Genomic DNA, 72089 nt, shown 5'->3' with positions numbered 1-72089 from the left:
ACCCATCATGGAGAGGATCCCGTCAGCATTGGCGGCCTCTTTCTTCGAGGAAGAGGTAGAGGAGGGGGCGGGTATTCCACCCGACATTGCGGCGGCCTTCTTCGCCGAAGACCTTCAGGAAGGGCCGTCGTCTCCCCCTCCTTCTCCACTGCCGGCCAAGACTTCGCCGCTGCTGTTGGTGGCCGGCCCCTCTGGGACATGTCCCTGGGGTCGGCCGCTAACAGCCGACGAAAAAAGAGGGGTCCGGCTACCTGCTACAAACCAGCAGATGCCGGCTCTGCCTAGCGGCAAAGTCGTGGCCCAGCTGATGGCGATGGACGCCCAGCGGGGTAGGGGGGATCTTACAATAACAAATCATAAATATATTTTTTTTAACTAAGCAATATTGATGTGTTGACTACATTATTTCAATATCCATTATGCTATTTACGTTACTTGTGGCTTGTAACTTACTAGGCACAAATAATTTTTTTAATACGTGCAAAGAACTATGCGGTCATGGTAGCTGGGCTGCTGTAGACTGGTGTCTGGTTTAAAACTCGTTTTGTCTGGAAAACACAGGTAATATTTAATCTAATTTTGTAGAAATGCGCTACTCGTAAAAAAATATATTTTAAAAATCTGCTGTGAGAAAAATATATATACATACATTATTTTTTAACAGAAACATTACGTAAACGAGACTCTTAAAAAAACTGATGTGAGAAAAAAATATATACATACATTATTTTTTTTAACAAAAACATTATGTAAACGAGATTCGTAAGAGATTATTATTACAAGTTACTTTTACCTGGTATTAATCAAATGGCAGGTACAGGTAACTAACACACCAGGTACACGTGAATATGTATCTATAGTGGAAATGGTAGAGTGATATGAAGAGTTGTTGTTAGGGAGAACAATAGTTTACTTTTACTATTTTTAATAATATTTACTGAATTTCATACACTCTCCTACATTCTGTTGAAAAGCCCTCAGTGTAATAAGGTTTAAATAATAAATAGTTCTCTTTGGCTATTTATTGCTCTGTCAAATATATATATTCTTTACTTATTTTTGAAATTGATATCTGGGCGCCACCCTTATGTACGACTTAATTTCCTAAATATGTCCAGGCTAATGTAGTGTGGTACATAAGAGAAAGATTAAATATTCTCACACTTTAAATCTTCAAAAAGGGCATGAGAATAAACAACAGACAAATTGAAATCATAGGGAAAACATACATATGCACTGAAAAATAACAACAGGGTAACATATGGTTAACACAAATATTCTTTAATCAAATAATAATATAATTAATTTATGGTTGGACCAGTGGTATACCATTCATATTTTCTGAAATTACTGGAGTTATGTTGCACACATAATGGAATAAAACAAAAGTTCATATACTTAGTTCAAATTAGTTATGCCTGTTGAAATCTCAATTTGTAATCAGAAATTAGCGTGAGAAAAATAATGTTTATTTGTTGTGTTCGTGATTAACGTTAATTTTTATATACCGCGGCTGAACTCAATAGATAATTGCGGTAAAGCATCGTGAGAAATCTGTCTCAGTTCACCTTTGGGTGTTTGAACTAAATCAAGTGTAGAAACAGGATACGTAATTGTTTTAATAAAATGTTCGTCTCAAATAGGTACTTTAACGTGCTCAACAATAAAATGCAATGTTTATAAGTCCGTTGGGAATATTACGATGCTTGTAAGTAGAAAAACAGTTCAATTAGGATAGCATCATGAGTCGGTATTTTACTCACGGTAAATCACTCCTAAATACACGTCAATTGGGACGTGCCCTAATTAAACAACATATAATATAGGTTCATACGACGTTTTAAACATCCTAGTTGTAGGATGATCTACCCAGCTATTTAATTTCGGGTAAATATTTACTTGGGCGGTATTTCCGAAAAAAAATGTTAAAAATCCGAAAATACCTTTATTTTATGCTCTTCAACTTCCTCTTTTCATTAAAAGTGGCGGAGGTAAGAAATTCCAAATACTTTAGGAGATATCGAATTTTTAAATTTCATCATATGTAGTTGAGCGGTATTTGCAAAAAATAATGTTACAAATCCGAAAATACCTTTATCATATGCTCTTCAACTTCCTCTTTTCATTAAAAGCGGCGGAGATAAGAAATTCCAAATACTTTAGGAGATATCGAATTTTTTAATTTTGCAATACAAGACCTGTGGAACCATTCGAACGGCGCCATTTTTGTTATTTTGCCGTGTGTTCGTGAATACGTGAATCGTGAATGCGTAATTAATAAAATGGTTGATTAGGTCAGGTCAGTTACATTATTAATACTTTCAAACTAAGCCGACATTAAAAATTATTTTGTGAATTAATTTTAATGGCTGTTTAGTTTTAAAATATTTATAATGTAACTGACCTGACCAAACAAACCCGGACAGAGGGTGAACAGTAAACTAAAATGGTCGATTAGGTCAGGTCAGTTACATTATAAATACTTTCAAACTAAGGTGATATTAAAAATAATGTGAATTAGTTTTAATTATTCTTTAGTTTTAAATTATTTATAATGTAACTGACCTTACCTAACAAACCCGTAACAAAGGATGTACAGTAACAACTCACGTAAATTTTTTTGTTACTTATTACTTGCGCAACAATATCAAAATAACAAATAAGACTTTAAAATTAGAAACGTTAAAAACTCACCTAAGTTGGAGGCGGTAATTAAACACTGTTTTAAACAATAATTTAACTAAATAATCACGTATTAGTTCATTTGAATTCTGGCCTATCACGAACAATCACGTGACATCATTATCCAATAAAAAAATAGATACTCGTACGTAAACAAGAAACAATGGTGCACGCACGCCACAGGAATGCGCTGGTTTTGTGCTGAAATTTAAAAATTTGATATCTCCTAAAGTATTTGGAATTTCTAATCTCCGCCGCTTTTAATGAAAAGAGGAAGTTGAAGAGCATTAAATAAAGGTATTTTCGGATTTTTTTCATTTTTTTTCGGAAATACCGCCCAAGTAAATATTTACCTAATTCCGTTGATTTTTGAGGGGATTTCAACCCGGGCTATGTAGTCATCATCACCGTTATTCCAAGACTCTTTCCGTTAATTCAGTAGTGACGCTTATCTTAAGTAACACGGCCTCTGATTGGCCGAGAAACTAAGATTGTTGACTTAATTATTACGTCAAAATCAAACACAGACAATATACAATACAGATTAATACACCAAAATGCCAAATTTAAAATATGATTTTTCCAACAATGAAAGTTTTGTTATGCAAATTATGAATAAAAAGTTCAATTTGCCATTTTAAGTCCATTGTTCCCTAGAGGGGTCTTGCTAGTTGAGCTTCGACGTCACTCAGATTACACCATAGAGTATGGTAGTTGCAGATACGTCCAAATACATAACCATAGAACAAAACATAAAAATGTCAACAAATAATAATAATAATTAAAAATGTTATTTAAATAAAACAAAACACTTTCTGTGCGTGGGACAGTCATGTTTCAGCACACACGTAATATTTTTTTGTGTTGGGGAAATATATATTTTAACTTGGGAAGAAATTACATTTGTATACAGTTCTCTGCGGCTGCATCCCCCTCTGCGAGCGCTTCCCTACGTGGGAGGCAGTGTCTGGGTTATTATTAAAATAACAAGGGTGTTGCGGGGAACGCGCCATCGCCGACACGTCTGCGATGCTCTCTCTCTCGTGACTCCAGCCCTTGGAAAAAATATATTAAAAAATTTTAATATTATGACTATAAGAGTATCTATAAATGCACAATACATTCTTTTAAATGACAAGTGTGTGTGTGTGCGACTCGTTTAAATTTCCCGCCTAGCACTATAACGAATATAAACATGGCGGCCGGCAATATATTTTAAATTTACCGCCTACCACTATAAACATGGCGGACTACATCCGTTTTTTTTTAATTTTTATAAGCATATATACAACATCTGAAATTATTTTTTTCAACATGGTCTCGTGGTCCTGTGGTTAGCATCGCGGACCATCACATTTTTGTACTTGTAAAAATAATTCCGGCGCGCGTGACACCAGCTCTACCTAGCTTCCTAATTTAGAAACATCCACACAGCCTCCACGTGACGTCAACAACCACCTGCGGATTCCCTCCACGTTGCTCCCGGCAACGCCCACCCGGCCACGTGGTGCCACGTACACCTCCTGCCATGCCCACCCGGCCTCGTGCTAAGATAACCACTTGTTTGCTTTGTTTACAGTGTAACCAGAGCGGCACCCTCCCACTACTAACTAAAAAAAAATAATACTAATAGTTTAAAAAACAAAAAAAAACTCTTTTATAGAAAATCCAACTAAAATATAGAAAATAAATTTTAATAAATTTTAATTAAAAATAGTGTAAATAAGAAAAATGCATTTTATTGTAAAAAAAAAGCGTGGGGTGCAGGGTACAATAGTTATTAATATTTTATTGACAGATATTAGTAGAAGGATTATCATTTTGATAATATATCTTAAAAAGCACCCCACGCTTTTTTGAAAAAAATATACATTTTTTCTTATTTACACTATTCCTAATTCAAATTTATTAACATTTATTTTCTATTTTTTAGTTAATTTTCTATAAAACCGTGTTTTTATGTTTTTTTAAAACTATTATTTATTAAAACATATTTATAATTCTGTTTAACAAAACGGTACTTTCCCAGTGCTAGCCGAACAACAGAAGTACCGATCGCGTCTCATATAAATGTCTGAAAGCTGAACCTGTGATATTTTCCCCTGGACCGGTGTAATTATGTATCTACTATATTACCGAGTTCTATCTAACACTGTCCGCCCGCCGTGTTACGTTTTTACCGTCGTTGCCTAGCAACAAACTTTATTTGTTACAAATATAAACAGTACACATACCAGACTTATTTATTTTAATTTTAAATACATTTAGACGTTTTATTTGCGCTAATTTAAGCCATTTTCAGTAAATAAAGAAATTAATTAGAGCTTCGACAGCCGTTTCCGCGATGTTGCGTCGTGATTGGTCGGCCGAGGAGCGGCCGGTTCGAAAGCGACAATGTAAAATATAGAAGGTTTCCTGGACGGCTGTCCTGAGTGCGTGCCGTGCCGACGGGATATTTTGTTGATAATCCGCGCACTGACACTCTTTTCATATTAAATCGGTTTCGCGACATCGCCGTGAACATTTGTGTGTAATAATCTCCGCGATTATTACGTGCGTGAGTGTGATATCTGCGTTCACATCTGGACCCCAGCATCCATCGGCTAAGGTAGGCTGTTGCTACTACGGTTTGAGGTGATGCCACATTATATCACGTTTCCCTAAGTGACTTTAGGACTTCAAGGTGAACTATGTCGACATTTTAACAAATTCAATTATACATTTTCACACGCTAGAGTTATCAAGACTAGTAGTCCTGAGAGTACCGTTTCGTTGAAATACCTTACCGAACTACGCTGGAGCAGTTTAAGAAAAACATTCCCTGAGATTTTTAGAACATTATAAATATAATTGAACTTTTGAAATAATTATGTGCACCGTAAAGCAACTAGCTTTGAACATTTTTCTTCCTTGGTCATCATACGGATTGTCATTATTATAGTGTGCTGTAGTGACCCAGTTGCTATTTCTTTATGTTTACTTTTGAATAAATATCAATTTGTTATTGCAGTAATTTTATATGTATGAATCTAATCCTGACCATAGGTAAAGTATGTACTTTACTAGCTGTTAAATGTCGTTCCACGCAGGGGCGGATACAGGATTGACTTCTGGAGGGGGCACTGGGAGTCTGGAATTACCCCTCCTCCCCAAAAAAAAAAAAAAAGAAAAGAAAACCGGCGACCGGTGAAGCTCCAACAGAATTTTCTTTTAATGTTAACGGGTAGCCATATAAATACCATTTACAAATTTATTAAACTTATATGTTTAATAAAATGATAAGGACATCAATAAATTATACAAGTGTAGTTTAATTCTTACATAGTAATTTAATCTATTCTTAGAGATAGTTTTCTTTTATGCTTTCTGGCAAACACCTCAAGAACGTCCTCAGCTGTCTTCAAAGATACAAGATCTTGGTGTATGTGTAGTAGTGCTAGTCCGTTTAACCTCTCTTCAGTCATTGTGGCTCTTGGGTAAGTTTTAAGTCGTCTAGTGTTGAGAATGAACGTTCTGTTGTACTGGATGTGACTGGGAGAGCGCAGATGATCTGAAAAAGTACTTAGATTTGACAAATCTGTTGCCAGTTTGTATGCTTGAGCAGGATGTTTTGGCATATCATCGGGCTTAGATAACCACATTTGTTTCCAAATATTCAGCTCTCCCTTCACAGCAGAAAAACAAGGTAAATCATCCCGGTAAAGCTGAACTCCACGCAGAACAGAATCTTCGAAGTCCTCTCCAAAGTCTGGTGACAAGTTTTAGTTCGGAAATTTGCTTCATTTGTGATTTTTGAAATCTGGAAGAGAGTTCGCAGATTAGATAATCTAAGAATGGTACGTAAATACTTATTCGAAAATACTCTTCATCAGACTCTGCCTCAACATTTGATCGGTTTCTTTGCAATTTCACTACCCTTGACTTTTTAATATTAGTCCCTAGATCATGAGCTAGATCTTCACATTTTTCGAAGATAGTTTTAAACTTTTTGTTGCTGCGATGTCAGTGCTCTTGGATGCTTGATATTGTGTCAATGACTAGTTGCATTGCTCTGAATACGTCCATGTACTCAGCCTGTAACTTTCGAGACAGGGATAAAGTGATCCCTAAAATATCGCCTAGAACAACCATAGAGATGATAAACTCCGATGATAGCATGCAATGTAACAATGCAAATGCATTGCTCCCTTGAGATGATTTTTGGGCTATTTTTGTAGTACTGACGGTAGGACAGGGAGAGCCTCTAGAAAGGTGAGTACAGCATCATGCTGTTCAATCCACCTTGTTTCACACAGTTCCTTGAGAGTATTTTTCCCTTTCTTCAGCCTGTCTCCCATTTCTCGGTCTAATGCATGAATTCTCCCAGCAGATTCACGAAAAAAGGTTTGCTACTGAAGAAATCACCCCTACAGCATTCCTTATGCTGGGCACCGTACAAGCTTTACTTACAGCCAAATTAAGTCTGTGATTAGCACAGTGAGTGTAGAGAGCCAGCGGCTCTAGCTGCATTATTCTAGCCTGAACGCCTTTAAACTTTCCACTCATATTTGACCCGCCGTCAAATGCTTGTCCACGACAGTTACGAATGTCCAGGTTCAATTTGAAAAGTTCTCCTAATACTGTTCGGCAAATGTTTTCGCCAGTGAGGTCTACAACGTCAACAAACCTTAAAAAGACTTCTTTAATGGAATAAGTAGCAAGGTCGTAATAGCGAATACAGATAGACACTTGTTCCTTAATAGAATTATCTGTTGTTTCATCAACAATCAAGCTAAAATATACTGCATTCTTTATGTTAGCTGCAATTTTGTCTATTATTACCTCACCACAACACTGGATTATATCGTTTTGAGTGGTCTTGCTTATATACGTGCTGTTTTTGCTACATGACTCTATATGTGACAATAGATCCTTGTCTCCAGCTTCTACTCGAAACTTCAATAAAGCCCTAAAATTCCCTTCTCCATAGGACGACTCCTCTGTTTTTAAGTCTCCATCATCCTTGTGTCCTCTAAGTGGAATATTTTGGACACCACAAAAAATTACTGTTTTTAAGATAGGTATCAATTTATTTTTGTTTTCTTCGACAAGAGCCTTTTCTGCACTTCTGATTTGACAAATCACATCATGAGATTTTCCCTCCATCACCATTACAAAATTCTGGCTTGCTACTACATTTGCTTTATGGTATTTGGTGTTCGAATGTTGTTTTAAAGTTTCTGTTGCCTTTTTGAAAGTACTTAAAGGCTCTACAACCAGTTTACCTAAATGAACATCATTCGTACCACCCTCAGATCGTCCAAAGAGTACGCAACTTTTACACAATCCTCCATTAAGCTTTTTTCTATACGCGAGCCATGGATAGAGTTTCAACCAGTAATACTGAAACGACCTATTCTTTTTTCCCTCAAGAATCAAAGGAAATATGTAGTCAGTTGGAGGTTCTTCATCCATTGGTATATGTCTTCATTTGATAGTGAAATTGAAACACTTTCACTGTCCAAAAGATATCCAAAGTCACGATCTTGCCACGAAATTGCTGACACCGGCACCTCACTACTAATCAGGTCTCTTTTACTTAAAGTAGATTGAGAACTAGTAGACAAAGAAGAAGAAGTTGTAGGCTTAATCTCATCCTGTTTATTCGAGGGTTTGGAGCAAATTGGTTCTGCCAGTACTTCGTGCTTCTCTGATTCTTCTACTATGCCCTAAAAATAAAACACAACAATGAAATTCAAGTTTAGTTTTGAACCAAGAATCAAAATGTGGTACAAAGCATTTTAAGGCTAACCACAGTTTACAAAATGTTTCAATGAAATGGCTTGATTTTTGTATACAGCCGCCTCTCGAAGTAACGCTCTAATTCTAATCATTTCAAGAAAACAGAGCGCTCATTAAAACAGCTCTAATCAAATATGTTTTCCCATGAGAGTGTATGTTAATCAAAATAATTCGTTTTTCTATTAGGTAAATGATAACTGACTACCATTTTAATCAAAACACTCTTCCCCGTTTAAATCAATTTACGAAACTAATTTATATCAAAAGACATCTTAAGTACGTTAAATTAAATTTTGAATAGCCTGAAATTAAATTTAAAAACATTCGCGTACCACATTGTTCACATAATAACGGCTTGGGCCACTTAAATAATATTTTAACAAACAATAATCGAATTCAAAATAACATATTTTATAAAAGAAGCAATAAAAAGTTTAAAAAAATTGCTTTATTAATTTACTTCTGTTTACTTTAATTAATTAATACATCTGTTAATATAATTCCCGCATCTGCTTACTAAATGTGTATCTGAAATGAAATGACACACCAGCGCGACTGGTAGCGTGAGGTAAAATAGCGCTGAAAGCTTCTTGTTATTCTCACCAGAGCTGTTACTGATGTGGGGAGTGGCGTACTGTTAACATTGGCTGAACTAGAGGTGGGTTGTTACAGCAATTTTCGGTATCTGTTCCAACCTGATACTGATACAGCATTGTACCATGTTACAAGTCTCTGATACTTCTGTATCAGACGGTCCCAGGAGGCAACAAAGCTCTGCGTACGCAGACCATGCGACCGGAAGGAGAATCCGATACATTATTTATCACGCCTGGTAATTCTCTACCTCTGATACTCTCATGCCCGCCTGATACAGCCAGTATCAATCAGTTCAACATTCACTGCAGTTCGTCCTGGCCGTGTATCACCATGTTGCGGGCTGTCATGCTTTGTAGTTAGTATCTTTATAGTGAAATAAGGAATGGATAAGTGCACGAAAAAGACTTCATTTGTGTGGAATTTTTTCACGGAAAATAATGAGTTTGCTAATTGTAATTTGTGTAAACAAAAACTGAGTTATAAATCATCGACTAATCTGAAGAAACATTTGAAAAAACATTGATATAGTATGCTCACTAATGTAGGTACCTATCTGTTTTCTTATTTTTTATTTTTGATAAAATCGTGAATTTTTAATGTATAAAAACACTAGTTACTAATTGTTTTCGAAAAAAGAAAGTCCATATGTTGATTACATCTGTTATTATAGTGTCAACTGAGAATTTATTTGCATTTTCATAGCTGTTAGGTGCACAAATATAAATATTATACCTTGTATTAATGTACTTTTTAATATTAAAATTTAATTAGTTTTATTATTGAACGAGACGGTGCACGCACTGCGCACTGAGCGTACTTTGAAGTAGGACAATAAACAAAACGACTTGTAACCAGGGCTGCCACTCTGATATTCATGAAAAACCTAGATAACCTACAAAAAAACCCAGATGCGTCTAAAATGCTATCGTTGAAAATGTTTGCGTACTAATTCAAAAATATAAACATAACTGGTTTTAATATAAAACAATTAATTACCTTACAAGACTGAAAACGGTTAAATACAACCAATACAAGAAAATTACACTGCAGCAAAATGGCTGTATAAGTAATTCTTGGACCAGCACATATCATAAAAAAACCTACAAATATATACATGACAAAACAAACACCATCACTGCATTCTTTAAACCGGTAATTGTTTTTATAAAACTACATCATGTACGTTAGTCTTTATTCAGTCTGATTCTACAAGATTGGTTTGAAGGTTAATTGTTGCATTGGTTTTGTGTTCTGCAAGCCTCTTTGAAGAATGTGTCTAATTTAATATTCGACTTAGCTTCTTGAAAACTAGTTTTGTGTTTATAGGGTAAAGTCTCCTTATCCCAGCCACCCCCCATTAGTCAGCCATTTCCTAATTAATTTGCTTAAAATAAGTATATCTGTGGTAGTATATACTCCATGCACTGGCCGAATGCTCGGACCAGTTTATTTTGTCCATGGGAGAAGCACCATAACACCACCTGAAAAGATATGTTATCTAGGTATGATTTTTTTTTTAAACACAGTTGTCATTGTCTTTGCAAGATGGAATCCATTGAAGTTTTTTGTTAGTGTACTCCTCCAGCTTTTAAAGGTAACTCAGATGATAATATTATGTTAATGTGTTTTGGAAGTAGTTTATTTGCATAGTAATGTTTTTACTAAATTATTAGAAGAGTAAATTTTAACAAATATTTCGTGAATCTTTTAATTATAACGTGGCTGTGTATAGGGCTCGTTTTGCGAAGATATCTCCAGTAGTCAGCCACAGCGGCCGACTATTGGTGAATTATACCATACACAATATTTTTGGTATTTTTATGGTCTATGGATGCAGAAAAGTTTCTTATTATTTGGTGCACCGTGATATATAGTTTTGTTCCAAATCACCAGTAGTCAGCCACCTAATAGTTTGTCAACTTGTTAATGGCTGAGTAATGGTGTTTATGTCTCCTTAGTTCAGCCACCAGAATGATTTTTAATAAATGTGCAGTTAAAGTGTTTTTGTCTATGTAAGAATAAGAAGTTTTGTACTAAATTTATTTGTTATATTATCATAGCCCACTTAAATAATAATGTGTTTCGTTACAATTTAATATGGTAAATATTGGCTACCTGTTGGACTAACTGAATAGGAATAGTAGCCTACATGACAAGAGGCAGAATAGCCTATCACCGTATACCTGATGTCCTGCTCTTAGCTAATAGCCTATTTACTGTAGGTAGTCCTATCATTTTATTAAAATATATACAAAATAACGTGATTATTTTATACTTTAAAATTCTATTTTGCAGTGGTTTTGCGACTACCCTACTGTTGCAAAACAACAAAGGACAAGATGGCATTAGGAAAAAGAGTCATTCACAATTACAGCGAGGATGCCCTGGCAGATGCTTTGCGTGCAATCAGGGAACAGAGCATGGGAATTCGACAAGCAAGTCGTGAATTTGGAGTACCAAGAGGTTCATTACAAGATCGTCTTCATGGAAGGGTAAAAGAAGGCCCAAGAAAAATGGGTCCTTCAACTGTGTTGAGTGAAGAAGAAGAAAGAAAATTAGTGCAGTGGTTAGTAAATCTTGCAAAAAGTGGTTTTCCAAGGATAAAAGAAGAACTGTTAAATTCTGCACAACAAATTATAAAATCAACAAAAAGGGAAACTCCATTTAATGATGACCGCCCTGGGAAGAAATGGTATGCTTCTTTCATGAAGAGACATCCAGAGTTAGTACAGAGAACGCCTGAAAGTTTAACCAAAGGACGTGCAATTATTACAGAGGAATCCATACGAAAGTGGTTTAAAGACTTGGAGCAATACCTAGAAGAGATCAATGCCAAAGACATCTTACAGGATCCAAATAGAATTCTGAATGGTGATGAGACCAGCTTTAGTTTATGTCCTAAGACTGGAAAAGTGATTGCCCCTAAAGGTTGGAAAGATGTCTATGAAGTGAAATTGGCAAATGAAAAAGAGACTATTACTGTCCTTCTAGTTTTTACAGCCAGTGGTAAAACTCTCTTCCCAATGGTGGTGTTCCCTTATGTCAGACCACCACGCGAAGTAATTGACAGTATTCCTGAAAACTGGTTTTTGGGGAGGAGTGAAAGTGGTTGGATGAAAAGTGAAATATTTTTTGAGTATGTGGCAAATGGTGTAAATAAGTGGCTTGAAGATGAAGAAGTGCCCAAACCTGTTATATTGTTTGTTGATGGTCACAAGTCGCATTTAACATTAGAACTGAGCGAGTTTTGTAGTAATAATGGAATAATACTTTATGCTTTACCACCAAACACCACACATCTAATGCAACCAGCCGATGTGAGTGTTTTCAAGCCTCTTAAATCGGAGTGGAAAAAGACAGTGAGAGAATGGCAGTACAAACCAGAAAATGTGAACACTGTCTTAACCAAGTCAACATTTTGCCCATTGTTGGCCACAGTACTTGATAACCCTTCTTTACAGGAGATCATTCAGAATGGCTTTCGTAAATGTGGACTTTACCCCTTTCAGCCAGATTCAGTGGATTATAGTAAATGTGTTCAAAACAAACTTGAAACTCTTAGCAGCAATAACATGGATGCTTCAGTTTCTTTAAACAGAGAACAAGTACATACTGCAGAAATTTTCATTTCATTTTTAAGACCACAACTTTTACAGAAGGGGATAAACACTGATGACATATTAGAAGAGCTCAAAAAAACCAAAAATCTCATTTGCACCACACCAACATGTTCAAGGCCTTTCACCGATGTAATTGACGAGTCAGTGACATCTGATAACTCCCTTTATTTACACACCTTAGATATTGCTGACATGGAAATTATGATGGAGTCAGAACTGCCATTAACGATGGGCGAATCAGCCCATATTGATACTGAAAATGGCAGAGCATTGTGTTCAGCTTCTTCTACAATGGGAGGTATTGAGCAGAGGTATACAGAGGAGAATCAAGTGACTCCAGTGAAAACTTGTGAAGATGAGCATATGCTAGTGGGAAATGAAGTCTCTCCAACCGCACCTCTTGAACACAATGAGCAGACTTTGGCAGAAAATTATGTTGTTCCATTAGTAAATACTGAAGATATTGAGCCCATCTCAGAAGAATTTAAAATTCATCAGATTACGTGTGCTGAATATGCTAGGCACATTCCCGAAATACCTGTCGTTATTTCCGTTGAAAAGGATGGTAGGACAACCCCATCACCTTTCAAGAAACACCTGTTTTACCCAAAACCAATAACGAATATTAAGAAGAAAGTGCCCAAAGAAAAAGCACCGAGTGCTATTTCATCCCAGAAATGGCGAGCATTCATGAAAAGTAAGGAACAAGCCAAGCTAGAAGAAACTGAATCTAAAAGGAAAAGGAAGGCCGAGAGAGAACAAAAAAATTCAAACAAAGGAAAAAAGAAGAAAAAAGTTCCACTTTCCATGGAAAATGATGAAGAGATCAATGTTGATGAACCTGAAAGTGAAAACCAGTGTGTCAATGAGGAACCAAGAGTGCCCCGAATATGGAAATTTGGCAAGTTATTTCCCCATGTACGGCCAATTGGAAAGACTGAAGAGGTAAGACAGAAAGTAGGCTATTAAATTAAATATTTATGATAGGCCTATATATTAATTATTATATTTTAAAATATTATTTAATATTTTATTAAATAATATAATACCTATTAACTTTAAAAATTACACTTTTATGTCAGCTTTGGCTTCTTGTTGCTTCCTACTGTAATCTCATGCCATACTACTGATTGATATTAATAATATAATATAATTTTTGATTTTAATATTCAAATTAATTACAGGTACACATTGATGACTGGTTGCTGATTTCCTTCAATGATGACAAACCTAATGCCAGAAGATTCTTCATTGGAAAAGTGATTCGTGTGAACAGTGAAGGGTATGAAGGGACATTTCTTCGACCGAAGATGACAAGAGATCACTCTGGTTATGTGTATGGCTTCCCAACTGTCATCGATGAATACCCTTTTAAAAAAGGGGACATTGTTGGAAGATTAGAAAACCCTACAGCTTATGGAAGAGGACTGTACAAATTCAACATTAATCACAAAGATATACAAACTGTCACATAGGTTAGCTAGTTTTAGCTTTTGCATTGTTCATAAGCTAATATGTATAATGTTTTACTCATTAAATAGTTTAATTGGCCTATACTGGAACAAGTTATCACAAGAATGGCTTGTTTTAGTCTCTACACCCTGGTGGCTGACCTCAGGATACATGCTGGTTGAATACTGGTGATAAGTGGCTGAGTATTGGTGAAATGGCTAATTTAGAAGTTTTTCTTTTTTATAAAATACTCTATCAAAATTATTTTCAAAAAGAATTTTTTATGTTTTAATATTAACTTAGTAATAAGTAATGCTGTCTACTTAAATGTAAAACTATGTATTTTTGATATTAAAAACATTATCTGAATGCATTACTTCCTCTAACTGGCTGACTACTGGTGCACCTACCCTATGTATTTTTGTGTGTGAAACACATAGACTTGTTTGCATTTATCAAACAGATATTGCAACAGATACAGTAGCTACTACCTTTATTATTGTTTTAGGTATAAAAATAATTAAAATTATAAAAAACCTAGAATTGTTGGAATTCATTATTTAAAAACCCAGAAACCCAAACACCATTGGAAAAACCCAGATCTGGGTGGAAAAACCCATGAGTGGCAGCCCTGCTTGTAACAATATCGCTTTGCGCCTCTCCTTCAAGGCTTCAACGCCTTCCCCTGCGCTTCCTCCCCTACATTCTTTCCCTTCTTTATCCCTTATTCGTCGTTCCTGCTCCCTCCCCTTTCACACGCTCCGCCCAAGTGACCGTCATCTGCGATCGGGTACTGCGCTCATTGGCCGTGGTGTTGTTCCAGGTGAATTCTGAACTGATACTAAAGTCTCTGATACTTTTCAAGTGTACTCGTTTGCCGTTCCTGATACAGGCGCGTATCAGTGACAAAGTATGAGGTCGATACTTTTCGACCCACCTCTAGGCTGAACACGGAATGATAATGAAGGAAGCGAATAGCTATAAAGGAAAGAGCAAAATATTGTTAGTTGATTCGTCACATTTATTCGTTGCGTTGTATTAACTACAAACATGATTTTGCTATTTTGTGCCACAGAAATAAACATTATCATAGAAGAAAACAGCGCTACTTTGAATCTATAGTTGCGCTACTTAAAATCATGCCCTAATTAATTGGCGTCGTTACTTTAAAACAGCGCTAATCAAACCGTATTACTTCGAGGGGCTTGTGTATTTTGGAATTAATTTTCCGTTCATCATAGTGATTACATTTCGCGGGTATGAACTTAGATACCTAGTAATTATTGTTTTTGCAAAGTCTCGCAATGAAAATAAGTACATACACAGCCCTATATAATTTTGGGATTCACTTACCTTCGATTTTTTGCAGAAAAAATAATCCAAGCCCAGTTGTCTCCTCTTTTTCTTACTATTCATCTTAACAGCACTGAATTAAAAACACTAAATATAAACTAACGCATAAATAAAAATAGGTACTAAAATGCTGTTGGGCGAGATGGTAACTCAATAAGCCACATAACCTGCCCTAGGTTATAGATACTATCCCTTCTGCCTGGATCCTGGAACATTCTTGGCCGTTTCCAACAGTTCCTAGCAATCCCTGGCGGCGTTAGCTGGAACTACTTGTACTACTTTGAATCGATATTATCGATTATTAGAAGTAACTTCGATGTGCGGCTCTAATGAATAAGAACCGTAAAATGTAAACTACATGAACGTATTTTCATTAAATTACATAAAAATTTATTTCATGCACTAATTTATCCAGTGCGTCTTTTAACCTTCTGGGGGGGGGGGGGGGGGGCACGTACCCTCGTGCCCCCCCCCCCCTTGGAACCGCTTCTGGTTCCACGCATATACTAGAGGGCCACAGTAACCGTTATAATTCATATAACTTAAAATTTGTCACGCCACTTTGTGGGGCCTTAGAGGTTATATACAGAGTTGTGATAATTAATGCTGGAATCACAATGCCCCGACGGGTCCGACACGACAGGCCCGACAAACTGTCGTGCAGCATCTCAGCACGACAGATTTAAAAGCGTAGGGTCACAATACCACGACAAAAATAACCCGACGATTTTCAATTTGGCCTTCGGCAAATAGTGCCAAGCTAAATACTTCAATTAAAATGCATTATAGAATGCGCTAAAAACAAAGTAGGCTCTTTTATTTATTTATTTAACTTACCATCAACTTCCTCTCCCGAAAAACTATTTGCTATCTCAGCCCCTGTTTTTTATTTTTGGCTGGTTTCTGTAGTCCTTCAGACCAATATCATACTAAATAGCATGAGCTTGGACTTTACTAATTAGAAGTTCTTCGCTGAACTCGTCCATTCTTAAATCCAATCTTCACGATTCTAAAATAACGTCTTTAACCATAAACACGATGATATCTGTTTATGTTTATACAAGCAGACTAAGGCAAGCTACAAATTTTTCAATTCAACCACACGTAAAACGAAATTTCACTTTTCAGCAAAAAGATTTACCAAGTAGGTAAATATTTTTGAAATTTAGTTCTGGGCTGTTTCCTTTCCGTTGCCGTTTTCTTTTCCGTCGGGAGCCCGACACGACAAAATTAGAAATAGAATCTATTCCTTGCGGGCCGTCGGGGTACGTATTTTGTCGGGCTGACGTCACGGTGAGCTTGTATTTCATTGGCTATTGAACTTGTCGGGCCTGTCGTGTCGGGGCCGTCGTGGCATTGTGATTCCAGCTTAAGAGTTTAAGAAATTGGCGCCCCATGTGACTACGCGACTACGCCATGGAGTCAACCTTGTACAGGATTGGCCAACTCTAGGGAAGAGTTTTCATTTATTTAACCGTGCATGTCTGCCGGTCTCACAGACAATTCCTAATTGTTCTACTGTAGATTCACGGCTTGCAAATCTTCGTTTAGTGTCAAAGGGCAAGCTTCAAGGTCGCGGTTGTGATTCACGGTCACCAGATAGTGCTGGGGTGGAGCTGAGAGCGAGAGATCGCAGACAGAGACATGACCGCGGCAGCGAGTCGGCCGAAGGGTGGAAGGGGGGCGCCGGCGGGATCACGTGTTCATCCGGTGTTGCCAAATCTGTGTCCCACTGAGGAGCACAGGCGCGTGCCTGGCTAGGGGTGGACCGTTAGGCGAGCGACACTCACTCAGCAGAGCTTCAGCACTAGAAGCCCGGGACAGCAGGAATCATCATTGGGCATCGTATACAGCAGGATTTTTTTGGAGATTAATTCAGATAATACGACATTGATAACGTTTTTTTAAAATTATAATCCTACAACCAATGGTCAGTTAAACCGAAATCTATCGCATGTCACATTCAAGGATGACGTGCACTTACACGTCCCATAACATAAGCCCCGTCACTCTGGCGGGTTTTCCTACACACACACATATAATTTTATGAACAAACCTTTTTTTTATTATTTAAAATATTTTAACTTATCCACATAATGTATGCGAATATTACACTTATGACCAAATGTTTGAATTATGTTTTATATATATATATTCGAGTTATAGGGCAGGACTATTTTCATAATATTAAACAATTTGTATTTTATTTAAAAATTTACAGTAGTCGAGATGCGTTTCTTGAAATAAATAAATATATTATTTTTTTATTTTTATATATTTTTTTATTTCAAGACACAAATATTTCGTAAGAAATAAAACACAATGTACATACATACATATACTTGCTACACATTGGCAATATAACGAAATGTAAAAAATGAGGACCTAATACAAGGATGTATTAAAACTTAAGTTTATAAAAGAATTGCCAAGTGCATGTACAATAGGCAAATCAAGTACTCCGTATCGTTCATGGATATGTGTTCTTAGCTTGCAAACTTGTAAACTGAAGTAATCTGTTAATTAGTAGTATAAAAATAATTTATTGTAATTAAATATCGTATTCCTTACACAGAAAAAAAATGTTTTTGGACATTTACACAAAATTCCTTTAGAGATCGGTTGCCAAGAAATGAAATATTTCGTAATATTACAAGAGAAAATATAGTAAATTTCTACAAAACATTGTTATGGTTATTTTTGAATTTATGATTTGCGTTTTTCGAAACAAAGCTGGATATTTACTGTCGCGCTTACGAATATTGCAATATAATATTAAAAATCGACTTTTTTGTACAAGAGTACATTTATGAACCCTTGGAAAATATAATAATATTTAGTAATTTGACTTCATAATTGTTTATTGTGCTTTTGTATGTGCGCATTTAGTCTGGAAAGCTATACAGGGAAAAGTTTACAAATAACTTTAACTAATTCAGGTACTGGGACAACCCAAAGCATAAATGCCCGGGCAATAATACAATCCCACATTTGCAGCGATTTGCTTTCGTGCAAATGTACAGATTTACAAATATCTGTAATTTTGTGGGCATGAATATTTCAGTTTGATTGAAAAAAAATTACAGAGTACTGTCTAAGCTTTCTAGTATAAGAATCAACAGTGTTTCAGTAATATATTGGCTGTAACCACGGTAAAGTTAATATGCTTGACGAGCTGTCAACTTTGCAGATGCAGCGTTCCTAACGAGCTATATAATATATGAACATGGAAATTTTTATTGTTTGTCTTTTATGATCTACAAGCCAGTGCGGACAAGACCTACAAGCAAATGCGGACTGACAAATGACCATATTAGACAAAACAAGGTTGGTTACCAAATCTGTTAGACCTTTTACCTGAAACAGGGACGGAAAAGTAAAAAGAGGCGAAAGAAGTATAGGAATGTATGTATGTCCGGGCACAGGCGCCAGGCGCTGGTGCCGGTGCCTGGTCAATGACCGACTGACCTCTGAAGTCATGGCGGCCATCTTGGTCTCAAGAATTCCTCAAAATTACTCAACATTCCTCAAAAATGATTCAAAATTTCTAAGAATTTCCCGTTTTTCATGGAAAAATTCCCGTCTTGAAGGAAAATTTACCGTTTTTAGACCTTAAAAATACCAGCGGCTAGAAATATCCATATTGAGGCTTAAGCATCCATGTCTACAGCTTCCGATAAGAGCCCGTCTACAATAGTCCGAACCTGTGCGTGGTCCGTGTCCTTATCCGAATGTGAGTGACGTCACATTGTCTCACCGAAAACTGCCCTGTCCACAATTGCGATGTCCGATGTCCGAATGTATTGATTTCTAAAGTTGTCACCAGATCGCAGTAAATGTGCCAAACCAAATGTTTTTCTTTATTGTTTTGATGCGTTGTAGTTTGAGATTGAACTTATGAAAGTTGTGGGAGTTCAATATTATATATTTATTCAGTAAGGCAAAGTGGCAAATGTAAATGCTAAAAAAATTAACTCATATCACATTTCAAACGGGAACCGGAAATTCAAAAAATATCGTGAGTGTTCTGTTCTTTTTCTGTGTCCGCAGTACATAGGTTGGGGCAAAAAGTTCAAATTGACGAATGTCTTCGGACCAGGTAGGTACGGACCTTCGCCCACTTGACGCATGACGTCAGAGGGTCACATGGACCAATCAGCGACGAGTGTCCTTCGGACACAGTTTAGGACATTGCTATTGTAGACGGGCCTTATGCCTCTGACGTCATCATTGAATATGTTATGTAAAATGACGTCACCGTTGCAATTTCCGTTACGGCAGCCATCTTAAAAATCATTATTTATTATCCGATTATAATGAAAAAATTAATTTTTTTTATTATTATAACTTTTTATATATTTTTTTTATTTTTTCATTAAAATCGGATGTTAAATAATGATTTTCAAGATGGCTGCCGTAACGGGAATTGCAACTGTTATGTCATATTACATGATGACATATTCAATTATGACGTCAGAGGCTTATCGGAAGCTGTAGACATGGATGCTTAACCCTCAATATGGATATTTCTAGCCGCTGGTATTTTTAAGATCTAAAAACGGTAAGTTTTCCCTCGAGACGGGAATTTTTCCCTGGAAAACGGGAAATTTTGAGTCATTTTTGAGAGATGTTAAGGAATTTTTTAGTCCAAGATGGCCGCCGTGACGTCAGAGGTCGGTCGATCATTGACCCGGCACCGGCACCAGCGCCTGGCGCCTGTGCCCGGACATACATTCCTATACTACTGGCGAATCGAATCACAGTCAGTATTATCAGCCTGGATAGGCCTATAAATAGAGATAGGTAAATTTCGCGCATTCATTTTGTCGCAAGCTAGTATGAAAACATTTATACTTTTCCACTGAGTTCATTTTTGGGCGATAGTTATTTGGCTACCCCTCTGCGATGCCCAACTAGGAGAAAAAAAAAAGCAAAACAGGTAGTGCTGATCAACTAGGATAAGAAATCAGCCAAAGGAAAAGCAAACATGGGTTGAGCACATGTAATAAATTTAATTCTATCGTGATTCCAGGTTAATTCACGAAATTTCCGAGTCCCTACATAGACGTAACGAGAAATCAGTAGGTAAGTTTGTACGAAGGTTCGTATTCACTTAGTCATTTTATCAATTTTCTAGAATTGGCCATCCAAACCTCATTAAAAATATATTTTTCCTTTCAGTTTCCCATTACCAAGGAAATAATGATAAATCAGCATTTATTAATACACACAGAGATTTTCAGTAGAGTAAAATTGTGCTTAATGCATGAAAAATAATTATATATACATATATATACATATCTACATATATATGTATGTATATGTGTGTGTGTGTTTGTGTGTGTCATTGAAATGTAACTTTACTTTGAAAACGATTTTTTTGCGAAACTGAGATCTCTCCAAGATAAAGAAGTTCCTTATAAGTTAGTAAGAACTACACATTAACGTAGTTATATGTTTTTATTATTAATTTCAGTTAAGTTTAGGGCATTCTTAGCTGAAACCGATTTACTTTTTTAATATTCAATTGCTGCAAGAAAAAAATCTCATAATAATAAAACTTTAATAAAACCTGCCAGAATTTGAATAATTTTCATCCACATATAAATTCACAGCTAAAGAATTACATAATAATTAAAGTTGTTTGCATTTATTTTTGAAAATTATTTTCAGGCAATTAATATCAGCTGAGAGTGTGTCAAAATAATTACAAGAAATGTTTTATGTATTTGTGAAACATAAATACGGTTCCATAAGTTTCAAAGCAGTACTATATTTTACAAATATTTTTTTCTTTATTGATCAGTAAATGCAGCGATATGAGTTAATCTTTATGAAGGATCTTATCAGAGGATGTGGCAATGACAATGCTCAAAAAATTGGTATTGTGAAAAATGTGTCTAAATCAGAATTAACACAATATTAGATTAACTTTTCTTTAAAAAATGTATTTACCCTCTGCCATATTGTTTAATGCTAATGATTGTACAACTATTGGTAACCGTGTATTAATTATTACATTTACCGGTACTACAAATAGTTATTACGTAGAATGACCACTTATTAAGTTGCTGCGAAAATACATTAGGTTTGAAAATCATGTTTTATATTTCATATTTTACAAAGAATTCAAAATAATAGTGACATTAACTCATTCAGTATAATATATCATACAAAATAGAAAAATGAGAAGAAAAACCATATAACTGATAGTAGAAACGCAGTTTATATCAGCATAGAGACCAAAAGACACGTATATTACTGGAACATACAAAACAAATAAATAACTATAATCAAAATAAACAACTATAATCAGTTTTTCGGAATTCATTGTAAACAATATTTTAAAAGGTATGTCTCCACAGAATTAAAATATAAACTTCAGATAAAATTATAACCTTATATAAAACTCATGGACAGTTACTTCCAAAAAGAAATTTTTTTTCTCTCGTTTAACTTAATGTTTTCGATGTTTGAACAAATTTGAACACAACAGAACATTTTATGGCAATCGTCCAGAGTTTCAAAGAACAAAAATATCTAACTTCAATTATATTTACATTCATTTATCCCTTGCTTTTTCCGGGTCAGTTTTGACGTATTGATTGCTGTTTCTCTGCCAAGCTTCTTTCAGCTTCCAAAATGTAGCCTGGTTCTCTAATGGCTCTGTCTATGCTTTGATTTTGCACCACTATCTCAGGCAGAAAACACCTACGATAAAATCTAGTCAGTTTCGGCAACATTTCTGTTTCCCGCATGAGCTTATCTCTTTCTACTCTTTCTACTTGTAAATTCTGACGAACAACGGACATTACCTTGAAGTAACCGTATTCGCGCTCTGTATGATTAAAGTCCCTTGCAGCTGATAAAAATAAAGGTGTGAACTTTTAAGAATTAAACTTCCGTTTCATTCACACGTAGAAAAAACTTTCTTTTTCTTATTGCAGTTTCTTGGAGCCCTTGGTCAACTGCAGAAGGCACACACTTGATTTCAACAATCGCATTTTCTTCGACCACAAGTCCGTCAGGGGTAGCACTGAAATATCCGTATTAGAGATCCAAAAATAAAACACACTTCTGTACAACTAATTCGGTTTGTGCTTGAAACCTCTGAATGGCAATATGCTCATTGCGACCACCGTACTCCATTGCCAGTGTCGAAAACGGGGGCGTGTAAAGTAGGTAACTGTTTAACATGATTTGAACAGGACATAGATTCTTTCCGGCGACAAACAACGTCGAAATTACTGACTTTTAACCACATACGTCTCATTTTGTGCCTTAGCTCACAATCAGCTAGCATTTTTGTTCGTTCCACGATATTAGTTCTTTCTCCAAAAGTGACTTGCAGTGATGCGATGTAATCAACATTAATTACATAAGTTGTTTTGTCACAGAAATAATACTTCTAAATATACTAACTTGAGCACCTGTTAGATGTCAGACATGCAATTATAACATGACAATAATATACATTTTTAATACTATTCATTACTATTAAATAAAAATAAACGTTAATTATATGACGTTTTTCAGTCACATTATAGTAAATACAAGACGTGTGTATAATCACAATGGCAGTCCATCGGTGAGTGGGCAAAAGCGTCACCGAAACTCAGAAATTCTAATTTAGTACTACTTTTAATGTAAATTGATTTTTACATTAAATTACAATTTTTAATAAAAATTTTGTTTTACATAGACGTCTAAAATAATTTATACATGGTAAAATTTAAAAATGGAATAACATAAAGCATACTTTACAGAAATATTTCTGGATTAATTTCTCAGTTTCTGTTTTATAATCTATTTTCGCTGACAATTAGTGCCAGCACTGCAATTGACAGTAAATATTACAAAAAAATATACACAAACTTGCATCCTAATAAAAATGGTATTTATAGTTGCATATAAAATCAAAATTGTCCCGCATGCATCCGCAATTTTACGGCTAACATTGTCACTAGCACACCAGTGTAATGTATCATTAATAAATTTTCAAACTATAGGCTTATTTTTACGCATAAAAGGAAACGTTAAATTCGTTTGAAATGTTTTTAGAGCAAATATATTTATCAACTCTTACAAATGTTAAAAATTAATTTCCAGGAGTCAGTTTTCAATATTATTTTAAAAGTTTTACAGTAGGTCACATATAAATGTTTCATATCCATGTATGTATAATAATATATATAACACATGTACATACTTTTTATTTTTAGCAGTACGTGCCAGAAGCATTTTCTTTTTTAGCGGATTTCTTTCGCTTTGACAATTGTGGCCGTTTCTTGAAACATTTTGTGCTGCCGATAATCGCACACTGCGTACCAAGACTTGATAAAACTTCGTTGAATAAGTCACACGTAGTCGAGCGTTCCGAACACTAATACTACACAAGAGAGAATGAGTGACCTCGGTGAGACGCTGGCGTCACACACCTTTCCCCATCCCTTCCCAACATGATCGGTAGCCGAGGGCGCAGCTAGCCACGGACCTCAACGCCATAAAAAAAATTTCTTACAAAAAGTTATAATTGACAGAATTTGAGTGTCGCTAGATATTTTATCTACTCAGCTCTACCAATAATATCAAAGTTTGAAGCAAACAATCATAATGTAATAGTTTGTGCGTCTTCAGAAACATTTGCATTTTCAGGAGAAGCCTAAACCTAAAGATAGAAAAAGCTATTCTATGTTATTTTTTAAACTCGTTATTAAAATATAATGTTATCAAGTATATGTAGATATTCAGACAGGAATTTGAGATCTGTGTCACAATAAATGTGAAGTTAAAATTTTTAATAAACATTTGGTTTAGACAGGATTGTTTCTATGAAGCGTCGGTGTGCATAACAGTGTGACATAAAATCCTCCTAAATTATTAACGAAAAAACGACCACAGAAAAAGCTATTTAAAATAATGAACAAATTTAATTTGTGAAGTCGAACTGCGAGAGTACCATTTATACTGTTTTTAATAAATGCCATCATGCTATCAGTTTTTGTTTTTATTTGCTGTCCTGTAAAGAGTTGAACACTAACCACTGAAGTTGTAAATGCAGAACTGTCAGAACTGTCAGTACCTCGCGCGCAAGGCGTGACAGATGACTAGCCCGTGTTCGTCTCCCTGGCTCACAGTCGCGAGGTGTGGGTGACCTTCCAAGGAGCTGGCAACACGGCAGCGTCTCCGCCACCTCGAACGTCATCCTCTCCCCCCTGCCACCCCTCGCCCAGAACCACGTGCTAGAGCCTCGCGGCCTCAATGTTTCCATTACAAATAACCATCCTGTAACTTTGTTTTTAGAGATAGAGTATCAGCCCCGCTGACTTTTTTAAAGAATTCAACTCAGTCAAGGTTTCAGTACAGCTGTTTAAGCGATTAAATGAATTGCCTGAAAGCTATGATCCTTTGAATATTATATCACATCATATCACCATCTTGAAATAAAAAATTAAAACTTTTGAAGCTATAGCGCTGATAAGGTCTTCAAAATCTACAACATGGTTTTTGTTTGGCGCCGTTATTACAAAAATTGTGGAAATCGCGCGGGAATTTGTTTTGCATGTAAATGCCTATCCCGCGGCCAGAGTGAATTTGGTTGAAGCCCGGCCTTAAACAAGCGAACTTGTGGGTTAGGCCAACTCCAATCACAAGCAACTTCTCTTGGCAAGACTGCCGCTAGGACAAACTATCTTACGTCTTTAATTAGTGTAATGTGCTACATATAAGAGTATAACTGTAATTTACAAGCTGAGGCTAACCATGTGTTAACATAGTAACGTGAAATTAAAACGTCTTTTTAAAGTATGATTTTATTTATCTTAGTTTTCAATCTAACGTAGTTAGGAATCTGCTGTGTAGAAAGTGAGCACCTTCCAAAATTAGGTTTTTCCACTCAGCAACATTTAATAGCTGAGTTTAGTGGACTAAGCTGGGGCCGACGACCCACACACAACTGGTTGAACACATGAGTTTGCCTGACGCTGTCCTGAACAATTAATATTTTTCAATTTAAACCAGCATCCACTAGTCCAGGCGTAGACAGACTTTCAAGTCAGATGAGGCAAATATTAAGTAAACAGACACCCCCCCCCCCCCCCCAAATTTTATTTTTAGAGCACCCCAACACTTATTTTCTATGCAGCTACATGGGATTTTCAGACAATAGAAGAGATAGAATCAAAATATTTTTCACTAATTGACATAAGGTCTTAAAAATAATAGCTACTTTGGGGAGGGGGGGGGGGGGGACCCAGTAAATGTAAAAATATGGCAGTCATTAGTAGAGCTCTACTGATAAAACAAGAATACCTAAATTAATTTCATTATTAAAATATATATAAAAAAACGAAGCTCCCAGGCGAGTGCGATGGTACGGGCGGGAGCATGCAAGTTGAGGTCATGTGTTGTGATTGTGCCATTTGATTTTGTTCTGCTGTGACAGCACCTTATCTATAGAGCCGTAAAATCCTACGGAAAGAGCCGCGGCTCGAGGAACGCCGGTCTGCCAACCCCTGCGCTGGGTTTCAGTCACGAGACCACGGGTGATGGCACTGGGATGGAGCGGTGACATCCAGAGGATCCTGGTTTCGAATCTCAATTGTTTCCAGATATTGCTTCTGGCAAATGCTGGAATGGTTCCTTCCTGGTTATGCAATAATATTCCTCAACATGGGTTTTGCTAATACAAATGCAAGTGCGAATGATAGCAGTCTTAATTAAAATGAAATAGGCATGAGTTTGTAGCATTGCAGAACCCTGCTCTACCAAGCTTTATTTATACGTAGCTTTGAAATAATTAATATATTTTGTTATGAAGATCGAAATGGATTAGCTGGTAATATAGCTTCAAAGTCACAGTGACCTAGTTTTTCATACTTGTATTTTATCATTCCTAATGCGCTTTTAAGTAATTTTTATATTTACGTATTCCTAATACCTTTACGTAAATATTATCAGCCTAAAAAAATTGTCAAAAACCGGAGTTACGTGTATATACTAGTCATTACATTAAATGCCCAAGTTTTATTGTTTGTGCAAATCAACTTGCTGCCTGCATGCAAACAAATTTTCGTACAATAAACACTGATATAACGTTCGTTTGGATGTTTCATTTGACACGGTCATTATATTTTATTAAATCTAATATGCATTGGAATCACACTAATCAAAAAACTATCTAATTATCAGTTGAGAGTTTTAATGCAAACATTACAAAATTCATGGACGTAAATAAAGTAAAACACAAAACGATCAGGACTGCTACGTCCATTCTACAATGACATGTAACACAGATTTCCCGGAACATTGCAGTATTGCATCTGCTGCTTTGCAATGCACAAAAACTTAAATACAGCAACCAATGAGATAACTTTTCAAGAGTACAAAATTAATTTAATTAAAAATTATATTATTCACGAGCAGAATTTGCATATATAATAAAAATAAACCACAAAGTAATAGGTAATAGAAGGATCCATCTCCATCTTCATGCTATTGTAAAACCTCTGTTCCATGAGATCAAACTCCGTTTAGGTGATCCATTTCCGTTTGTGTCATTGCAGAAAGAGCCTTAAAGGTCATGGCAGGAGAGATGAACTTACAAACAAGAACACAAAACCTTGGATTTTGATGAAATTTAATGATGTATTTTGCACACATACTTGTTGTTGGTGAACTGCAGTGACTAAACAGATGCTAAAATTATTTATCAGTTACACGCTACACACGTTTATTTCAAAAATTAGGTGTTGATATAGTGTTGGTGTCTTGGAAACGAGGAGTGGGGTAACAGAAATACGACAATCAATATTTTAAATCTTTTCTAAAGTAAAATTTTTTGTTGGTTTTATTGCGCACTGCACTCTTGTCATGCCTGAAGACCAAATTCAGAGGTCATGTAGGTAAATTGTTAAGTAAAGAAGTACAAAAATTGTTAAAAGAAGAAACATACTGTATTCATCTGAATATAATTGATTTTTTTTTTTTCTAAAACCGCAGAAACTAAATTTAGGGGTCACATTATAATCACAAACTTGTATCTTGCCATTGGGACCAGCTTAGTTGAGAAACTACACGCTCTGCCTGTAAACTGCATCACGCATGCCACTTCAGGCTTGACAGACGAGAGACGCAGGACGAAGGAGGGTGGCGGGGGGAAGGCAACCCCCCCCCTCCCCACTCACACTCTCCCAGCCGACCACTGACTAAAGTCTTCTAACTGCAGCTCGGTGTTTCAAAAGTGACTCACTCAGCTGATGAAAGTGGCACCATTGTCCATTAGGGATCTAGTAAATTTGGAATAAATTTAATAATTTACTTAATTTTCAAGTGTCTTTTTCAAAAACTCTAAATCAAAAAGTTTGGGGTCGCATTATATTCAGTTATTTTATTTTTGGGTAGATAAGTATTTATAGGGACCCCAGAAAATGGTAAATAAAACTGGCTCATTTCGGTGTAAAAAAATGACACAAGCGGTGCAAAAAATCGGTGTAAAAATAAGCAAGCTGTGCAAAAAATCTGTGTAAAAATAAGCAATCGGTAGAGATTCCAAAAAATAGTGAAAAAATTATGCCATTGGCAATGTAAAAAAAACCTCATAGCGGATAGGCACTACAAAGTAGCAGACTCTGCCTTATATCGGCCCACTTTGTCTGTCGTTTCATCACACAAGAATACAATCTGTTTGTCTTCTACAGCATGCCTTACTGCTTCCTTATTTGCCTGGCCAATTTTTGGGACATAAGTTTCTCCAAGTGTTGGCTGATGGCAAATCCCCTGCACCTTAAATGTATACATAACTTACAATATACTTATAAATAGGTAGCATTTATAAGGTTATCGCTGAAAATATTAATGGGCTAATTTACTCAAAACAATTCTAAGCCAAACCTAACCTAACCTTTTCAAGATTACTGCTGGATTACAGAGTCGAACCATCAATCAATCAGTCAAAAATATATTGTGGTGTGCTCACCATTTCACAATGAAATCCATCCTATTTAAGTGTTTGTTAATCTGAGGTACTTGCATATTTATTTGAAGGTAAGTTGGGCCTAAAGGTAAGTTAATTGATAATATTGTAGGCCTACATATGCTTATTAACTTATATTTGAGGGGGAAAACATTTCTAAATAAATAAGGCTAACCTTCAACATGGGTGTTAAACCATTCCCTCATAGCTGGATGATCAGCTTTTTCCAAAGGAATGTTAACCTACAGCATCATATTAACAAAATCAGAAACAAATTCTTGTTTTCTGCACTTTCAAGCTTGTTTGCTTTATTCACGCTGTCGCCTATCGAGATTTGTTTAGACACGGTAGAATTTTCATGACAAAATAATTGTCTTTTCTGTTTTGTTTTGTGTGTGTCATTTGCCACATGCTTTTTGCACGTGTCTTTGTGTGTCCAATCAACCCGCACGTTGCAGAACTTGCACATCATAATTTTGTCCCGCTGATCAAAAATATAAAATCCATCCGATTTCATCTCTCTTTCGCGATCAAACATTGTCGAAGTTTTCGGCAACTTAGCCATAAATTCAATTGTATCACAAAACTTACAAAATGTGGACGGTATTCGTAAACACTCATAGATATGTGCACGCAAAATTGACTGCCATCTTAGCTCGATGCGATTAAATTAGGTTAGAAAAATCGACACCATTGTGCCTTGCGGCAGAAACGACCATTATTCAAAACACGAAAACTGTGGAGTCAATTTTGTTATGTTGGTAGTGCGCACATATTGATTGTTGACATTTGTTATATTTTGTTTTCATTTGCGATGGCAATATTTACTGCTTGTAAACAGAGTAATAAAAATATGTGGATTTCAGTAACGTGTCAAAACGAAGATAATATCACGGCACTAGTCTTTCAGTCTATGTTTATTTCACGCCTATGTTTATGATGGCGTAAATAAATAGAACTTGCGACATGACATTATTTTGTGCGAAAAAGCGTGAATTTCGCGACTATGTCGAAATCATAGGAAAGTCGCAAAATTCGTTTAAATTATCAAATTTTCGCGTTATTTCGTGAATTTCGCGCTTCACCATTTTTCGGGGTCTCTAGTATTTAGGGTTCATTATGCTCATTTTATGTAATAAACTGTATGTAAGTTTTATTCTTTAGGTATGTCTTCTGTTTGATTTTGCATAATCTCATTCACAAAGAAAATTGGAATGGAAATGGGGAATCATCTTATATGTATTTTAAATTATAGAAATATAATAAAAATATAATTTTTCAACAATAATATTCATAAATGAATACAGTAGAACCCGTTTATAGTGAACCCGCCTATAATGAATTCCCGTTTATTGTGAATTTCCGTCTCGGTCCCGGCAAAATGATGTGAGGTTATGTATTAATTTATTGGATATAGCGCACAACTTTTGTCAATGTTGATACGTTTTCCCGTGTACCACGAACAAATTTTGCCGACATAATGCACATTTATCTCAAATATTTTCATATAATTAAAAGTATTTTCACAAAACGTCTATTCTGGATCACATTAACGTTTTTCTCCGCAATATGCTACTCGATTGTCCACTGTTCATAATATAAACAAGTCGTAATCGAGTGGCCTCGGTAGGCTACGTGTAGCCAGAAATGGTGCTCAGTTTGGTGAAAATAAAAATAGTTCTCCCTGCATAGTTAAAGAATGGGCGAACGCGTGTACATTTAATAAGTTATCAAAATTGAACATAAATTACCGCCACACAAATAAGTATGTACATTATAGCAGCAAATTCAATATTTTTACGTCTCATTTTTATCGTTCACGTTTCGGACATTTTGATCGAGTAAGGTTCGTAAGACTACCACTAGATAGAACTCTGTGGACAAAATTTTTCCATAGAAAGTAAGAAATTTTCGTTCCAGCTTTAACAACTGCGATACTAAGTGATACGTAGTGATCTTTCATGCGCCAGACTCGTTATTTTTCGTTTATTTACTTTTGACGGTAAAAAGAATTTCGTGTTATTAAGCTGCAAATGTGCTTCAATAAGAAATACGTACATAAAAAAGGGTGAAAAACGCGTTAAAAAACGTAAGGCATTATCTGTGCGAGATAAACTGGACATTATTAAAAAGGTAGACTCCAACCCCACTGTCCCGCACGTGTTAATATCAAAGGAACTGGGAATTGCAACATCCACATTAAATACAACATTAAACAAGCTGAACAATCTTCTTTCTCAAGCTGCGAATACGTCACAGAGTATTAAACGCCTGAAAAAGGGAAAATACGCCGATGTCGAAGAACCATTAAGAGAAAGTTTGTACATGTGTAGTGTATTAAAAATAATATCTGCATTTGCTCATAAAACTGTTGCTTTGAGTATTTCCATTCGTTCTTTTCTTGGCTTAGGCCTATGTGTAGTTAAGATTATGCTTTTGAGTATGTATTGCCAATATAAAAGTTTTCCCAGATATAAAGTTTCCCCTCTATAGTGAACATATAAACTGCTCCCTTCAGATTCATTATAACAGGGTTCTACTGTAATTGTATTTAAGAAACAACAGTAAAAAAGTACAAATAATTTTCCTTATCATCATGAACAGAAACAAAGCTCTAATTATTACCATTTTAATTTTGATCATATTAATACAATATTAACAGCACTTGAGATGGTGCACCAATTACACAACATTATCATGTTACAATGTGAGTTCAATATTGTGGCCGACTGGAACGTCCTCGGAACACACAACAACGTAGCACATTTAGTGATCTCTTAGTAGCGAAACATTAGTGCAGATAAAGCTAGCAGCACAAGCACGGGAGAGGACGGTGGCCTAGTCGTCGTCCTGTGCCTTGGGCGCCTGGGCCTTGGGGCCGCCGGCACGCTTGGCCATGATGATCTGGTCCACCTTGAGGATGGTGCAGGCGGCGTTGGTGGCGTACTTGAGCGCCCACAGCTTGGTCACGTACAGGTCGAGTATACCGGCCGGGACCACGTCCTTGATGACAGCTGCGTCCGCCTGCAAGCCATGCCCACCGTCTCGACAACAACTGTGTGCAGCTTCACAAGAAAACACGTTGCTCGAAAACAACGTTAACAAACAGCATTTAAGAATACCCCGAGGGCAGACGAGTTGCACCATTTCCGTATATCTTTAAATTTTAAAATAGCTGAAACAAATGTTAACGGATTTATTTTTAGGTATGAGACACCTGAAAGGGAATCTTGAAAGCACTAACGGGACTTACACTAACTACACTTTCATCTTAATTTCTCCGCAGAAAATTGTTGAGATAACCGCTCAAACATCATGGTTGCCCCGTGCACTACGTGACGACTGTGCGCCTGTCCACAGAGTCGCGCTTAGAGGTGATACCAGGCCGGAAGCACCAGCAAGCAACACACTCGACTAGGCGGACGGCTTTAGGGCGATGCAAAGTGATGAGATGAGATGAGAATGAAGCATTGGTTGAAAGAGTTGCTGGAGGAAAATTATGTACCCTGAGAAAACTCACAGGTTTACTGCAACTGCATGACTATTCAAAAATAGGAGTCTAGTTTTTTTTTGTACTTGACTCGAGCATTATTTTAAAGCTTGAAAAATGGTAGCAGTTAATGTTTGGTATAGGGAAATGACAAAACATTCATGAAAAATCAATAATACAAAACTGGAATAATAAACTTAGTAATTGTGAAGCACGTACAATGCAATTCAGTAGGAAATGTGATTAAACTTTTTTTTGCAGGTCCCGCCATTTGTCCTATGTTTACAATACATTACATTCCTGCTAATCACACGGTAAAATCAAATGCCTTCCCGTGATATACACCGTTGTCATCGAATAAAGCGCTTGTTACGTGTTGCCAACCGCAACTGTAGTAAGAATACATATTCCATTTCGATTCTATCGATTCCTCGAACAGAGTATCGTTCCGTTACGTACATGCATGTTGTGCATTACGTCGCAAATGGCCATTCAGGTGCTTTTATTGTTACAAAATTTTTTTCGTTCTTCAGATCGTTCCATGTAGTGAAAGGAACACATCCGTGTAGCACATGAACAGTTTCTCGCTCCTTGGCAAATGTTGGCAACACTACTGCGAACCGCAGTGTTAGTGGTGGTTTGGTATCAATGATTCTGGGCTTTATTTATGTTTACCTTGACGTAAATTTTTGTGCTTTATTGACACGTTCTACAGATAATTTATTCACGTGATTAAATTTTCGCAATTTTCGTGCAATGGTGAGTGGTCGTGAAAGAAACGCTTTTACAGATGAGGAAAAAATAATATTTTGAGGCAGTTTGACAACCACGTTGGATCGCGTGTGACCTTAGCCAAGGCATTGGATATTCCCGTGTCTACATTAAACACAATTGTTCGTAATCGAACATCCATCGAAAATGCCGCAGAACAAAGTGGACCAATGGCAAAAAAAAAAAATCAAAACTGTGAAGGTGTCCAAATACCAAGTTAAGGAGTGGTTTGATGCTACACGGGCAGCAAAAATTCCAGTGGACAGCAGGTTGATTCGCGAGAAAGCAATGCAGATTGCGGATTGCTTAGGTATTGAGTTTACCCCCTCAAATGGTTGGATTGATCGGTTCAAAAAGAGATATAATGTTGTGTACCATACGGATTGAGGTGAAAGCAAAAGTGTTGATCTGGAAACAGTTGAACACTGGAAAAACACTTTGCCAGATGTGTTGAAGGGTCATCACCCTAAGGACATATTTAATGCCAATGAGACCGGTCAAGTAGTTAAATGTTAGGCCTAGAACATATTTTTACTTAAGTTTTGAGATTGCCATTAACTACTCAAGTTAATTGTAGGGGTGGACGGGATCCCGAAAATCGGGAAGAAGTTCGGGAAAAAACACTTTCCCGAACCTCGGGAAAACAACTCTTTAGTACCGTCGGGAAAATTATATAGGTAACAAATAACAACTGAAACTTACATTTCACAGTGTTTATCTTTCGCTTTGAGGTTAATGCAAATAAAAAAATGAAACGAAATTCTCTTCGTCACTAACGTGACGCCAGAACTAATTATTTTGTTGGATAAGTCCAACCTAAACACCAAACAAAAATGTTTTAGGATAGCACCAATGCACATTTTTCATCAGTTTTGTTGCCTTACAAAAATATGTTGACACGGTTTAAATAATAAACTTACCTACACAATTGCTAATTACGTTGTGGACCCCATAATTTACTTGTCTTATGTTTTGTTTGTATTCAGAAAACTTATACATTTCGGAAACAGAAAATTATAAAATATGATTCCCGTTTTTGTGGCTAGGTTAGGCCTACAACTTCCGATTATCCTGTGCGTATGATTACGGTCTTATTTATCAGTGAAATAAATGAAAGTAATTTTATTTACTGCTTAGTCTCTTCATAGTTAAGTGAATTGCATCACATATTGAAACAATAATAACGGTTTAATGAACAAACGAGCCGTTTCGTTATTTTTCATCAAGCAGCCATCTTTGCTAACCTGCTGGTCATGTGTACGAAACAAATAATAACATATTGTATTTGCGTCAGATGCCGTTAAAAGTAAGGTTTTCATTTCAAACGGAGTTTTTTTATCACATTAATACTTCTTTATTATACGGAAGTAAATGTACAGCGCAAAAAGAATTAAAATGCCCATTATCGATCCAAATACACGTTTATCTATCAGCCGTATCAGGCTTGCAACTGTTGAAAGAAGCTTCGGTGTAACGACGATACCTTCTGGCGTGCGACGAAGGCTAAATGCAGATGTTCAATTGTTGTCATAACCTACAAAATAAATATGTAGCGGGTTCCGCCATAAACTAACCTCACACTACGAAATAAATATGCAGTGTGTTCCCAGTACAAGTGATGGTGAAGTAGGGCTATCTTCAGCGCCAGTTTGGAATTACTTTAAGAAACTACCAACAGGCAATAAGGTACAATACTCTTTATGCCCGTCTGTCATAAAAACAGAATATGGTTCAACCACAGGCATGCACAGACATTTATTTCAGCACCCTAAGGCCAAATCTGAGCTAAAAATTTTGCAGGAAAAATATTCAGCTCTGAAAGAATCAACCAGTAAAATCTCTAAATCAAAAAAACTAGATTCTCAAGTAAATCAGCCTAAGCTTGCAGATTTTGCCAAATGGAGTAATGACCATCCTAAACAAAAGGCCTTGACCACAGAAATTGGTAAGTGGTTGGCAACTGGATTTCATCCATACAGCCTTGTGGAAGAGAATGGCCTGAAAAATGTTTTGAAACTGGCTCAACCACTGTACAGTTTGCCATCAAGTAAGACATTCAGCAGGAGGGTGATTCCAGAATTGTATGAGAACACAGTCAAGAATCTGAGTACTGAAATCAGTACTGCTGTGTCTAGTTGTGCCTCTCTTGCTTTCACAGCAGATATGTGGTCATCTAGAAGTAATCATGCTTTTCTTTCTTTGACTATGCATTACATGCATCAAGATTTCAGTCTCAAAACACATTGTTTAGGCTCATACCATTTTGAAGGGGATCACACTGGTTATGCAATTTCTGAAAAACTGGCAGACTGCATTAAGAAATGGAACCTGACTGATGCATGCAACACCATTCCTGTATTTCTTGTTACAGACAATGCTAAGAACATGAAGTGTGCTGGATCACTGCTTGTTTTTAAAGAAGTCAGCCACCTTTCATGTTTTGCCCACACTTTACAGTTAGTACTATCTGATGCCAAAAAAAGCTCTACTGAAATGCAAACGTTAGTAAAAATATGTAGATCTGTTGTTGGATACTACAAACACAGCACAACAGCAACAGAAAGACTACACAAGATTCAAAAACAATTGGGGATGGCAGAACTACAGGTGATTCAGGACTGTGAAACTCGTTGGAATTCGGAATATTTGATGATGGAACGACTGCTGACTATTAAAGAAGCACTTTCAATAGATTTAGCATCTGAAGGCAAACATGACAACCTCAGCATTTCACAGTGGAAATTAGTAGATGCTTATGTTAAAATTTTGAAACCTTTGTATCAGGCCACAGTTGAGGTGTGTGGTGAAAGAACGCCCACAAGTTCAATTGTGATTCCTGTAATTTATTTAATTACAAGCAAATTGGAGAAACATTGCTCAATCACTGAACATGGAATTGGAAAGACTTTTGGAAATAATCTACTTCTAGCATTGAAAGCAAGATTTCCTGCCTACAAACAGAAGCAACCATACCTGTCGGCAATGATTCTGGATCCTCGTTTCAAGCATATTCTGCTTGAGAAACACGAGAGGAATGCTGCAGTCCATTTCCTTGCACAAGAGTGTCATACACTCTCTTCGACTGATTGCAAGAATCCTAAGTGTAAGCCAACACTGTAATTCAATGTTACTATAGGTCATAGGAAGAAGTAGGCCCTATTATTATTACTAGGTGTATTCATTTGTTTGATTTGTACTGTTTCAGCTCCCAAAGAATCTCCATCAGAAACTCCTGATTCTATTTGGGAAGAATTTAGTTTGCTGGCTTCACAAACACAAAACACATCTGAAACTTCTGCAAATCTATTCAAACAACATTTAGATGTCTACTTAAATGAACCTGTGGTGCATATATCTCAAGATCCATGTTTGTGGTGGAGAAACAATGTGACACGATTTGCGACACTTAAAACGGTTGTTTTGAAGTACCTTGGCATACCAGCAACTGAAGTTGCTAGTGAACGTGTTTTTTCGAGTGCTGGTAATGTAGTTACTAGCAAACGTGAAAGACTGACTAGTGAACATGTAGAAGAACTAGTGTTCCTCCATGAAAATTTAAAATAGCCTTGTAATTCATAATTTAAATATTTTAAATGTTTGTTTTCAGCTTCAGAGAATTTTTTGTGTCCCCGTTTTATACACTAATACTAACTTAAATTTTAGTGCTGGTAAATGTGTGAATTTAGCTGCATTAAAAATTAAACAAAGAACCATACACTAAGAATTCAGAATGTGAATTAATGTAAATTTACAAAAGATTTTTTCGCTAAGTTTGAATTCCCGATCCCGATCCCGACTTTTATAGCTCTATCCCGCTCGGATCCCGTCCCGATGGTAAAATGTCTTTCCCGTCCATCCCTAGTTAATTGCAAACAAAAATAATACCTATAGTTATTGTTGTAAAAATTTATTACAGCAAGTGTTGACTTGAAGAATTATACATAACTTCATGAAGTTTTTAGTAAAATTTTACTTTCCCCTCAATTACACTTTCCCCCGAATACCGTATTGGTCCGAATATAAGGCGACCATTTTTACATAAACGAGAGATGCAAAAATTGGAAGTCGCCTTATTTTCGCACCCAAGACGTCAGAACCGCAAACATTAGTTCCAAGCTGAAAGCTACAGTAGAAACATTGTTTAACAAAACGTTCACAATTTTTTATATTAACTAAAACTTTGTTACCTCACACGGGGAAAAATGATAAATCCACCTAATATTGCAGTAATTGACAATTGTTTGAAGTTGAAAATTAAAATATTTGTTCTTGAGTAAAAACGTGAATGTTGAAGCATCTCAAAATGGCAACCTTTTATTTCACAATTCATATTTGTACTTTGTGTACAATCGCGTGTTAACATTTACGGTAATTTATCTTCAGATTTTTAACGGAAATATTTGTACTAAAATATCACAGTTATTTTCAGAACGATTGTTTACGTTTACAAACATTTCGGATGTAATGTTTGGAAATTCACGGCTGCCAACTGTCTTTCCACAATATTTTTTTGTTGTAAAACGAACATTGCCGAACACGCACGAAGACGCCATATTAACAGGAATTTGGTACGTTGCTTCAAAAGCTATTTTAATAATCCACTCTTTATTTATGTAAAAACCTTTCATAATTATAATAGATTATTCTTTCAAATTCATAGAACAGACTCTCTCTGTCAGAGAGTAATATGGACAAATATACGCGGTCACGTAACCGAAGTTATTCTTGGCCGTATGCTTCATCATGTCAGCTAGCCACTTGTTTTGTTCCGGCAAGATACATTCTTTGTTTGCTTTTTTTACGTTTAACACACTACTAAATAGTAATACGCCTTGTTCTGTGGTAATATGTAGCTTAAGTCAAACGGAAAGTTAAATGCTGTATTTTAAGAGGGATTAATAGCCATTGTAAAAATTGTGAAAAATGAACAATCACACATCGGTGGAACGGCGGGGAACGAGCCCTAGACAAATAAACAGCTCTGAAGATGACAATTATGCAGCTTCATTAGAGTAAACATACGAAAAAATTTCTAGTGTAATACTTAAAAATGTAAATATTTTCTAATTGTTTTCTTTTGACTTTTAGGGTAGGCCATTCAAACTTATTTTAAATAAGTAATGTGATAAATATAAATTAATTGTTATACATAAATGCAAAAACAATTTATCAACACAAAATGTATGTCTAATGAATTTTCACATTAATTTCTACCAAAAATTATTTTTACATTTGTTTGGCCTCCTGAAACTGCAGGTCGCCTTATATTCGGGGTCGCCTTATATTCGGGCCAATACGGTAACACCATTTTCAGTTTTCCCCTTGGAAAGTGAAATTCAGGGGTTCCACTGTACACAAACTGTGTGTTCCCTACATTTCTGAACGGGAATCTCACATTTTTAATACGCATATCTAACTACGGGGAACAATAAAAAATAAATCAGCAAGTAAATGTGCATTTGAAAAATTCTACCAATGGTGTAATGTAAAAATACTCAAAACTAGTCACTAATAAGAGTTGCAATCTAAAAGAAAACACCTCTTTCCCCAATCTATTTAGTACATCATACATTTTGGTACTAAATCATACAAATTTACGTTCAATGAACTAACTATATTAAATGACTAGCTAATAACCAGAGTCTTCACTCGCATAATTTCTGAGCATGCTAAAATCTTACCATTAAAACATGTTATGTGATTATTGCAAACTTTTTTCCTGAATAAATTGACAAAATTAATTGTCAGATGGTTAATATATGTATTTCATAACATAACTGTTTAAAGATGACACTTTTAGAGAATTTATGCGTAGGCTATCCCCTTCTTTTTTAGTATTGATTAACTATCTGATTTTAAAACTTCAGTTTCAGAGTGTTCGAAGATATAATATTTAATACCTTGATGAAATCACACTTACCTCCTTTTCATTTCACAAGATAGACAAATGACTATTATGCAATGTCACTGAATCAAACTAAGTTGCAGGTCCTAGTTACATATCAGTTACAGATGCAACTGGACACCTGGAACCTCACCTCAACGTCGAAACCCATGGTCTTGCTGCCTTCCTCGTGGGCCGCCAGCAGTTTCGACACCACTTCCGCTCCCTTCACGCCAGAGTTCTCTGCCAGCGTCTTGGGGAAGGTCTCCAGGGCAGTTGCAAACTTCTTGATGGCGTACTGCTCGAGGCCGGGACATGTCTCTCCGTACGAAGCTACCTGCCGCGACAGCTCGATCTCCGTGGCCCCAGCTCCAGGAACGAACCTGCCGTCCTGCAAGCAGTTCACCTCCATTGAACATCTAACGTTCTTGGGGGATAGTAAGATTTTAATAGTGACAATCATTTTGTTGTTAATCACCAATACAAGTAGGCAGTAGACGCAAATTTTGCTCTTTTGTTTGAATTTCCCCCACACTTATGAACAAATTTTACGTAGGATAGTTAATACATGAATGTGATACTTTGAATTACCAGTACAAAAAATTGGTCAGGTATTTTAAAACATTAGTACAGACAAATAAATTGCAGTACTACCATTAGGGGGTCCACGTGAATTCGAAAAAAAAATTCATTATTTGTGAAAAATATGATATTCAATACTTGTGAATACTCTGATATTGAATTCAACATTTCAAAAAAAAAATTAAAAAAAAAAATTATTTATTACAATTAGATAGACCTCCAACTTATGGGACTCAATTCACAAGAAAATTTATTGCACAAAAAAAAGTAACATGTATGAGGCTAAGATGATTTATTAAAAATTTTGACTTATTTTCTGCAACATTATTCAAACGATTTTATGTTTAACAAATAAAATTTGATTACGGTTTTAAATTATTACTAATAATGTTCACGTAAACATAAAAAGGTTCAAACTTAACATCATGTCCCCCCCCCCCCCCCTTCATTTCAAACGTCTTTATTATGGTTCTCTGTATACCATTTATCTCGTCATTTTAATGTATTTTGGATCAAATTTCTTGGAAACGCCATGAAGTGTGCGTGGAGGGGGGGAGGGGGGGGGGGAAGAATAAGTTTCACCGAATGTTAAAATTTGGTCGGAAAAATATTAATATTAGCGAATTTGTGAAATTCATTTCAAAAATTGATTTGAATAAAATAAATAGTACTTGCAAAAGCCTAACTGCCGTAGTGCACTAGCATAAAATAACTGCTAATTATTCAGTAAGGATGGTATCATTTTGCTTCCAGGATCTATCTTATTTGTAAAAACTTCATAAATACCAACATATTATTTGTACAAATCATTCTTTCAGAGTTCCTTATAATCAGCATAATTCAACAGCGGTTTTGCTATATAAATATACAGTAAAACCTCCATTAACGAATATTCTATTTAACGAAAAACCCCATGCAACGAAATAAAATTTTGGTCCCGCTGAACCGCCATAAGATCAATGCTGTTTTAACCTCTAAATACCGAATTTTATTTGTTCCGAAATAGTGAAATTCCCTTTACAACGAACTGCCGCTTTTGAAAAACACACAAAAATAAACATCTCCTACAAGACATCCACTAATTTTTTTGCATTCACTGCTTAAAAATATGTGCGTATAACCTTAAAATAATAAGCACCATCGCGGAAGGCAATAAACAAACAAAGCATCATGGATAACACACGTCGTGTATACATGCCATACTTTGTTCAAAATGGCGGGTACATTTAGCGCTAGTGGCGGAAACCTCTCGTACCATCTCTCTGGCAAGACGAACAGCTAGTATATTTTTTGTTTCTATGGTTAAAGATGCGCACACGCAAATATTTTTAACTATGGTGTAGTACAATTTCCATTTTTTCAGTTTTCACTGTTGTTTATTTATTTCCACACGTAGTTACGGAAATCAACACGTTACTATTGTAAAATGAATTCTAATCCTAAAAAGTGGCGACAGATTGACGTTAAAATAAAATTAGAAATTTTAAATGCAGTTGATGAAGGTGGAAAGAAAGTGATACAGTTAAACGTTTCGACATCCCGGCGTCTACACTTTCGACCATATTATCCAACCGGGAACAGATCGAAAACGCTTCTCTGGTAGGGACAAATCGAAACGTGTGAAAGTATGTAAAAATGATGATTTGGACAAGATACTTTTTGACTGGTTAATGGACATCAACAAAGGCATGTTAGGAAGCACTGGGGATGGGAATTGATAATTTCCAAGCATCAAATGGTTGGCCATTAAACAAGTGTATTCTATGTACTTTTTCATGTTTAATTCCTCATATCTTATTAAACAGTCAGAAAGACAGTTCTAGCCATTTATGTGAAGCTTTATGATGACTAGAAATATATTGTGCGAAACCTCCATTTAACAAACCCCTTTACAACAAACACAACAAATTTTGGTCCCTTGAGATTTGTTAAATAGAGGTTTCACTGTAATATGTTGTTTATTTTATTGTGGAGTAAGTGTGCATGTAAAGCTTCTTGAATGTAAAATGGCTACCGACAGCAACTGTTTGGTTTACTGCAGTGAAGCACCATTAACAACTCAGCCAAGAATGACTGAAATCAATGCAATGTTAGAAAGGTTATACAGTACAACCCGGTTATAACATTCCCGTTTTTAACATTTTCCCGCCTATAACACCATAATTTCATGGTCCCGTCATTTCTCCATTTATCACAATGCTTTAATTTCCCGCCTGTAACAATATTAAAATTTCTACATTCCCGCCTTTAACGTTCAAATTTGCTTTGATAACTGCCACAATTTTCAGTATCCCTTCCTTCAAAGTCATAATTTAGAGCGAAACCATAGCTAGAAAATACAGCACGCATAAACAAACATCAGATGTTTACATTTGTGTAGTTCACCATAGACGTGGTACACACGCACTCCACAACTTGCACCGGATCGACTATCAATATGGCGTCCTGTTCGCGCTTGTTAGTCTATGACTTGTTCCTTTATACTTATGATGCATAGTTTGTGCACTGATACATGGTCGGAAACAGTGCTACTGTAGTCTATGGTGCTGGTTTTTGTTTCAAAGGTTTAACACCTTGAAATGGTTAACTGTTCTATGGATGTATTCACGACTTTTGTTTGTGGTTAACCTTTACCGTAATTATTATTATTTTTTACTTATTTATTGTAGTCACGGTCGTATTTAATTAAAATACGCCATATTGAAATTTTATTCAGGTTTTTGTACGGCTATGATGGCCGATAAATATAAGCGAAAATCATATTCTGTAGCTGAAAAAATTCAGTTTATTAACCAAGTGGACAGGAACCCCAACAAAACGCGTGTTGCGATTGCAAAAGAGTTGAATATTTCTGTTTCGACTCTGAACTGTATCGTACAAAACATTTTTTTTTTAGCATATTATTAGGTATTATCTATAAATAAAATTAACCAATTTTCCACTCTATTGCTGTACTTAGTGTATTACTCCTGTATTTTGTGTCGTTTTACCTATACTTTTTAATCTAATCGATCCACGCGTAATTTTTACAAAGTGAAGATGATTTCCTGCTTATAACATTTTTTTATGTTGGTCCCTTGGAGAATGTTATAACAGGGTTGTACTGTAATTAAATAAATTGGAAAAAATTTTGAAACAGCACATGTAACAAATTCTGACCCAATCGCAATCAGGCGGTAATAATTGCAAATTTTTTTTCTTCTCAGAAACACACACCAACCAGAAGAAAGATGTCCGTTGTTCATTAAGTACCGTATTGGCCCGAATATAAGGCGACCCCGAATATAAGGCGACCTGGAGTTTCAGGAGGCCAAACAAATGTAAAAATAATTTTTGGTAGAAATTAATGTGAAAATTCATTAGACATTTTGTGTTGATAAATCGTTTTTGCATTTATGTATAACAATTAATTTATATTTATCACATTACTTATTTAAAATAAGTTTGAATGGCCTACCCTAAAAGTCAAAAGAAACCAATTAGAAAATATTTACATTTTTAAATATTACACTAGAAATTTTTTCGTATGTTTACTCTAATGAAGCTGCATAATTGTCATCTTCAGAGCTGTTTATTTGTCTAGAGCTCGTTCACCGCCGTTCCACCGATGTGTGATTGTTCATTTTTCACAGTTTACTGTATCTACGAATTTAAAATTTTTACAATGGCTATTAATCACTCTTAAAATACAGCATTTAACTTTCCGTTTGACTTAAGCTACGTATTACCACAGAACAAGGTGTATTACTATTTAGTAGTGTGTTTAACGTAAAAAAAAGCAAACAAAGAATGCATCTTGCCGGAACAAATTAAGTGGCTAGCTGACATGATGAAGCATACGGCCATGAATAACTTCGGTTACGTGACCGCGTATATTTTTGTCCATATTACTCTCTGACAGAGAGAGTCTGTTCTATGAATTTGAAAGAATAATCTATTATAATTATGAAAGGTTTTTACATAAATAAAGAGTGGATTATTAAAATAGCTTTTGAAGCAACGTACCAAATTCATGTTAATATGGCGTCTTCGTGCGTGTTCGGCAATGTTCGTTTTACAACAAAGAAATATTGTGGAAAGACAGTTGGCAGCCGTGAATTTCCAAACATTACATCCTAAATGTTTGTAAATGTAAACAATCGTTCTGAAAATAACTGATATTTTAGTACAAATATTTCCGTTACAAATCTGAAGTTAAATTACCGTAAATGTTAACACGCGATTGTACACAAAGTACAAATATGAATTGTGAAATAAAAGGTTGCCATTTTGAGATGCTTCAACATTCACGTTTTTACTCAAGAACAAATATTTTAATTTTCAACTTCAAACAATTGTGAATTACTGCAATAATTGGTGGATTTATCATTTTTCCCCGTGTGAGGTAACAAAGTTTTAGTTAATATAAAAAATCGTGAACGTTTTGTTAAACAATGTTTCTACTGTAGCTTTCAGCTTGGAACTAATGTTTGCGGTTCTTACGTCTTGGGTGCAAAAATAAGGCGACTTCCAATTTTTGCATCTCTCGTTTATGTAAAAATGGTCGCCTTATATTCGGACCAATACGGTAATAGTCGTTTAGTCAACCTTGGAGATTGACAGAACTTGTGATGTGCAGCGTTGCCATACGGCATTGTCAGATTCTAAATAAGCTGCACACCATGCTTTCCCAACACCCATTTTATGAAAAATTATTTGGGTAAATACAGTAAATATGTTATACTTTAACAAATACAATATGAAAATTATGGTCACACATTTTGGTTCTCTCTCTCTCGCCCTCCCCAAATTGATTGAGACAGATAATCTACGACATACACTTTTCATGCATTACTATATCACGAGACGTTGGTGACGTTGAAAGAATGTGTTTGTTTACCTTTCCCACAGGATAAACATTTCATTAACATTACAGATTGAAAAGTAAGAAGTTACAGAATATTACAAAAAATGCCCCGAACTGAAACAGAAGATTTCAATTTCAGTTTTGGGTCGGGTATTTAAAATGAACCCAAACTGGAAGCAAAAAATCGGGGAGCCACTCAGGCCGAATTTACATTGAATTCTGGGAGTTAAATAAATTTAAAGCAAACACGCATATACCTTCGTGAGGCCCTTGAAAGTGTTGACACCGTCGTCTATCGCCCGCTCAATGTCGTCCATGTAGTTGTCGGTGGAGCCTCGAATGACGATGGTGGCGACGCGAGACTCCTTGCCCTCCAAGCGGAACACGACCACCGGGGTGTCGCCCAGCTCGTCCACGTACACCACGTCCGCGTATCCCAGCTCCTCCTTGGTCGGTGCAGTCTGCCAACATCCACAACACACCTCAACTATTCTGTCCTAAACTTCAAATGAAATCACACTTCACTTAAAAATTTTTATGGTTTCGTGTGTTCAGTACTACACATCCTCTTAAGAAAACCTCACTTATAAGAATTTCCTGCATGTTTAAATAATTCGCACTGGACCTATAAATATTTAGAATTTCTCCCTTTTAATAAAATTTCCCTATTTTATTTATTTATTTATCAATTTGTTACATGCCTACCGACGGCATAAGGCCATGGGTGGTAGGCACGATAAACATAAAATAATACATAGAGAAAACAAATACATGAAACAATCAATTAGTCTAAATTTTTAAGAACCTTAAGAATTTCTTAACGGGATTTACTGTATCTGCCTATCTGCAGGTGAGAGGGTTGAAGTGTTTTCAGAATTTTCCCTTTTCTTCTGTTATTTTTCAGACAGCTCCAAGGATGAGCGACCAAAATTTCAAAAGGGTGTACCACCGTTGGGTGATCAAAATTTCTATAAGTATTTTCAGAATTACTCTATAGAGTATATTTCCTAAAATGCCAATATCTATAATGTAAAATGTGGTCTAGTTGGGCGCCGTGAAAACTCTATAAAGTACTAGTGCTGTGATTGTGTATGTAGCACAACTACTAACCTCTACAGAATATTAACTAAAATATGTCTTGTTATGTTGATAGTGAAAATAAATTATTCTCAAGTTGTATGTACTGGTGTAGTTTGACTCAGTGTGAATACCAAACAATAAAATGTCGTATAATTCCTTAGCAGTATGTCTCCTTCTCTTTGGTGTAAGTATTCTGACCTTAAAATCAACAAATATAAGTAGTGTGTTTAAAAGCATTAACTTCTCTATGACTGCTGATCTCAGTGTAATAAAAACTAATTATTCTTTCAAGACAATCCAAGCTAAATATTTCTGTCTATCTGGTTTAACATACACATGATATGTAAGTATGGTTATCAATCGGAAAAATAAAATATAATGAAAATTTAACTTTTTACTAGGGTCAAAATCATGGTTGTATGGGTGACAATACTCTTTTGCAACATATCCAACTGTAACATGAAAAGTGACAGAGTCAATGATTAGCAAGCAACATACAAATACCTTTGAGACAATTATTCATGTTTACATAGGTTTTTCATTAAACAAAATTTCAATATCCGTTATACTTAAATGTCTTTCAGAACTAATTACGTTTTACGTAATTGTATCACTGAATAATAATTTGGTTATCAGTCAATATTTTAAATATTATTGAAACACATTTTAACTGGCAAATTAGTCTTTTCTTTGTTTTTACTAGCTCAGTCTCTTTCGGTAGATCAAACTGTCTCAAGACTTCTGGACCTGGGACTATTCTTTAAACATTCAAGACAATTAATGACTTTAACAGATTTTAACTTTGATATCGTACATATTACTGATCAAAGTCAGTTAACCAGGTCCAGTATGTACAAGCTACAAGTCTTTACGTAGTTAAGTAGTATTAAGTTGTTTTAGCGAGTTTCAAATTAGGTCTTGATCGTAAACATCATAGTTTAAGATATCTTGCCATTAAAATAGGACAGGTAACTTCTCGCTGTTCTTGTTAATTCGGGGATGGGGCAAACAAACCTCGTCGCGTCGTTACAATACCAAGAGGCTGTGGAAAACCTCTCCGAACCCCTGTCTCTCCTCCGATGTTGCTGGTTAGATCTCACTCTCCTCCGATGTCGCTGGTTGGGTCTCCGTCTCGATGCACCTCCTCTCGTGCTGCTGGTACTCCAGCAGGACTGGCGTCGGTCACCTGGAGTCGTCTAGAAGGATGATGTCCTCCGGTACACAGTCTACGATGCCGTCTACCGCTGTCGAACTCCTTCCATCTCGAAGATTGATAGTCCTTTTCTTCTTTTCTTCTTAATTCGTCGTTGATCCAGTTATATTTATGCTGTTAGTCAAAACTTATCGTCGTCGTAGATTCTTTAGTAGAGCTTCGAACATCGGTAACTACCTCTTCTTCATTGTGTAGTTCCGGTATTTATTATAAAATCATCAATTTCACGTAGATTCTAGCTATTCAGTCGTCGTACCAATGTTTTACGTGATATTCTTACATTCATTTATGACTAAATCACGGAGCTCTTTCTCTCTAATCCTTCTCCCATGATAGTAGAACAGAAACTCCAGTTCCAATTTGTTTCAAACAGTCAAAGCCTTCTCTATTGAACACTCTCCGAAATCACAATGGAAATACTAAATTCTTTAAATAAAATATATGCGCAGTCGAGCGTCCAATCACATATACTCTTTCCTCAGTAATGACCCAAAAACAATATTAAAAGGTGTAAGCTCATTTCCTATTCGTCGCCGTTTAACAAATGTTTGCAAAGACATTTCATAAAATTATTACTTAGATAAAACATGAAAATACTTAAAGAGTAAAACCAAATTGACCTGACCATAGAGATACAATACTGGTAAATATAATTCATAACAGGACTAAGACAAAGTCATAGAGGTAAGAAGTAAAATAATAAACATAAAATTCATTTCTATTGAGGGCTTCTCAAATACCTCTATAGAATAGTCCCCTTCAGAAATGTGACTAACGAACTATACTCTGATATAGGTCTTAGGACCATTTCTCATCATACAAACATCTCATCTATATTCTAATAATTTGCAGAAAATTTACATTTCATATTATTGACCTTATTTACATACTTACTTGCAAACATAGAGTATTGTCACCGATATATGTCTTCAAACGGACATATGTGTAACAGTGTATACTATTCTACAGGAGTGTAATATTTCCTCAACTGCGTTATATTATAGTGTCCTATTACTTGTTTCGTTTTAATGTCAGACAGTTCGTAACAGTTACTTCTAATAATCTTCGTGATCATATATGGTCCATCGAAGAGTAGAAATAGCTTCTTAGTAACGTACTTCCAAAATTGGCTTACTGGATTCGTTCTCTTGAGTACTAAATCTCCACAATTAAAACTCATCTTGCTGGAATCTTTTTGGTATTTTCTCCGAAGATCCGCCGTGGATGTCAACTTGGCTGCGACCAACTCTTCAGTTTCCTTCTGTATCTCGACTAATTCTTTATCTTCTGCGGCCAGAGCTTCATCGTGATGTCTCGGTAGTAACGATGACGGTATTATCAATGATCTTTTTCCTGTTAACGCTTCATATGGAGTAACACTGGTAGAACTGTGTACAGTATTATTCAAAATGCATTCAATGAACGTTAATTTACTCATCCAGTTCTGCTGTGTATCGTGGCAGAATGTCCGCAACATATTACCAAGTGTGCGCATTTGTCTCTCCACAGGATTACTCTGCGGGTGTCTCACCGAAGACATGGTGGGTACGATTGGCAGTTTTCTGAGTCCTTCCAAATTTTCAGTAGTTTTCGTATTTTCTGTGTCATCCATAGCAGTTACCATCCAACCTGCAAAATTCAAAATTATTTTATGGCTAGTTAGAAAATCTACCCCGAAAATTACTGGTTTGGCCAATCCTTTTACGATTAATACATTAATGTACTTGGTGCTACCTAAACCTTCTACTTCCAATAAGGTCTGACGATTAATGATGGGACTAGCCCTTGATGTAACTCCTAGAATCTTTAAACTCGGTACTGGCATTCTCGGTAATGATATTCCGGTGCTCTCTATCATGGCTACGCAGTCTTCGCTGATGCAGGATATCTCTGAGCCGCTGTCTAATAGTACAGGCACTTTAACTCCGTTTAAAGTTAACGATATCTCCGGACATAGTGCTTGTTTCGCTTGAACTTCGGTTGCTGTGGGCTCGCTGAGTAAAAATTCACGCTCGTTTTCTTTGAACATAATGGTGTGTATGCTTCGACAATTATTCTTGTCATTTGCGTCGGGATCCAATTTTATACTAGCCCCGTCTAACTTACAATTAGGGACTGACGTGCGGAGCGGGTTTTCGCCATCCCTAATTAGTTTACCGCACTGTCCTTAAATCCTCTAATTTGCTCTTGTGACAAATTAGCAAATCCATTATTTGCATTCGGTGAAATCAAAAATGTGTTATTACCTCCTTGGTTTGTATCTGAGCTTCTGCTAGATTGCATGCGCGGCCATTCCGTGTTGCTTTGCTCGTGACTTGGCGCTATAGAATATGAATTTCTTTCTCCTTGTCGCGCGTCGTGAATGGTGGTGCTAAAGCTGTTCCCTTTTTCAGACGGTACAAACGTTTGTGCATTTATGCTGTACTGACCTCCGGAATGATTATTGTAATTTGCCGATCGTTCTTTCGTTGTTCGATTTTCGCCTGAATTCTCTCTGAAATTAACTGTCCCCTCCTGACGTTTATTCTCCCACTGTGATTCATTTTCGCGTCTGTCTTGTCGCTTCTCGTTTCTACGACGATAGTACTGTGGTTTATAAAATCCGTTACCATATCGCTGACCTCGATATCTATTGTGATACCAATTACTTCCGCAGTTTTCAACGTTCAGTGTGTGAATTTGAGGTTGTTTGTGTCCGCTGTTCTGCCCTTCATTTCGATTGCGCCAGTTATTGTATAACGGTGTCTGTTGGTTCGTGTTCTTGCGCTCGTTAGTTTCTTTGTGCGTTACCGTTTTATCGAGCTTAACGAGTCGTTCATACGTTAACAGTTGTTCCTTGAAATCTACAATATTACTGTATTGCCGTCCACTAAGTTGTAATTGATAATTGAGTGGTAATTGCGAAATTATCATGGCAATAAACTCTTCGTCTTCCATACGGCAATCAAGATAACGAGTTCTCTCGTACATATCGCTGATATGCGCCTCTAAATTTTGAAATTTACGATTTTCGAATTTTTCAGAATGCAACTGTATTCGCAAATTGCTTTGGATACGAGTATTCCAAAATTGGGATATGAAAGCTTTCTGAAACGATTCGTATGCGTGTACCGAATCTTTCGCCAACTCCCACCAATAATATGCCGTGTTTTTCAAGCAGTGGCTAACGCATTTCAATTTTTCTGCGTCTGTTAACTTAAATGTGTGGCAATATTCTCCAAACTGATTTAAGAATCTTCGAGGGTTTTCATTACTTTTCCCTGAATATGTTGGAACGTCATCCAACCATTTCTTAGAAGGGTGGTGTAGTGTAAGTACCGGATCTGCTGACATAATTGCAGTACTAATATTCGCGGGATTTCGCTCGGCTTCTATCGTTATCGATTTGTTTACCGGCGTGTCTTCCTTGTCGGTATTACATTCGCTAGTGTGGTGAGTCGTTAGTTGGGGCGAGAATGTTGCGATGTGTCTGGATTCTCTTTCTATTTCCCCTATTTTCGCCTCTACCATATCTAACCTTCCTGTTAGACGCTCGCTTAAGTGTACTACTTTATCGTCAGTGCGTTTACTGAATATTTCTACACCTTCAATACGAGTGTGTACACTGGAAAACTTCTGTTGCATCTCGTGCTGTGTTTCAGTTAAGTCATGCCTGATTTCTGCTGTTTCATCTGCAATCCTGCCTAAAGTGTTATTTAAGACTTGCACTAAATTGTCTAGTCTTTCGGCGTTTTCTCGCTCCTTTTGTTCCCTTTCTAACTTCTCCTCCTGTTCTTTACGCTCCCGTTCTTGTTTCTCCCGTTCCCGTTCTAGTTTCTCCTCCTGTTCTTTACGCTCCCGTTCTTGTTTCTCCCGTTCCCGTTATAATTTCTCCTTATTCATGAACTGGAACAGTGCATCTAGGGTAACAGTTGGTGTCGGCGGCGAATGACCCAACTCCATTTCCTGCTGTGACTCCATACCAGTAGTCTCGATGTGCTGTTCTGGTACTACTTCTCTAGGTTCTCGTTCAGGACTAGAGTCAGAAGTGTCATTGCTACCTCTCAAAAAATATGACTTCCTACCTGTGTCTGTCATCTTGACAAAACAAAATTACTGTCTGTATTTTTCAAAGTGTCTTGAGTTGTTCAAAAAAAGATCATAAAATAGTCCCTAACGTTGGCTTACACGTTGTGCGCCAAAAATTCTGAAGTGTTTTCAGAATTTTCCCTTTTCTTCTGTTATTTTTCAGACAGCTCCAAGGATGAGCGACCAAAATTTCAAAAGGGTGTACCACCGTTGGGTGATCAAAATTTCTATAAGTATTTTCAGAATTACTCTATAGAGTATATTTCCTAAAATGCCAATATCTATAATGTAAAATGTGGTCTAGTTGGGCGCCGTGAAAACTCTATAAAGTACTAGTGCTGTGATTGTGTATGTAGCACAACTACTAACCTCTACAGAATATTAACTAAAATATGTCTTGTTATGTTGATAGTGAAAATAAATTATTCTCAAGTTGTATGTACTGGTGTAGTTTGACTCAGTGTGAATACCAAACAATAAAATGTCGTATAATTCCTTAGCAGTATGTCTCCTTCTCTTTGGTGTAAGTATTCTGACCTTAAAATCAACAAATATAAGTAGTGTGTTTAAAAGCATTAACTTCTCTATGACTGCTGATCTCAGTGTAATAAAAACTAATTATTCTTTCAAGACAATCCAAGCTAAATATTTCTGTCTATCTGGTTTAACATACACATGATATGTAAGTATGGTTATCAATCGGAAAAATAAAATATAATGAAAATTTAACTTTTTACTAGGGTCAAAATCATGGTTGTATGGGTGACAATACTCTTTTGCAACATATCCAACTGTAACATGAAAAGTGACAGAGTCAATGATTAGCAAGCAACATACAAATACCTTTGAGACAATTATTCATGTTTACATAGGTTTTTCATTAAACAAAATTTCAATATCCGTTATACTTAAATGTCTTTCAGAACTAATTACGTTTTACGTAATTGTATCACTGAATAATAATTTGGTTATCAGTCAATATTTTAAATATTATTGAAACACATTTTAACTGGCAAATTAGTCTTTTCTTTGTTTTTACTAGCTCAGTCTCTTTCGGTAGATCAAACTGTCTCAAGACTTCTGGACCTGGGACTATTCTTTAAACATTCAAGACAATTAATGACTTTAACAGATTTTAACTTTGATATCGTACATATTACTGATCAAAGTCAGTTAACCAGGTCCAGTATGTACAAGCTACAAGTCTTTACGTAGTTAAGTAGTATTAAGTTGTTTTAGCGAGTTTCAAATTAGGTCTTGATCGTAAACATCATAGTTTAAGATATCTTGCCATTAAAATAGGACAGGTAACTTCTCGCTGTTCTTGTTAATTCGGGGATGGGGCAAACAAACCTCGTCGCGTCGTTACAATACCAAGAGGCTGTGGAAAACCTCTCCGAACCCCTGTCTCTCCTCCGATGTTGCTGGTTAGATCTCACTCTCCTCCGATGTCGCTGGTTGGGTCTCCGTCTCGATGCACCTCCTCTCGTGCTGCTGGTACTCCAGCAGGACTGGCGTCGGTCACCTGGAGTCGTCTAGAAGGATGATGTCCTCCGGTACACAGTCTACGATGCCGTCTACCGCTGTCGAACTCCTTCCATCTCGAAGATTGATAGTCCTTTTCTTCTTAATTCGTCGTTGATCCAGTTATATTTATGCTGTTAGTCAAAACTTATCGTCGTCGTAGATTCTTTAGTAGAGCTTCGAACATCGGTAACTACCTCTTCTTCATTGTGTAGTTCCGGTATTTATTATAAAATCATCAATTTCACGTAGATTCTAGCTATTCAGTCGTCGTACCAATGTTTTACGTGATATTCTTACATTCATTTATGACTAAATCACGGAGCTCTTTCTCTCTAATCCTTCTCCCATGATAGTAGAACAGAAACTCCAGTTCCAATTTGTTTCAAACAGTCAAAGCCTTCTCTATTGAACACTCTCCGAAATCACAATGGAAATACTAAATTCTTTAAATAAAATATATGCGCAGTCGAGCGTCCAATCACATATACTCTTTCCTCAGTAATGACCCAAAAACAATATTAAAAGGTGTAAGCTCATTTCCTATTCGTCGCCGTTTAACAAATGTTTGCAAAGACATTTCATAAAATTATTACTTAGATAAAACATGAAAATACTTAAAGAGTAAAACCAAATTGACCTGACCATAGAGATACAATACTGGTAAATATAATTCATAACAGGACTAAGACAAAGTCATAGAGGTAAGAAGTAAAATAATAAACATAAAATTCATTTCTATTGAGGGCTTCTCAAATACCTCTATAGGGTTGTGCTTCTTGCACCTCGCACCTACCCAGAGAGCGGTACTTGCCTACTTGCAGTGCCTACACCATCCCGTGTATCTTTATGTTGTAACCAACTCAAAAGTTCCACAACTGTGGGGGGTGGGCATGTACCAAACATAAAATAATTTACAAAATTTATGCCAGACGTTCCGAGACCGCTGCTCACCAGGCGGGGCAGAGCAATGGCCCCCACGGTCCGGCAGAGACGGCGCACGTCCCACTTGCTGTTCAGCTTGACGGCCATCATGCCGTACTTGTTGACGTAGTGCAGCGCCATGTCTCCGAACTTGGCTCCGGCGCAGACGACGCCCACGCCAGCGTCCGCCACGGCCTTGATCTGCTGCTCCAGCAGGCTCTCCTCCCCGCGGCTGAAGCCCCGCAGCTCGTCCGCGCTCTTGATCAGCACCGTGCCCTGTCGCCCACACGCACATGACACAGCGTCCGGAGCGCTTCACAGGACCGGTGTGCGCTTCCAAGTCGAAGCTGAACCGGGAGTTTTTGAAAGCTCAGTCACATCCGCCCACACGTACATGGCATATTGTCTAGAGTGCTTCACAGGACCGGTGTACGCTTCAAAGTCGAAGCTCAACCGGCAGTTTTTGAAAGCTCAGTCACATCCGCCCACACATATATACATGACACATTGTCTAAAGTGCTTCACAGGATCGGTATACGCTTTGAAGTCGAAGCTGAACCGGGAGTTTTTTGAAAATAATAAAAAAAACGACAGTAAAACCTCAATTTCTAATTATAACTTTTTATGCTTTACCGTTATTTGCACCATTTTATTTTGGTCCTGCTTGAACCTCATTTGATGCAATGCAATAAATAATTGTTTATTACAACACGTCTACAATCTGCTTCCCGCAATTTCCATTGTTTGTTTACAGTAGACCTACATAATGTTATTCCCATTTTTATCACACACATTTTCATGAAGATAACAATTTTTTGTGAAATCCAAAATGCTGTTGGGAACACTAGCGCTGCAGCTCCTGAATTTTTCGATGTGCTCTTCCATTAAAAAAATTACTATTTACAGACTGCCAACACTGGTTTAATTATGGCACACTTAGAAAATGTTAGCATACAATGACTAGCACTACAGTTTATAGAAATACAGGCTGTCCATCAGTAACTTATACATACCATATTACACAGTTTATATTTATGGTATTCATCTTTGTCAACTTCTGTTAAAAATAACGTGGTCTGCAACACAGTTGATTGTCAAATAAGCAAAAAATTTATCTTTTACTAAGAGTAATGAACTGAATTTTTATCTGTACATATTTTATTGAGATTGCAGCTCGTAAAAGATGGAAAACAAGTTGGAAAACATTTTTAACTGATGAAAAACTAAGCATTTTAAAGTTTGTGGGTCAGCACAAAGTACTCATGTTTCACTTCATAGGTTAGGCATGCCTGTTTCAACTCTGTACACAACTCTGAAAACAAACGTGAAAAATTGTGAAATCAGTGAAGGAAATGCTGCCCAGTGTGATGACACAAAGTATTGTATTTTTATTAATATTTTTAACCTGCAAATGTCTGAGGTTACTATGAATTGCTAATTAAAGTATGAAAGTACATATGTACATATAATGTATGTATGCTTACCTATTCTCTATCCGTAATGTAAATATAGGACTTCACTGTTAATTATTCTATTTCAATATGCTTCAGACACACTTAATAATTATGTGCAAATGAGTATGGTAGGCCTATGTCAAGGCCATATATCACTGTTTACCGAGCAAAATTTCTTTTTAATACATTTCCCTTATTTTAAACACTCCTGCATTTTACAACATTTTCAGAAACCCCCTTGAAGTGTGCAAGAAACTGGTTCTACTGTATTGATAATGAAACTCCATGCGTTTGCGTAATGTCTAACTGAACAAAGTTCTACAAACACTGCAAACCTTGTCACTGAAGTAAAAATAGTAGAAATAATTTAGGGTAATACCCTCATTTTCCATAAATTTTGGTGATATGGAGAAATAATGTGGTTTTTAAAGGATTATTATTATCTACATGCCAAAAGTAACAAAAAAATGTTACCTCATTGTTCTACTGTACACTTCAAAGTTTTCGCAAGAAACAAAAATAAAAATAGAACCTACAGTTTTGCTTGCAAATACAGAAGTTTCTAACCACAAAAGAATGGATTGAAAAGAAACGAATAAACACTGAGCACCAGTGGAAATCTAAAAATGTCGAAAGGGAAAAGTTTTGCAAAGCTACAAGAAGGGTTTGTTACCTTAGTCTCGGTCTGCATGGTGTCAACAGCACAGCTGAACACGGCTATCTTCACCTTCTCCTTCTTGGTGACATCGCCCTCCACCTGCCGCTTGAACACCATCCCCTGCACCACCTCCGAGGACTGCAGTCCTCCGCCCTGCACACAGCACACAGGCGTCTGTGCTACACGCCCTCCACGGACGGGTGGCGACACTTTCCACCGCAAACCCAGCTCTTCAAACTTACACAAACACAAACACTTAGTTACATCCTGGGTCCAATGATTAAATTTTTTAAAACCAGTACAATAGTAAAAATATTAACTTGAGGTATTCATTTAACTGCAATATTATACAATTTTCTTTCTCACATATGTATTAAACCTGTACAGATTCAAATGTGGCAATCAGTCAACTGAATAAAATAGGGCTTAGCATCTAGTCAACATTGGGGCCATTTTGGCCAGTGAAGGATGATGACATGAGTATGGAGCATCATTGGAATGCATAAGTGGACGAAATGGAAAAACCCTGAGAAAACCCACTACCTGACTGTGACGTCAATCACGTTTCTCATTTGCTATAAATCCAGTAATAAGCATGCCAGGAACTGAACACAGTGTGCCTTGTTGTGATCACCACATCACTACTTGAAAATCACAATAATGCAGTATTCAAAAGTAGGAATTCTCTATTTAAACACTCCCTTTAAGACAGAAGCCAAATTTAAATATAAGATGTGCAGGGTCAGTATATATTCTTATTATGTATTGTTGATTTCCAAAGCTATAGTGAATACACACAACTATCTTGAATAAATCACATGTACACTCAAAACATTCATGATGAAACACATAAAAAAAAGCATTGCATATGAAAGAAATTTAAAAATAAGATAACTGCATTACACAGAACACAAATGTACATTAAAGTACATTCAGAGTAAGGAACAGTTCTTCAATGAGTTGTATGAAAGGCAGTACTAGTAAACTTTGTTGCCTTAGGCAATTCAAATTTGCAATCTGTTTCCTAGTTGCAATCCCCCACATATAACTTAAATGGAGTAAAAATGTACATACAATAAATAAGGCAAATGCATCACAACACATGGCACATGATTCCTGCATTACAAGTGCATCATGGTTGCTACAGAAATAGAATGTTAGAATTCCCTGACTTTTCCCTGTTTTCCAGACATTTAAGAGAAAAATTCCCTGACTTTCTTTTGAAGTACATACCATAAATATTAACGTGCATATGATTAAATGTAATATAAAAATTTCAACATGGGGTAAAATAAGGTTTTTTTTTGTGTTATTTTGACGGCAGAATTGCGAATGTTTTTTTTTTCTTTCGACATGGCTGGTGAAAGCTCTTCGACCCATATTGCCGAGTTGAATACTTTTGTAGCACAAAGTGCAGTACACAAAATTTGTTTTTAGCAGAGGGTTTGATATGCTGAAACTGTGGCTCCTTGAGCCAATTCTCCTTAAAAGTAGTTTTCTTCGACATCTCTAAGCTAAAAAAAAAAGTACATATTAATATTTTCAGGTTAGGTTAAAACATTATTGTTTATGAATTCTTAAAAAAATATAACTACACAAATACAAAAACTATTACAATTTCACACCTAGCAATATAACTGGCCCACTTAGATAATTACAATAGCAGCATTACAACATACAATGTTAACTAACGATTCTGGGGAAAAACATGTTCAGTTATGCATATTTTTTTTATACACAATGTAGCTAAATGTCACGCAATAGAACTCACGGATTATAACGGTTGAAAAAAAAAGTCATTTTTAAAATAGGTAGAAAAAAATGCAAAAACATAACCGCACACAAAAGCCACGTGTTTTCATATCAGCTTGGTAGTTTTCAAAATGAGACCTAGTATTGCCTCTTTATCAAAATGCACTTTATTTTCTTACGATAGCATCAAAAACTAACTTCACCTGAAACAACGCCTTTAAATTCACGTAATAAGCTTTGTACTCAACTTATTCCAGGTGAAAATAGCCTTCAAAAGATAAACGATGCCATGCCCGTTCTGAACTTCACTGCATGGAACGGAACATAATACAAAGTCTCAAGGGCAAATTAAAAAGGAGAAAAACACGAACAAATGAAGGCCTGGGTTCGCTAGTGAACAAACGAGTGCCTGGATTGGCCAGAAGTTATGGTGGGTGCTTGTAACAGCCTATTGCAACGGACAATCGTAGACCAAGTAAAAAAAAACGTTGCAGTTGCCGTGTGCCTTAAGGGGCCTCCCTAGTAAAAATGTTTAGCGCGGTGGGCCACTGGCCACGTGCTACGGCCAGTGGTTGGGCGGGGCGATATACCTGAGCCTGTCGCCTGCGCCGTGGTGGAGGGGGGAGAGGGCGTTTCAGCGAGGGGGGCGGAATAATGGGAGGGTTGTCATTGTGTGGAGTCCATTTACTACTTATACCTGCGTTATCTGCGAACAAGATCGTGGCAAGAAAGGTGACTGTTTTTCCCTTTCGCTACATTCAACCAAAAGATAATGTTCTCATATTGCCTTGCTTGCTTCCTGACAGTGTTTATTAACTTGAAACATTAAATTAGTGTTGCGATCCAGTCCATATCCATGAAATGCAAACAATCGTCAATTCTGTTTAAAACATGTATTTTTATTTTTATTAACGTTCTACATAATTAAGAGATTTACATACATTACAAAAAATGCTGTCACCAACAATCGATGTGTTAGCTTGTGTTTTCAGGGGGGGAAAAATGCAAAAATTATATCATTAAAAAAATTTCCAACATTATACTTTCGAACTGACATTTGTGTGATGAATGGTTTTGCACGAACAGTTATGCTTTCATTCATAAAAGTATTCCGCACCGCGACGAGAAATCACGTCCTACTAATAATTGAGTAATAAAACTGGGAATAAAATGATGAAAATAATATTAATTATTTTTAATCTTGGACACAAATCAACTTTTTAAATCGCAATAACGACAAATAAATTTTTAACTTACTTCCTGAATAAAAAGTGCATGTCAAACTAACTTTTAAATTCTGTAAAGAAAAAAAATGTCAGGAACAAACAAGTGTTCCCACCAACGACACATCGTCAACTTTGTATTCTAGGGTTCACGTCGTATTTAGTTACACTAAATATTACTGCATATTATTATTTTCTGGCTCTTATTACACGTTTAGCATTTTATTTTATTTTTGCATATTTTTTTTAATGACTTTAACGTTGCATAATATGATGAATAAGTATACACGAATGAACTGGAATCACGTTTCGAGTTACATACAGACTGTTCACTACGAGCAGTGTACATTTCTTAGCTGTTGCAACAGCGGCCTACAGGTGGATTCAGACTGCAGGCTTAGTCAGTCACGCTGAATCCACCTGAGTTCAGATTTTATCGAAGACAAGTGCGGGTGGTATGGAAGAACTCAGTGTGCACTGACTGTTGTGCTCAAGGTGTCAGTGAAATGTATAGCTGGAATCACGGGCGAAAATTTGTAGGATTCCCATGAGGCCCACGGGATAACGTGAAGATTTTGCAAATGCAAGCGGGCCCCCTCAGACGGACTTTTTTATTTCAGGGAGGTTCGGGCCACCCTGAGATTCTCCCCTCCTCCCGGAATCTACGCATGCAGCTGGAATTAATTTTTAGCCAAGTACGTCATTTGGTGCTGTATTTAGGCTGTCAAAGAAGATACGAAATATGGCTGCTTTGATAATTGACGATAACTCCTTTTTATTGTGGAATAGTACTTACCCATCTACAAATAAATCCCTAAATATACCACCACTACTGTTGGGGATTTTCTATACAAACTATCAAAATAATTTTGGTTTCGTCACTGTCACTAGCTATTATTGTATCATACGAAAACATGTATGTTTTGTGTATTAATTTACGGTATTCATCTCTGTCAAAAAAATTTATTTTTCGATAATAGAGTGTAAGCAAGGTAGAATACAATGGCTAATTTTAAAATAAAAATGGAATAAAGTATTTTTTGCTTGCAGTAGTTCAAATTTTTGAATTAATTTAGTTGTTTGTTTAAAAAACCCTTCTAAAATCAAAGAAACTACCTACTTCCTTAATAGATAAATAATGCTTTAAGATCACACGCTTTCATAAATATTTAAACGCCAACATTTAAAATGTAGATTTCACATAATGATAAAATCTTATCTTTTTTCATGGTCACGCCTAATGGAAATAATACACAACAATTCGTCATATATGTTTTTTATGCTTTTAATAACTACTCTACACATGAGCAAATTTCAATATACATAAAACTGAGGAACTCTGCATTACATTTTTAATCTGTGTACGACACTAACAGAAATTGAAGCATGAAACAACATTTAAATTTTTTAATTAATAAGTATTTCATCAACGTGAGCTTTGCTTTCATCTCAATGAAGCCACTCTACATAGAGGAAGTGCACATGTATTCAGTCTTAACATTAGACCCTCCGGATCACAGAGTAAACGAATGAATGGAATTCATAACATTACGCAGGGTTTTATGACATATTTTCCCTTCTACTCAATCGCAACATCTCACTTAGCGCGTAAAATGGTTTCAGTAAACATAACATAAAAAATATTCGCCCCATGTACAGTAGAGGAAACTAAAATGTTTGGAACACTGTAAACTAATTGTATTGTCATTTCTGTAGTCGCTCGAAGTGGCAAACTATGTATCTTTGTTCAATAAAACGAAATATTAAAACAAACAAACAATAACATTACGTTCAGACAATTCGTTACGTGAAGTGAATGTAATAAAATACACAAGACAGTTACACACACCATTACCAAAACACAATCCCATAAAAATCAAAATATTACATGTCGACTTAAAATTATTATTATTCACCATGATAATTTCTTGCGGGTAGCCAGTAACAAAGGGACACAATTTTTATTCATTTAATTAACTTTGACAAAACTTGTAAAACCTGGCATGAGCAAAGTAAGCTGATTCACAATTTTATTTTGCGTCAAAATATTAAACATCAACTAGTAATGAATTAAGAGTATGCTTCGCTTGGTAGAACATCGAATATAGTCATCTCCAGGTATTAAACTGAATTTTGAAAGAGGGACTCAAGTTTCTGAAGAAGTTGTTAACTTTCCTGATGATCCATCGACAGTTCGTAAACGGTCTCATCGTCGGGATGTCGAGCTTGGGACCTTTTTCCTCACCATAGTCCCGTGATCTGTTCTACCATTCGCACAGCTATCCCAACCTATACAAATAGCCGAGTGATACTACTCCCGTTGCTTCTATCATGGAGCTCGCCCGCAGTCGTACTTCCCTATCCAGCCTGCGTAATACACGCGTCCTACCTGCTAGCCGCCAAGAACGCGTCCATTTGTGAAAAAGCCTCACCCGCCAACAATACTAACTCATTAATTATAATATGCAAAACATAAAAACATTACATATGCGATAAAACAAAATTTGCTGCTGTCATAAGCCGAAGAAAAAGAATCAATTTGAAATATAACATAGACAGATAAATCTAAAATGGAGTTATCGATAGTAATGTTTTAATAAACAGAATAATATATGTCGTATTACACTAAATACGTGTTCTTACTGACAACCGAATTTAAAAATAAATTAAATTACTTTTTTTTCTTTTTAAACCATAACCGCATAGAAGAAACAATACTTTTGATACAATTTTTTGCATAACTATACGACAGGACTAAAAGTACATTGTACGTAATAAGTATTTGCTTATAGGAATTAATGCTGCAGAATATACGAATAGATTCAAATGCATAGAATTTAATATATTGTCAAATTTATTTGGAAATATGCATGTAACAAAAGATTGAATTTGAAATGAATTATCTGTTTTTAACTACAAATATAATTTTATCATATCTCACTTTCATTCAAACTTAAGAGTGTCATTTTCAACAACAAAATAGCCACAACTACACTTAAAAATACTTTAACTTGATACTTATATTGTATAACTTTTGATGAAATTAAATGTTAAGAGGTTCATTTAAGTTTGTAAGGAAACATAAATACAACGTTCAAAATAAATAACAAAAATTTTGTGTAGTTAGGAGCTCCGCGTCATGCAAATAAAGGAAAGTTAAACTTTTCAGTATACGGCTGCAATAATTATAGAGGAAAATGTTATTTATTCTTTACTTTTAATTCCCGTTTGGAGAAAATAAATCGAAAAGTACTATACCGAAAGTATAAAGTTGAAGTTCAATATCGCTTGTCAAGTAAGTTCAAGAACAAAATTAAAAAAAAGAAAATTTGTTTTCTTGAATCTACTTTTTTCAGAAAAGTATACATACATACAATATTATTATATTATAAAAATAAAATTTTTTAGTCCTTAAGTATAAATTACTGAAATATTTTTTAGTTAATTAATTTTTTCATGCGAAGAAATATTTAATTGTTAAAATCACGAGAACATAATTTATTATATTTATGTATTCCAAAAGCTTATGTTAAAGATCGACTATATGCTATTCAATTTGCCCAAAAATTTTACTGAAATAGGAGAGCATTACAAAAACACAATTTAACTAATGTAGGTATTATAACAATAAGTTATGTTCATAAACTATATTAATGGGAAACAAATATTTATCATTTAATTATATGCAACTATTTTCCTTTGAGGTAAAAATTGAGGTATATTTAATGTAATAAGTAAATCCTCTCATAAAATTTACTGAAACTAATATTCTTCATTGTCCGTCATATTATGATTCCAAACAGTTTAAATCAACTGAAACATGAAATAAAATAGTAAGGTTAACCATGAGGTGTGGAAGAAATTAGAGATTACTTTGTAAAATGTTTTAAAAATTTCTCATGAAATATTGTGATTATTATGTTCGTACATAATGTAAAAAAAAATTCAATACATGAAATTCAACACATACTTTGTATTGCAAGTTATTAAACATATATTTTAAAAACACATGTGCGTATCTAAGTCGAATTGTTATGTAATACATGATGAACATTACCGATACAACTTCCCTTACAAATAACTTTCACCCAAAGATAAGGCCGCGGACAAATTAGGTATACACACTGGTCGCACGAGGAGCTGAAATAAGTAATATAAGAAAGCCGGCCGGAGTAATTCTTTTCAAGCCAAAGCTAAAAGTAATGGATGTTGTTTGTCTAAAGCAGGCAGTGAAATGACATACAAGTTTACAGAATAGCCATATAAGATCTTTGACGCTTCTTATCCCGTCAGTGGACTGTACGCGAAGAATCAACTGCATCATGGCCCGCCGCCAGTTTTATACTTACGTATGAATACACTTGTAAACGTTGGTTTGTATACTTATGTATGTTGCCAACATCGATAGGTATTCTTTGGCAGCTCGATGTGGATTCATTCGAACACGTTTGCGCTGAACACGACATATGTTTACATGAGAGTGACATCGCGCACTGAAAAAAGTTGCAGGTCTGTAACGCAACAGTGATACAAATATTACATAGTTCGAACATTTTCTGGAGCACGACATTCACTTTGGGTAATGCTAAGCTACTTGATAGGTACCCTTTACCCGCTTTAAAAGTGATAACTTAAAAAAAAAGTGTACATGAAAGCAGACTCAGCCATATGTTTATTGCTGTTGTATTTGTCATAAACCTACCCTACGTTCAATACGGCCTGTAAGTAGAACCATGTTTTTTTTACTTGTGTACAAGCTGTGGTTGTAAAGCAAATTTATATTCTTAGTTAACTAACGTCTATCATAACATATTTGGAATAAGGCTACCTTAATTTTTTTTCTAGATTGCTATATTGTTATATATATAAGTATTACTTAAACGGAAATATCTGGTAATAAAAATAAATGAAAAAAAGCATGAAAGGTTAAGGATTATTTTTTTTCAACAACAAATAATTTATGGTTTAACTGCTTTGTGTACTATATAAAAACAGAACAAGCTTTCAAAATTTCAAAATTTCTTTGATTATCCGTTATAGTTATGTTTGGTTTTAACTCATAAATATTTAAGTTGATTGCCAACGTCACTAATGTACAATAATTTATTTCACACCGCTCCGGGTTGCAGGTAAAGTAACAGGCGTGCAATTTGATCAGAAACGCGTTCTACTTATTCAGGCCCTTTAATTGGGCGTGACGGACCATGTGCCAAATATGTAACAATTATAAGTAGGTGAAGTATAAAAAAATAAAGAACTTGAATGCAAAATAATGCATATAACAAAAATAATTTGCAAGGTTCTTTCGTGGATGTTGTAATGTGTGGGCAATATTTACTTAATTTTGGTTTTTGGATAAATTAATTGTGGTTTAAATTTTTTTAATAATTTTGTATAATTGCTGTAAAAAATTTATTTCCTGCCCTTATTAATTAATTGAGCTGTAGAAATAAGTTTATCTGAAAATTTACGTCATCTTTATTAAACATTGCCACTAATTATACTTTTTAACTTCAAAATGGTTTTTGAATTTTGTAATTAATAACGTACATCCATAACTACATATGTGAGCGATCGGTCACTGACCTCATCTTCAATCCTCCTCGTGATTCCTGCGCCAGGAGGAACATTTACATAATTCTGACTAGCTTATTTAATATAGAACTTCCCTAGTTTTTATTTTTTTATATCATCCCATGAACATTTTTAAAACAGTGCAGGCAATCAGATATCTATCTAACCATAAAGCATAGCAAAATGACATTTAGTTTTCAAAATACGATTTTTCTTTTAATTTAAAATACATTTTATATAAAACCTACATTTTTAAGTATCAAAACTTTTGTAAATAGTTAACCATTTGGTTAATACCAGTATAAAAATTTTCCCCGGCATTGTAAGATGTGTAAAATTATTTTGGAAAACTAAAATAATTTTAAAAAATATTGGGTGGTATAATAATTGTTTCTTGAATTTTTATTAAAAATAAAAGGAAAAACAATGAAGTGTATTTTCATGTTAAAAATTAAATATAAATTTTGTCAAATTAGCTAGCGAGACTGTAAAGCCACCAATAAATAGTTTGTAGGACAACTTTCAATGTGTTGATTGATTAGTTTCAATACTTTATTTCGTAATACATGATCTAGTATGGTAAGCTTTAGGATATTTGTAGTTTAAACAAAAGCAATGTTTTAGAGATACACGAATATAGTCACAGAGTAAGTCGAGCACATGGTACTGTGGCGAGGCACACTAAAAGCAATTCTGAGAATTTCTTTCGGTCACGGGATTATCTTTTACCGGTGCCGGTTGTGGGTTGTCTCCCTCTCACGCACGCACACACACACAGGTAGCCTGCCTCCCCTCCGGCCACGTGTTCCCTCCCGCGCTACCTGAGCTGTGGCCTGCGAGCTGGCTTCGCCGAGCGGCAGCACGAGACGGTGGAAAACTTTCAGGATTTGCAGAAATTGCGGAAAAGATATCTCGGAATTCAAAGCGATGACTATATGTTTTAAATACATGAATTTCTTCAGAAAAAATTTATCTTTTTTTCTAGACTTGTACTTTTTTTCTGTCATTCTCCTAAGCAGTATAAAATGGCCCCAAAGTTGGACAAGTTGGTGATTTTTTATTTCATATTTTGATAGAAAAAAACAAAAATGTAAAAGTATACAGACAATTCGTGTATTATCTTCTCGTGGGTGAAAAATTTTCAGATTCGTAGTGTCGATTAATAAAGTCCCATCATTATTTTAAAAACATAGTGTTCCGCTAACTTCTGATGCTACTAGGGAGGCCCCTTAAGCAGCAGCCTTTTAGCGGAGTTGTTCGGTAGCGGTACGAGTGCATCAAAACAAAGTTTTGTTTGAAATATATGCAACTTTAAGATTTCCAGAATTCGTAGCATTTTCCCTGACATTTCCCGGAATTCCCTGACCATTTTAATTTCCCTGACATTTCCCGGTTTTCTAGTCCTGTAGCAACCATGATCATGGATAAACATATTATTTCAATACATCACGGAATAAGCTTGACACATTATACTATACAATACGTCCATAAAAGAATGTCCCAATATAAATTTTAATAATATCACTTCTAAGCATTATAGAGTTTTGGTTCAAGTCAATGTTGAAAGCAACTCATAATATCACTTCTAAGCATTATAGAGTTTTGGTTCAAGTCAATGTTGAAAGCAACTCAAACAGTTTTAGATAAGCGCATGCGCAAATACAACTTGTTTACTCACTTGCAGCACCACCAACGCAAAATGGTGACTCCCGAGCATAAAGCGTTTTTGTGTTCTGCAATTTGCCAAGAGAGTGAATCTGTTCAGTTCAATGTGCATTTCTTTTAAAGTGTTGAATTATTGAAGTCCCTGAATGTTGAATAGGACATAATGGTCGAGACGACAAGACTTCTTTTTTGCTGGCCTCGACGTTCAACTGACAACTCCATGTGATTTTTTTTCCGTTGGGGCTTTATAAAAGATCATGTCTACGTTCCACTGCTAACTAATGATTTGCCAGAGTTGAGACATAGGATTGAAGAGGTTACCATTTCCATTTCTCTGGACTTGTTAACCAAAGTGTGGGAAGAATTGGACTTTATGTTGGACGTGTGCCGTAGAACTAAGTAAAGGTGCAGATATAGAACATTTGTAAGAAAAATTTGATGTATGATTTGTAGTAAAAATTAAACTGTTATAATATACCATTGAAACTATGACATTCTTTTATGTACATACTATACTAAAGTAATGTACCACAAACAAACAAGGCTACTTACCAAGATTTTACAAACTCGAACATTATCTACATTGAATGTGGCCTTCTCTGGAAGAATGGAAACTGTAAAATCATAAAATACAATCACAAAACAATTTATAAATATAATTTGCTGATGCATTAATACATATATATTGAAATAATTAGTGTTGGGTAGTAATTTGTAACAAGAAATCTAGGCCTACAGGAAATAATAATTATTAAACATGTTACTGAATCAGTAATCATTTCAAATATTGCACACCCTTCAATTACAAACAATTTAAAGCAACAAACTACTTAATGAAACACATTACATACCACAAGCTTTCGCAACAAGTGTAGCAATGAAATCTTCATTGCCGTACTGTTTGCTCATTATTGATGTCTTGATCACTTTCACGACTTCATCCAGGTTGCGATAGTCTTTCACTTCATAGCAGGTTAGCGTTGGCAAGATTTCTACAGCTTTGTCCAAAGCAAGCTCGTAACCCTCCACAATTTCTGAAGAAGTTAAGCCCTAAAACAAAAACAGTATACAATATAGGAATCCTTGGATACAAAAAAAAATGAGATTTCTAACCAAACATGAAATGAGTGTGAGATTCCACACATGTCGAGAGATTTTTTAAGACTTTTTGTAAAGTGTGACCTGACACTTGAAATTTTTTTTTCAGTTTAAAACTGTCGTTAAAACTTTATTTGAATCTGTCAGAATACTAAGGTTTAGTCAACTGACACTTCTTTTTATTTTTTTTAAAACAACTTTTCTCACATCAATGTTTGTTGTTTTAATAATCTTTTAAGCATTTGGTATTTTTTTTTTTTTAATAATTATTTATCATCTAAAATTTGAATCAGGGCTTAGCTTTTATCTTAATTCATATTTTGAAAACTTTATTGAAACCTTTTGACTCTCACTTGGACTGGGTGGTTGTCAAGGTTCCTGCCGTAGCTGCGAAAGTTATTTTGCCCAAAGCCATGATCGAGTTACTTTGATCTTTGTTCCAAGGACTTCAGTCCTTAGCTTTACCGTAGGTTGCAGGCAACCACAGGATTTACTAGTGCACAATTTTTTATAATATTTTTTTTTCTACCTACAAACAGTAAATTTTTCTGTAATCAGTGAAGAATTGGTGTGAAAAATGAGTATAATTTACCTATATTTGCTTTGATCACAACACAGCAGCCATAATGACTGTGAATTTTCCCAGTATTAATAAAAAAAAATTAAAAAAACAGTGAATCTGAGAGACATTATTTCAATAACAAATCAACAAAAGTAACTGTCATTATTTTGGAACTTAAATAGCTCTTCAGCACCCAACTAATGTCTGCACGTGTTCATGAATTTACACACTAGGCCAAACATTAAACTAGCTTGGAGGTCTGGGGTGTTACAGTATGTTAAGTTAAAAACATACAGCTACATAATGGTAAAAGCAAATGTTCTGCAAGTTTTGAGAAACTTAATAAATTATTCTTGGTTTGATTAAGTCTATAATTTGAGGGGCGAAACTGGGTGCCATCCTTTGGTTTATTTTATTCAGCTGTGTTTCGAACCGTCATCCCACAAACCAGGAGTTAATTTTAGTTTAGCAGTTTTGATTTTTAATCTAATTTTTTATTGGTGTTTGGGTTACTCCTGGTGGCATGAAATATAAAAACTATGCAATTAAATTTATTATAGTGAAAATTTAAGAGCCACAGTGCTAAGGTACGAAACAAAATTACTTTACTTATGTAACTGCAGCCTTAAACGTACAGGGAACAGAATTTTAACAAAATGAATTTAAAAAAATGTAAAACTACAGAAACAAGTTTAATTAAAAATTAAAACCCAGAAGTTACTAAACACACTGTTAAGAACAAAAATAAAAATCTCCTATGCCCTATATAGGATATGAGAACTTGGCTCTAAAACAGAGATAAGAACAACTTAATTTTAACTATCAAATAATTAAGCTATTTCAAGTAAGAAAAACCTTTGCAAAAAACCTTAGCAGGTTATTAAAACTAAGAAACACTTTATTTTGCTTGACATGAGTGTGCAAGTCAGCTTTATAGCTGAACCCGCAAGTTTTACATACCAGCAAGAAAAAAAACATCCAGGATAACTTACTGGGGGAAAAAAAAGGGACTACATTACGGTAGTGAGTTTGGAATGATACTGCAACAGCGAGGGGCGCAACAACAAGAGAGGGGGGGGGGCAAGGGTATTTTGCCCCCCCCCTCCCCCCTGAAACCTTGAAGTGGGGGCAAACAGGGGCAAAGAAAGTGCTGTGTAATCAATTTTTAGATAATAAAACTGCTTAAATTGCACCACTTTCCACCTTGAAATACAAATTTTCCCGGGGGAGGACCCCCGGACCCCCCACTTCAATAGGGGGGATCAATTATTCTTTATAAAAAGGTATATTGCCCCCTCCTTTGGAAATTTAGTTGCTGCACCCCTGTCAACAGCGAGCCATAAAAACCATTCTCAGCAAGTCCTCGGCAGCTTCCAGCAGCGCGCCGGCGAAGATGATGACGAAGTTGGTGCCGTCCCCTATCTCCTGCTCCTGCATCTCCGACGCCAGGATCATGAGCTTCGCGGCCGGGTGTTCCACGTCCAGCTCGCGGATGATCGTGGCCGCGTCGTTCGTCACGAACAACTTCTCAATGTGGTTGATCACCATCTTGTTCATACCGTTCGGGCCGTAAGCGGTTCGGATCGTCTGGGCAAACTGCTTGCAGGCCCCGATGTTGCGGTACACCGCTTCGTCCAGACCTGAGAAGTACTGAGGGAAAAAAGCACGACACATTTTGAAACTTTTCAACCTCCCAAATAAATACTGTTTACTACTATCATTCTATCTACTTACCAGATTGCAATGAGCATCAACAAAAATAATGCACGCTTACAAACTACAATATATTGAAAAAATAATTTTATTCAAAACAACAAAGTTAAAATAAAAAGAAAGAGAAAAATTTTACTTCTTAAGAAAACCAAAATTTAAGTTTGATTAAAATCAACATTTTTTGCTGTCAATCCCCATGAATAGTTATTCAGTTCCGCTAAACAAATATGTGATGGTCTAGTTATTTATTAAGAAATACTACTTTTCCAGCTAACTTTGCAATATTGTACTAGCCAGGAAAACATCCAAAATGCAAACATGAACTTAAAAAATGTTCATCAGAAGCAAACAAAATTAACATAGACAAAGGTTTTTCCATGCATTTACCATTTTAAATGAAGAAAATTTTTTTTAATGTAATGTTATTTAAAAAATATTAAAATAGTTATAAAATGATTAGGTTTCAAATTTAAAAAAAAACTGAATTCTAAAATAGTCATTAATTATGAAGGACTATAAAATTAAGAAAAAATATTGATAGAATAATTCTTATCACTATGATTAGAACCTTGTCGCAAAGTAAAGTAAATACAAATGTTTGAACATACTTTTCTGGAACACTAGAGATGTACTTGTATTTACTCAGAAAACAGCATTTCTGAATTCCTTGTGGTTTCTGTGAAATTAATGTTTATAGCTTACTTTACAATGTGTGTGCATTGATGCGGCCGTGGCCATATCCCCCGTGTTTTTTTTTTGTTTTGGTGAAATTTAGCAAACAGAGGTATTGTTTTGATAATCAAAGAAGTTAATACAATGAATGCCTTGCAATTCTAAAGGAAATTTTAATGTTTCTATTTCTGTTTGTTGTTTTTTTAAATAATTAATTGCATTACATAATCTTTGTTTTCTGACATTTGTATTTAAAGTAGTATTTTGAGTCACATAGTAACAAGTGATTTGAATGGGAGCAAAAAATATAAAATCTTGAGAATGGTTGATTATGTTTGGTTAGCTACATTAAAAATACTTCAAAACATTTGGATGGTTGGTTGTGTTGGTATAACTACATTAAAAATAGTACTGTAAAATATTTTTAATGGTTGCTTAGGAATTAAGAATTTAAGATATAGCTATCCTGACCTAAACAACAGTCCACCAGCTCTCAGAGTATTTTTAATGTAGCTATACTAACCCAACCAACAGCCCATATTATTTAGAAGCTTTTTTATAGTGCTAACCTAACGTAATCAACCATTTTCACAAATTAACTCAATTTCTCCAAATCACATACACTCACACTGACCCACACAAAGAAAGCAAAAAAAGGCGGCTGGCAATATAATGCACAGGTAGTGTAATGAAACCTATTAAGAGTGATTTCTAAGAAACCAGTATGAATACGAAATGCTGTTTTCAGGGTTAATAAAGGAACGTCTCTAATGTTTGAGATATTTTCGGCCATTTGTTTTTACTTTACGTAAAAGCCTGTAGAAGCATAAACTTTGCAATAAGCAAACGTTGTTTTCAGAACCTGTTTTATCCTTAACACATTGTGTAATGTTTTCACTACAGTAATTACAAATAATTTTCCATTTGTATGTTACACTTTTCAATGATAATACCTCCTTATTTATCACTAGTCTTCATACTGCTCCCCAAAGGTCAAAACAACATGCATTGCACACAATTTTTATTAGGTGGGATAAAAATAGGGGAAATGTAAGTAGGCCAATGACAGTGAACGGAAGTAAAAAAATTTCGTTCTTTGAATGGTTCTTACAATGGGGACGATTGATTCAAGATATTGTCTTGGACAGACTCCATGTTGCTGATTACACTGTATGTCATACGAAACCTCAACACACAAAAATGATGAATTAAAAAAAAAAGATGAACATGCAAACACACACAAAACATGCCAAAATCAGCCAATGTCAAAACGTTACATCAGCAAAGATGGATACAGTGGGCTACAAATGATGAAACAGTAGCACCAAGGACAGTAAAAAAAAAAAGGACAAAAAATACCTCGGACAACACAGCGACAGACAGACAAACCAATCAATGATACTAAACAGATAATGTGACAAAACAAATGTTCAGGACACCACAATGACAACAGCACAGATGGACAGTCGTGATGGTTCAGGAACCGAGATCTGCTCTTGTCCTCAGACACAGACTGATAGAAGACCTGTGGTTCACATGCATTCAAACTCTCCCCTAGCACGGCCAATGAGCACAGTCCTATGATTGGCAGTGCACCTGAGAGTTGATGTTATTGGCTGGAGTCATCCTGATTAGAGAGTAGTTAGTTGGCTATTGTTTTTTGTGGCAACATAGTTTCACTGTTAATTAGAGGTATACATTTTTTTTTTCAATTCATGTACTTGGTCGACTGATAAGAATGCTATTGCTGACAATGAACTTTGATGCTTTTATTTATATTAGGCGTTCTTCCTGTGCAAGTGAAAAATCACTGTCCTAGAGTAATTTAAGACTGTGGTTCCAGTCATGTTCAGAAAGTATAGATTGAGTTTTACCCACAATCCAAATTCAAAATATTCACATACTTACATATTGAGAGCCACAAGTAAATTTCATACACAAAGTGTAATGGCAACGGCCGCATCACAGCACAGGCTACCTAATGTAACCTATTAATGGTAATTTCTCAGAAACTAGCATGAATTTAGAAAAGCTGTTTTCAGGGTAAACAGAGGAACGTCTTTAGTGTTCAAAAAACAATTTTCGAAATTTTAATGTTTTATTTACGGAACAGCCGGGACGTAAGGATTTTACAACAGCGGCATGTGTAGGTGGTGATAGTAGTTAAGGTATACGGCTCAAGACTTCACCCTTTCTACCTAATTTTTTCTGTGAAATCGTAATTAAAATTCCATCTTTCGGGATGATTTTCATTTAAATGCAAGTATAACGTAGAAATAAAATTTATCGTGACTACGTTAGAATTGCTTTAAGCTTATACAAAGAAACATCTAGCACAAGCTCAACCTTAAAAAAAATAAACAAAAATTTAAGTAGAATAACACCAATCTTACTCTGGATCCTTCTTTAAGCATCTGGGCTACACCCGGGGCTTTCGGTACATGAAGTGCCATTTCTAATTAATCAAAAAACTTCGTAAGAAAATTTCACACCCAAATACAGAATTAACCAAACAAACCACACGCTCGATTATTTAAATTAATCATAGATGCAATCGAGAATTTTGATAAAAAAAGTAATTACAATTTGTCAAACTGACGTCAGCGCTCATAGTGGTGGTTATTTGCACAAATTTATTTTAGGGCTTATTTATTTCAGGTAGCAACAATTAAGTAATTCGACGATATAATGTAAAGCTGGTATGCTATATTAAAAAGGAACCTTAATTATAAAATACAGTTTAATGTTTCTCCGTTTGTAGATATTATGACCGCCAAAAAAAAAATTATGTCCGGACTTTACTTTGTAATTACCAGCTTAGGTATGCTTCACAACAACTAGCACATGATCCATTTGGCAAATTTTAATATCTCTGTCC

General features: G+C 35.7%; 1 protein-coding gene across 1 annotated transcript; it reads right to left on the bottom strand.

The window, feature by feature from the left end:
• Positions 1 to 31073: 31073 nt before the first annotated feature.
• Positions 31074 to 71786, bottom strand: LOC134541640 (T-complex protein 1 subunit theta). The gene is made up of 9 exons (XM_063385216.1): positions 71605 to 71786; positions 68174 to 68476; positions 66018 to 66216; positions 65719 to 65780; positions 54968 to 55105; positions 52871 to 53116; positions 44289 to 44492; positions 38758 to 38994; positions 31074 to 31482 (listed from the first exon to the last, which is right to left on the bottom strand). Exons 1-9 carry the CDS (start codon positions 71662 to 71664, stop codon positions 31297 to 31299), a joined length of 1635 nt encoding a protein of 544 aa, XP_063241286.1. The 5' UTR covers positions 71665 to 71786; the 3' UTR covers positions 31074 to 31296.
• Between the last annotated feature and the right edge of the window lie 303 nt (positions 71787 to 72089).

The sequence above is a fragment of the Bacillus rossius genome (genome assembly GCF_032445375.1).
Source record: "Bacillus rossius redtenbacheri isolate Brsri chromosome 4 unlocalized genomic scaffold, Brsri_v3 Brsri_v3_scf4_1, whole genome shotgun sequence".
NCBI lineage: Eukaryota > Metazoa > Arthropoda > Insecta > Phasmatodea > Bacillidae > Bacillus > Bacillus rossius.
Note: the sequence above shows the minus strand (reverse complement) of the source record. Positions and strands in the feature narration are given on the sequence as shown.

Coding starts and splice junctions, on each gene's coding strand:
- LOC134541640 (XM_063385216.1), bottom strand. CDS start 71,664: ATGGCACTTCATGTACCGAAAGCCCCGGGTGTAGCCCAGATGCTTAAA. Junction 66,217..68,173: donor CCGAGGACTTGCTGAGAATG/GTTTTTATGGCT, acceptor TTTTTGTTTTAG/GGCTTAACTTCTTCAGAAAT. Junction 65,781..66,017: donor ACTTGTTGCGAAAGCTTGTG/GTATGTAATGTG, acceptor ATGATTTTACAG/TTTCCATTCTTCCAGAGAAG.